General features: G+C 40.1%; 5 protein-coding genes across 7 annotated transcripts; 2 read left to right on the top strand and 3 right to left on the bottom strand.

Annotated features, from left to right (window-relative positions):
• The first annotated feature begins 1,071 nt into the window (after window positions 1–1,071).
• Window positions 1,072–8,954, top strand: phf11 (PHD finger protein 11). The gene is made up of 13 exons (XM_070914992.1): window positions 1,072–1,182; window positions 2,026–2,127; window positions 2,225–2,358; window positions 2,465–2,490; window positions 2,587–2,652; window positions 3,445–3,524; window positions 3,633–3,655; window positions 4,616–4,689; window positions 4,794–4,882; window positions 5,833–5,980; window positions 7,114–7,482; window positions 7,566–7,637; window positions 8,857–8,954. Exons 1-13 carry the CDS (start codon window positions 1,072–1,074, stop codon window positions 8,952–8,954), a joined length of 1,392 nt encoding a protein of 463 aa, XP_070771093.1.
• Window positions 8,955–11,929: 2,975 nt separating this feature from the next.
• On the bottom strand, window positions 11,930–18,295 carry LOC139292104 (RCC1 and BTB domain-containing protein 1-like). Of its 2 annotated transcripts, none has more exons than XM_070914264.1 (11): window positions 18,170–18,295; window positions 16,985–17,135; window positions 16,745–16,911; window positions 15,953–16,111; window positions 15,756–15,863; window positions 15,039–15,181; window positions 14,760–14,950; window positions 13,895–14,045; window positions 13,668–13,819; window positions 13,437–13,567; window positions 11,930–13,263 (listed from the first exon to the last, which is right to left on the bottom strand). In XM_070914264.1, exons 1-11 carry the CDS (start codon window positions 18,293–18,295, stop codon window positions 13,123–13,125), a joined length of 1,620 nt encoding a protein of 539 aa, XP_070770365.1. In that variant the 3' UTR covers window positions 11,930–13,122. The 2 variants fall into 2 exon arrangements, with proteins under 2 accessions (XP_070770365.1, XP_070770367.1); XM_070914266.1 differs by having other exon boundaries at window positions 13,919–14,045.
• Window positions 18,296–22,408: 4,113 nt separating this feature from the next.
• On the bottom strand, window positions 22,409–38,957 carry kpna3 (karyopherin alpha 3 (importin alpha 4)). Its single transcript, XM_070915233.1, has 17 exons — window positions 38,851–38,957; window positions 36,217–36,261; window positions 33,016–33,105; window positions 30,993–31,022; window positions 30,816–30,868; window positions 30,634–30,729; window positions 29,119–29,204; window positions 27,834–27,920; window positions 27,573–27,742; window positions 27,212–27,256; window positions 26,910–27,041; window positions 26,671–26,799; window positions 25,850–25,954; window positions 25,468–25,539; window positions 24,955–25,117; window positions 24,560–24,654; window positions 22,409–24,460 (listed from the first exon to the last, which is right to left on the bottom strand). The coding sequence occupies exons 1-17, from the start codon at window positions 38,917–38,919 to the stop codon at window positions 24,362–24,364; spliced, it is 1,566 nt and encodes a 521-aa protein (XP_070771334.1). The 5' UTR covers window positions 38,920–38,957; the 3' UTR covers window positions 22,409–24,361.
• A 296-nt stretch (window positions 38,958–39,253) lies between these two features.
• Window positions 39,254–46,908, bottom strand: spryd7b (SPRY domain containing 7b). The gene is made up of 5 exons (XM_070914479.1): window positions 46,796–46,908; window positions 45,293–45,409; window positions 44,728–44,894; window positions 42,537–42,639; window positions 39,254–40,471 (listed from the first exon to the last, which is right to left on the bottom strand). The coding sequence occupies exons 1-5, from the start codon at window positions 46,899–46,901 to the stop codon at window positions 40,374–40,376; spliced, it is 591 nt and encodes a 196-aa protein (XP_070770580.1). The 5' UTR covers window positions 46,902–46,908; the 3' UTR covers window positions 39,254–40,373.
• Window positions 46,909–47,829: 921 nt separating this feature from the next.
• On the top strand, window positions 47,830–50,068 carry trim13 (tripartite motif containing 13). Of its 2 annotated transcripts, none has more exons than XM_070914477.1 (2): window positions 47,830–47,868; window positions 48,525–50,068. In XM_070914477.1, the coding sequence occupies exons 1-2, from the start codon at window positions 47,836–47,838 to the stop codon at window positions 49,725–49,727; spliced, it is 1,236 nt and encodes a 411-aa protein (XP_070770578.1). In that variant the 5' UTR covers window positions 47,830–47,835; the 3' UTR covers window positions 49,728–50,068. The 2 variants fall into 2 exon arrangements, with proteins under 2 accessions (XP_070770578.1, XP_070770579.1); XM_070914478.1 differs by lacking the exon at window positions 47,830–47,868 and adding an exon at window positions 48,371–48,427.
• Window positions 50,069–60,948: the final 10,880 nt, after the last annotated feature.

Here is a 60,948-nt window from a genome sequence, read left to right as displayed (position 1 = left end):
TAACTTATTCCTCGTGGAGGGATCACGTTCTGAATGTAGATATTGTTTATTAATATCTGTCTGTCATCACATGTTTGTTATTTGAGATGCTATATTGTACATTAAGTATGGTGATGTCACTACTTTGTGACTTGTCTAATTTTTTTTACATAAATGACTTGTGATAATTCAGCTACTGTGTCCTCTTTTGTCTGTGTGTATAAATGAAGGCTGGACATCGGATTGCATTTCGATATACTATTATGTTTTGACTCATTGTCGCTCTTTATAGTGCAATACTGATCCATTTTTCAATGGATAAAATAAATTGTGCATTTCTGGAGCACATCCAGATGCTTCTGCACTGAAGCTATCAGGTACAGGGGCAGACAAGGCCTCAGAGGGGAAAATCTCTGGGACCAGAAATGAAAGTGAAACTGTCCAACAGGGTTGCCAAGTTTGTTAAAACCCACCATTTATACTTACACCCGAAATTTGTAGATCAAATACATTGCCTGAAATATACTATTGTAATTTTTAAGCAGGCATATTGGTAGTTATAACTGAAGAAAATTAAATATTAAGCATCAGTATTAAGTTGATTCTCATGTTTTGTTAGACTAAACATGACTTGTTTTAGGGTAAAAAACTACAATGGATTTTGGTTGGTGGCTAGCCAAAATGGTGGGTTTCTGCTAGGGGAATTCAATTTATAAACTCAGTTTTTCTAAAATCCTGATTATCTTGTGGGGAAAACATATTATAGTACATACATATTATATTAAAAAAAGATCCGTGTCAACACTTCACGGGGCACGAGTTTCGTTCCCACAAAAACAAAAACAACAACAACAAAAACAACAACAACAACAACAAAATAAACAGCCCCACAGATTAAACTAACCTGTGGGTTTTTGGGAGGTCGACGGGGGATATTCTGGATTGGACCTGGCAACCGTCAAACGGCGGCGAAATAAACATAAGGAAGTAGTTTGAGAGCTACAACGGCTCTGGTGTAACGTGAACGTGTGAAAACCGGCTGTTTACTAGAACACACGTTTATTTAGACAAATCTGCCGGTAGCCGATAGAAATGGGACACGGCCAAAGAGTGCCCTGCGTACTTTGTAATCGGTCCGGAGAGACGAAGATAACCGGACCGTTATCGACCAAAGATCAAGTCACGGCTCATCAGAACTGTTTGGTAAATATTAGCATTTTTACTTGTTTTTTTCGTTCAATTCTGGCGACTAGCTTGAGCTAAAGTTAGCAAATATTGGACCCTCCTCGGTCTAAAAGTAGAGACAGAGGCAGAACGTGAACGATGAAAACCGTGTTTGTTTTATTGACATGTTTGACTTCTTTCTTTGACAACATGGAGGCAGACAAGAGGACATACATACTGGGTTGGTAAAGGATGTGGTCGTATAGATGATGATGATGATGAAGACGAATGACAAGACGACTCTAAGACAACTTTAACTCGTCCCTCTTGGCATTTTTGATAAGGATTCTTTAAATTTGCTCATTAACAGAAGTCATATAGTACATTTACTCAAGTATCATTTTGAGGTACATGTACTTACTTTACTTGAGTATTTCAGTCTTCTGCTACTTCATACAGATAGATACTCCACTACATTTCAAAGGGAAATGTTGTACTTGTTTTCTCCACTACATTTAATTGATAGCTGTAGTCACCAGTGACTTTGCAGATTATAATTTTTACAAACAAAAGCTATGGTCAGTTTATAGAATATAATGATAAATAATAATAGTAACTTTAATTTATGTAGCACCTTTCAAAACGTCCGTTACAAAGTGCTTCACAAACAATGACAAATAAAAGAAAGCAGAACCATCAGATACAAAATGAGAGTCTTGGGAGATGATTTATACTTTTAATGTATTTATGTCCAACCAGGCTGTCATTTAAATGTGATATTTATTCCTGCTCCTCCAGTGAAACTCTCCAATGTGTCTCCTTGAATTGCAGTGTTATTGTCCAAGGCATTTTGTCCTCACGCATGCTGTTTCTGTTTCACAGCTATTTTCCTCAGGTATTTATTGCCGGGACTCTCCGTTTGACGACCTGTTTGGTTTCTCTGTGGACGATGTGAAGAATGAGGTGAAACGAGGAAGCAAACTGGTAAAGATTACTCACTTTTTTTTTTCAGATATGAATAATTATGTGCTGGAAGCCATTACTTAAGACTTACTTACTGTTAGTAATTTGTTTGCATTAGATATGTAACAAATGTAAGAAAAAGGGTGCGACTGCTGGATGTGAAGTCAAACGCTGCAAAAAGTCCTACCACTACCCATGTGCTCTTCAAGAAGGAGCTAAGGTGGTCGAGGATGCAGACAAGGGGAAATATGGGTTAGTCCACTATAGCTGTTCACCTGTATGCTTATATTCTATGGCATTCTGTATTGCAGTATGTTTATTTACTTTAAAACTATCTTTATGTGTTTTCATGCTGCAGGCTATACTGCTTGAAACACAAGCAAAGTAAGTGGGGTTATCTGAATTTTTGCCCTTCTTCTTGTAAACACTTATTTCAATGCATGACATATTATGTGTTGAATATTTCTTTTTCATCTCCAGAAAACAACGGATCCGTAAATGGATGTGCCTCTTCCTCCCCAAAGCCCGGACCTTCTAAAGATCCCAGTGAAGCCGGATCATCTAAGGTTTGACTGATGGAACTATCTGCTACATAGACTTGAGGCAAATCTCACACATTGCATACTGTAGTTTCCAGCAAATGTCACTCAAGCAGGAAGAAATTGCGCATTTACTGGGGGACTATTTTCATTGGTGGATTAATACACATTTTACGTCCAAGTGAGACTTTGCAGCAGCAGACTTTAACTTCTTTTCGGACAACAATGGAGGTCTATGGCACAGAGGAATAATCTATATCAGGGTTTGGATACACAGACAATACTTGTTAATAGGATCAATTCATTATTGTTTTTTTCCTAGGATTTATCAATACAGACGTTTTTTAAAAAAAAAATTATTTTACTTTACTGGAAGTAAATGGTAATTTAATTTTTCTGTAGCCCAGAAAAGAGTCTAAATACCTAGTGGAGGGCCTCAAACTCTGTTTATCTAGTAATGATATCCATGTTATATTGTCATGAGGTACACCTGTGAGAAGACGGAGGGAAATATCAGCTTGGAAAGTTTGTCTAATAGCATCATTATGTAAGTACGTTCACATTTTGCAAACATCTTTCTTTATAAGTCTATAACTGAATATTTCTATGTGTGTGATCTGCTCTTAACATCAATATCTGATCACGTTGTAACAACCAGATGTGTATTTTTAGGTTGTATTGTGTCAAACATGCTCCTTCATCACATAAGAGGAACACGGACGGTGAGTTCTGCTCAGAGCGCATGCGTCTCATGGTTGTCTTCTCTGTATTACATATTAAATGTCTCTCTTCTTGACAGATGATCCTACAGAAGCCGGGCCGTCTGTGTCCAGCAGTGACTCCAACTCGTCCATCAGTGCGACACGTTTAATCTCCAAGGTACATATATTATTCATATTCCACTTTAAATAAAACCTTTCAATACTATTTAATTTCTTTTCAGAATGATTCAGTGATTTTAATCATTCTGTTTTGCTTTTGAAACAGAGACGGCTGAGTTTCAATGACAAGTAAGTGTGTGATCGTTTGCATGCTGGACTTGGCTCTTCTTTAAGTTTTTGCTTCAGTGTTAATCGCAGCTCATTCTTTCAGCCATTATTACAGCTCAAATGATTATGTATATCACAAATGGCACCTTACACCTTCGGGTCGCAATTTCAAAAACGTTCTTGCACACCTTAAAGTCTTAGTGACAGGTGTTTAGGATTAAAAACTTTTGACTTGTCAATGTCCATCACTTGTATTCACTTTCGGTCCTCCATCAGGCAGTGTTTACAGCATATAGACAAACAGCACCATAATTACAGTAGATGCACAGGCTATAGGCTCTCACTCGGGAAAAATCAGCCAATCAGAGGACGCCAGAAACACTTTCCAGTATGCATGCAAATTCAGGTCAATGAGCCCTTCAGATACAAAAATAAACATGATACTGAGCACTTCCAATTGTAAACATACATAGTACATTTACCAATATTCTAGAAAGTAGGTTCACATCACATAATCAGGTCCTCTAGGGACATTACATAAGAAGTGTAAAAGACACTAAAGGCAATCTAAAATGGGAAAAGAGCCTAATAATCACTATACTCCAAAATCATTCATATCAACAAAGAAAAAATACAAGAAAAGAAATACATATATCAACAAGAGAAATGTTTCTTAACAAGAACCCCCTGAGAGCCTATAGCCTATATACTGTGTATGATATTTGTATGTATTTGTCTCTAGGAACTTTGCCTGATGAAGGTCTGAGGAATAAAGTGATGGACAGTGTGCAGGAGTCTTTGTTTTCTTTCCAAGGCACCTTATACCTTGACTGTTTTCAGTGGTGGACAATTTAAATTACTTTACAATTACCACCTTGCTTTTGTTTCAAGGCGACTCATCACTTTTTGCTTTCTATGAAGTGTTTATAATGCGCAACAGTTACACTTGTTACAATGGCTGATCTCTCTCCTCTGTCACAGACAGGAGGAGACCCCCTCTAAGCGTAAAGCTGAAGGCTGGAAAATGGGAATATTCGATAGTTCTTCAAATTCAGGTTAACCCACTTACAGCACCTGAGAGACTGTGACCTCTGTGGATGTAGCACTCTTGCATGAAGCCGTTTACACGCAGATTGATTTGATTTCCCTTCTTCTACAGATGAGGATGACCCTAATACAGACATGGCAATGTTCGGCCCTTTAGAGTTTGATTTAGACGAAAGTGCGAACTCTGTTTCAGAGTCTCAGGTAAGTCTAATCTTTGATTATTCCTCAGTAAGATCATCAATAATGTTCAATAATCTGATATTAATTTCCCTTCTCTTTCATTTATTTCTATGTCCTCCGCTGTGCGTCAGTTGATCAGGTGAGATCAATCCTCTGTCATGAACTGAAAATAAATGTGCAATATTTTTTGCATTATACACTGAGTGATTTAAAAAAAAAAAAAGAAGAAATACCTGTATTATGTAATACAGGTTTTGTTGAAGCTACCACTTCAGCACTTTTGAGGTTTGTGGTGATGTTGTGTTTTATTGCATTAAATTGAAAGTTGTTATTATTATAACATGTTTATATATGATTTTTTGTTCGCCTCAGTTACTGTACACTTTAGAAGGAAGATAAACATTAGATAAGGTAAAAATAACAGTAGAGGATAATGTTTTTGTTCTCCACTCACAGAGAAGACTCTGAGAGTCCCACTGGGTCGACCTCAGGTAGGCTTGTCACAGCAGATCCAGTGTATGTGGAGTATGTAGCCGAGACATAATATACAATTGGTTTGCAAACTGCTGTCTCCCACAGGAAATCAAGTGGAGGATGAGAGCAGAGATGGAAATAGAGATGAACATGAAACAATCATAGATTCAGTGAGTTGTTACATATTGCATCATCGTTGTCAAACACCTGTCCCACCTTCAAAGTGTATGTTTTCCCTTAACAGCTACAAATTCTCATCTTTTTGTTCTCTATTGAACATTCGAGCAGGTCTTCTAGTTTCTCCTTTAGTCCTGGAGTAGATTTGGTCCTTCTCTGTGATGGTCACAATGTTACCTCATGGTTTCTTGAAGCTAATTTGAATTTAATCCCAACTATCTATATACTTTTTATGTGTGATTCATATATGCTATATCATCATCATCATTAGCAGAACAGTATTAACGCATCTGACATGGAATGTGTTGGCTTTCTGTCAGGATACAGAGTCAGAGAGTCTGCTGCTTCCTGTGAAGATCTGCTTGGAGTCTCAGTCTCAGTCAGTTCCATCGCCAAGTGCTGCAGTCTCAATTGCGGCTGTATCACCTGCAGATCCCAGTGTGAATGTGGTGAAGAGAGACGGTGAAGGTAAAGTTTAGTCTTACTGTGGCAGAACGGTTTGTTTCACATGCAGTCAGATCATAAGATGAACTTTTGTTTGTTGCTGTTGTCGTGTTTCAGGAAATTGGAAAAATAATTCAAATTCAATATATAGATAAAACCACGATCAAGACTTTAGACACTAAGTTTTCATCATGGTTATACAGTTCATGTATAAGCTAGAAAGAAATCTTGAAACCAGGTTCTTCCTTTGTGCTACAAGCTACCTAGGGTTGGACAGCTTGGCTGGAATAAATGCCAGAGACATGCACCACGAGCATCAGCACAACTCACTGCATGTTAACCAGCAGTGAGGCCAATAACATCACATGACATGCCTCCTTTTTGTGCTTCTATGCTGAGAAAAGATAGGTGAAGAAAAGAAACCATGCGGAGCTGTGAGCCCGACAGCTGCCGGTGTTGGAGTCAGAGGGCCTTGTTCCTCATACTGGCTCACATGGTAAATGGTAAATGATATATTATATAGCGGTTCACGGTTTACAGCTAAGTCTCATTCACTCACACATTCACACACCGATAGCAACATGCAAGGTGCTGGTCTCCATCGAGAGCAACTTAGGGTTCAGTGTCTTGCTCAAGGACACCCAACCCGCTCTAACCAGCTTTACCTCCCATGCGACAGTGCTAACCACTGCGCCACCATGCCGCCCAACACATGTATTGTTCATGCTGATAAAGAAGGTTGCATGTTTTACCTCCTGTGACAACAGCTGTCAAGCATCACAGCCTGCTGTTTTCTGCTCAGTGTGCGGTTTTTAAAAAACCAAATCATGTCCTAACTATGGATGAAGGACTATCCCTTTCTAGCCCCATTAGGGAGGTCAGGTAATGTTAAAATCATCTCACTTCCCCTAAATAAATGAATCCAGTCTTCTGTCTACATTCTCACCCAACCATTGTTAGTATGCAATTATGCGTTTGTTGAGGCAAAAAATCACTTTCTATTGAAATCCTGAATGATATACGGGAAACTCTATACAGGAGGTCTAGTGAGCTGAGGGAGGAGCTGTTTTTGTTCACTCAAAAATCAAACAGGAGTCACTGAAACCTAGTGATGCTGTGTAAGCTATGATAACACACAGAGCCGTCTCTTTTCTCAGGGTCCATCTCCGAGCAGAGTCCTGTCCACAGTCCTGGTCAACACACCGCTGAGCCCTCTGTCCTACAGCAGAGCTCCGCAGGGCGTCCTCCCTCACCCGACCACGCCAAACCCCGCAGTGTTACTGGCTCACCTCCCTGCACCAGCTCGGCCATTTCCCCAGCTCCACCTGAAACCATCTGCTTATCCCTCCTCTCCTCCTCTCCCTCTCCTACGGTACTTCCCTCAGTCCCAGAGCCCAGCATCGACTCCACCAGCTTCTGGAAAAGCTGCAACGAGGCAGGATGCACGCAGGCCATCTTCACTGGCTTCATTAATGAGATGAACGATATCTCCAGCAGAATTCAGTCCGACCAGGCCAGCCAGGAGGGTGAGGGAGGATACAAGACTCTCACACTGGAACACTGGAAATATAAACACTGGAATATAAAGCTCTCTCTCTTCTCTCCTCAGATTATGATCTTGCACTAACAGTGATGTCGGCTTCTGGGAAACTGGCAGAGCTTGTGACCAAGCAGCAGGAAGGTGAAGTAAACTGCAGGGATGGCAATGTTGGTCCCTCAGTTAGAGTAGTTTAACAGAGCCACGTTAATGTGTAAATCTGCGAATTTTAGCATTTAGCTAAGGCTGACAAAGTAGTTTAAAGTGATGAAAGTTGAGCCAGTGTAACAATGTAGAGCTGAGATAAGTGGTAAATAATGGAGACAAAGTTGTTGGTTTGTCATCCATCCTACAATGTTCTAGTCTGGTAGGTAGTTTTCATTACAGTCTCATAGTGCTGCTAGTGTGGCTACAGACTTTTAGGGGGATGTTCACTGAGGTATGTGGCCCTTCTTTGGGCTCTAAAACGGTCAAATTGAGTTTGCCCTTATTTACTAATGGGCTGCACAAAGGTTTTGTGCTGGCAAATTGAAAGAAAGACAGCGCAGCTGAAAATAGTTGCTGTTTGGGGTCATGTCAGTATGTATTTTAAGCATCCCCTTTTTAGAAGAGCAAAATATGGTTACCACTGACCACTGCGGCAGAGGAAGTTGCATCTGAAATCTAATGTGTAATGTGAAAGGAAGCTGTAATATCTACAGCTGTTTTATCACAAGCACACAGGGAAAGAGAGTATGGTGAGGTACAACTCACTTTACAGAAGGAGGACAAAAGAAAAGCAATGCAAGAAATCGTTATTTCACCTCTCTGTTTTACGAGCTTCGTGCTTGAATATCTACAGTATTTTTGCTTACAGTAGGTTTAACAATTTAACAGTTGTTAAATTAACAATTTGTGAAATAATTGAAGAAATTATTCTGAAAGGTTTTCATTCATTCATTCATTATCATTTTTATTTAATTATTGACAGCAGCAGCCAGATAGTCGATTCAGAATGACTTTGACATTATTGTCGCTCTAGCTAACAGGAGCTAACTGGCTAATTCTGGTAGCAGTTGTTGAGCTAGCTTGCTTAAGAGAGGAAGGCAGCACGTGATTGGCTGAAAGCTGAGAGGGAGATGACAAAATCACTATCATCATTACCATCATTATGAAATAAAAAGTGTCACGGAATAAGTGAAAGAAAAAATGTGAAAGAAAAATCCTATAAAGTTCAGTTATTATGAAAATGAGGATGAAATAACATTCAGTCGAGTTTTAATAATTTATTAAATTATTTCACAAATTGTTTCATTTATATATTTTACACAATTTATTCATAATCAAACTAAAATGATTTGTAAAGGACGTGTTGTTTTTACAGAGTTACAAAGGAAACAGATGGAGCTGCGAAAGGCGGCAGCAGCTATGAAGGATGTCGTCTCCGCCCTGAAGACACGAGTCCATCAGCAGCTACCGTAAGATCATGGATATCAGTGTTTTCTTTTTCTGTCTCACTGTTGTTTTATATTTCAAATTACTCACACTGACATTTTTAACATTTGATACAAACAGTATATTTATGTAGTTTTTATGGATTATGCCTTAATATTTACAGTGCATCCGGAAAGTATTCATAGCGCTTCACTTTTTCCACATTTTGTTATGTTGCAGCCTTATACCAAAATGGATTAAATTCATTTTTTTCCTCAAAATTCTACACACAACACCCCATAATGACAACGTGAAAAAAGTTTTTGAGATTTTTGCAAATTTATTAAAAATAAAAAACCTGAGAAATCACATGTACATAAGTATTCACAGCCTTTGCTCAATACTTTGTTGATGCACCTTTGGCAGCAATTACAGCCTCAAGTCTTTTTGAATATGATGCCACAAGCTTGGCACACCTATCTTTGGGCAGTTTCACCCATTCCTCTTTGCAGCACCTCTCAAGCTCCATCAGGTTGGATGGGAAGCGTCGGTGCACAGCCATTTTCAGATCTCTCCAGAGATGTTCAATCGGATTCAAGTCTGGGCTCTGGCTGGGCCACTCAAGGACATTCACAGAGTTGTCCTGAAGCCACTCCTTTGATATCTTGGCTGTGTGCTTAGGGTCGTTGTCCTGCTGAAAGATAAACCGTCGCCCCAGTCTGAGGTCAAGAGCGCTCTGGAGCAGGTTTTCATCCAGGATGTCTCTGTACTTTGCTGCATTCATCTTTCCCTCTATCCTGACTAGTCTCCCAGTTCCTGCCGCTGAAAAACATCCCCACAGCATGATGCTGCCACCACCATGCTTCACTGTAGGGATGGTATTGGCCTGGTGATGAGCGGTGCCTGGTTTCCTCCAAACGTGACGCTTGGCATTCACACCAAAGAGTTCAATCTTTGTCTCATCAGACCAGAGAATTTTGTTTCTCATGGTCTGAGAGTCCTTCAGGTGCCTTTTGGCAAACTCCAGGCGGGCTGCTATGTGCCTTTTACTAAGGAGTGGCTTCCGTCTGGCCACTCTACCATACAGGCCTGATTGGTGGATTGCTGCAGAGATGGTTGTCCTTCTGGAAGGTTCTCCTCTCGCCACAGAGGAACTCTGGAGCTCTGACAGAGTGACCATCGGGTTCTTGGTCACCTCCCTGACTAAGGCCCTTCTCCCCCGATTACTCAGTTTAGATGGCCGGCCAGCTCTAGGAAGAGTCCTGGTGGTTCCGAACTTCTTCCACTTACGGATGATGGAGGCCACTGTGCTCATTGGGACCTTCAAAGCAGCAGAAATTTTTCTGTAACCTTCCCCAGATTTGTACCTCGAGACAATCCTGTCTCGGAGGTCTACAGACAATTCCTTTGACTTCATGCTTGGTTTGTGCTCTGACATGCACTGTCAACTGTGGGACCTTATATAGACAGGTGTGTGCCTTTCCAAATCATGTCCAATCAACTGAATTTACCACAGGTGGACTCCAATTAAGCTGCAGAAACATCTCAAGGATGATCAGTGGAAACAGGATGCACCTGAGCTCAATTTTGAGCTTCATGGCAAAGGCTGTGAATACTTATGTACATGTGATTTCTTAGTTTTTTATTTTTAATAAATTTGCAAAAATTTCAAAAAAACTTTTTTCACATTGTCATTATGGGGTGTTGTGTGTAGAATTTTGAGGAAAAAAATTAATTTAATCCATTTTGGAATAAGGGTGTAACATAACAAAATGTGGAAAAAGTGAAGCGCCGTGAATACTTTCCGGATGCACTGTAAGACAGTGGAAAGGGCTGGATGTGGAAATATAAAACTGTATCAGTATTTGGCATTGATAGTTCCAAAATGTTGAATTCTTACAAAATGATCTCAGATTTTAGCCTCTGATCGAGCTGCTTTTAGAGATCAGTCGTAAATGGTGCAGTTCCATTTAGAAAAGATGTCACGCAGGAATGTGTCATATTATGTGTCATATTATGATATTTCAAAACCTGTACTGAACATGAAGAATTGGAAATAATATTCGTCTTGAAAATGTTCCATATCCAACCCTACGAACTGAACCAGGTTTGCCTGAATTTTGTTAAAATGTTAAAAAATATATTTTTGTACTGAAGTGTGTTCTTTTTTATCATGTTGTGCACCATTAGTCCTTTCTTCTACTTGGGATAGAAGATATTTTTTTGTAGACTTACAGGAGGAAAACCAAAATATTTTGCGACAATGTTTAAAATGTGTTTTATTTAATTCTGTGTGTTTGTGAATGTCTCACATGATCTCTGTTCCTCAAACTGTGAGTATTTACTGTAACTCCCCAGCCTTTTGTCACTTGAAGTGTTGTCAGTGAGTGGTGAAATTAGTCTGATGCACCATTTTTAGACTTAAGTCTTGATTTAACAAGTTTACTGTCAATAAGTTCAAAGTAGAAACAAAGGACAGAAGGGCTGAAATAATGCTGCCGTTAACAGTCGAGTTTTCTGCTTCCTGAGGGCACAGTGGAGTCCAGAAGTCTGTTTTGTTTTCTCCTGTTATCATGATGATAACTTGGACAAACTGGCCAAAAAGAAGCAGAAGTCTATGCTGCAGACAAATGCCATCACTTCTGACTTAAAGTTGTGTGAAAATTTACAGTATTTTCAAGCAATGCTGCACCTGTCGGGGTGCTGACCTGACCATTTGTAATGAATCTGTAATGCACAGGAATCTGACAACAATTTGTAGGTTTGTAGGTTAATGCAGGCGAGACTGTAAAAATAAGTCAGTGTTTGTGGTGCTGGACTTGCTGCATGTATTCTGTATGAAGATGGTTTATTGATTTATAGATGCACAAGAGAGACAGATCCATCTATTGTATTAATCACCTGTCAAACTCAAGTATTGTACTTTCTCAAATATTACTATGACACATAAACGCTCATCTGTTTTTTCATTATGTTAACTGCAGTATATTTTTCAATACTAAAAACTACAGAAAACACAAAAGTCAAGAGTCTTTTTTTATTAATTTGTTTGCAGTGGTCACAAAACTTAACTGGCACTTCATAATACTCAGTATCAATCAATAGCCATAATTATTGATTTTGAAGTAGAATGCAAAACAATTAGCAAATATGTGCTTCAAAATACTCACAGCAGTAGTGCAGAAGGGACTTTACAACTTTATAAATGTTAATACTGTAAAATGTTGGTTTCAAAGTCCTCTGAAGGCTACATGCCTCACTGTAAACTGATTTTGAATGGCTCCATGCTTTTGTTTCAGCTGGCAACCAGGTGCTGCCAGTTAACACCAACTGAACTGTTTCGTGCAATAAAAACAGACAAACTAAAGAAGCTTTTTTTATGTTATGGAATTGTAGCTTCAGCACAAAATAACACTTTCCAACCTATGGAATCCACAAATGATCATTTTCACGTCCGTAACAGTTTAAGACAGAATCTCGCTCTGTTCTGAACCTCACTTGTGACCTTAGTTCCCCTCTTTGGGTCGTCTTACAACCTCGACAGAAGATCACACCTCAGCGTTGCAGCAGTGGAAGCCACTAGGACTAATATTCGCTGACTGGAGTTTGACCTAAACAGACTTAATAAAGGCTTGAATCTGTATTCTTCACATGTCAATGTCCAGTCTTCAAAATCCTTGTTCTACGTTGACATCTACGAGTGCAAACTGTCTCATACCTCAGCCTGAAAACCATGACTCTAGATGGCACATCCAAACTATGATGCGGTCTGGAGAAGAGCAACAAAATCATATTCAAAATGTTTCAAACAAGTGCAAACTAAAGAAGTAACTTGGTCAATTAAACAATAATAGAAAAAGTAGTGATATCAGGCAACTGGCAAGAATCTTTGAAGTGATACTCTGCCTCTCTGCTTTACACTATATGTGTAAATGAATAGGCAGTCAGGCACTGTGGCAAATAACTACTTTAAGTGGACTGTCGGGATGCTGCTACCTGTCAGCCTGTAATTTCAGCATGTACAACACACGTAATGGACACGCTGGTTCTAGTCTGGAATGAGATAAATAAAACATGTGACAGCGATGGTGATAATCTAAAGATTTCCAAAGTATAACCACTGGTCAGTGAAGGTAACGTGGAGGCGACGGGGTGAGGAAGTCACTCCCGGAGTCGCCACAGCATCCTCTGCATCTATAATCATCTTGGGCTGAGGTCAGTTTTTGAAGGCTCCGCAGCGGCTGGCTCGACATATGAAATCTTTCAGCAGGTTGCCGTCAATCTGCCAGAAAGCAGCGGTCTGGGTCACCTCGGTCAGGTGATTCACACAGAACTTAAAGCAGAACTCTTCCAGGTCCTGAATGACGACAGGTAAAAGCACAAATTAGCAAATGGTTCTTCATTTAGGTCAAGAAATTAATAAAGTTCAATAAGGAAGATATTTTTTTGTCATGTTTTGCCTTTTCTTTCTTTCTGGCTCTAAACTTCAAGCCAATGCTCTGGGACTGACCTCTGCATATTTAGACTGACCTCTGCATCATAGCGCACCGCAGCAGACAGCAGGGAGAAGGCGTTTTCAACAGTGATTCCTCTCTTTATAATATGTTGACACAGACGTTTCAGGCGGTTCTCACAATATGACGTGGCCAGGTCCAGCAGCCCTGACACGAGCAGAGACGCAGACAGTAATACTGTATTAAAAAACTAACACACAGACGAACGTCAGTAAAGATCAGGCTGTGACGTGTGTGTGGTTCTGACCAATAGCATCCTCAGGAGGCAACTCCACATCGTCTGTGTAAAGAAACTCCAGGAAGGAGCGGTACACTGGGTAGGAGAACTGGTCTATTTCAATCACCTCCTTCATGTCTTCATTCCAGTGCGACTGGAACATGGATCTGAAGTGTTCACACCTGCACAGAACAGATACAGATGTTATTTATTTATTTTCATTATTTAAAATTTACAGTATCGTGACTTAAACTGACAGCTTGCGAGATGAACTCCCCGACCTGATTTTGAGAACTGCTTTGTGGACATAGATATATTTGCCATCAACGCAGAACTTGAGGTCAGCCGTCTCTGGGTTGTCAAACTCTTTCTTCAGAGACTGAGCCACGGTCAAGAAGTCATCATGCTCTGGAGGGAGGAAACACACCCACACACATCCAGCTCTGGCATTAGGAGGATACGGAACTGTAGCAGTGATTTGAATTACTTGTATTTTTACAACTGAAACATGAAGGACTACAGTTTTCTTATGTCTTTTTGATGAGGCCTGATTTTACGTGTTCCTAATAATTTCAACATCAGTTTCCTGGAAAGAACTGTAATTTGGCACTAATTTCAGGTCAAATTGAGACAGGCCTCAATTGGTACGCTGCCATTTCATTTATTATTCCAATTATTTAATCGGAATTATTTAATAAGCCGAGCGAGACGATTCTGAGAGGCTGAATGTCTACTACCGCATGGTATTTATAGCAGCGCAGAGCGTGAGGAGACATGTCCACTTTGTTTCCTGCCACTGGCCGTCATCCGGGAATTTACAGAACCAATGTTACCTACTTAACTTACGTTATGAGCACAAAACTGGAAAAAATCTGAAATATCAGTGCAGCATGCAGAGACCCATCTCAAGTCTCTGCATGTTGATTTTCACAGCGTACATGCATGAACTAAAACCAAATCACTTCCTGGAGGGTAAAAAAGAATTATCTAAAAACTGGCTTTGAAAAATGTCATCAGGAAGAGAAACCTGATTTGTGGTTAATGGAATCAAACATGTGAAACCAGTGGCGCAGTCCTGCAATTACTACAAAATCATTAGGGCACATGAGCCCCCTGTCTTACCCATGGAAAGAAGCCTCCACATCACTGAGGGGGTGGCGAAGCATGCGAAGACATCGTCGGTGCAGGTAAAGTGCGTGAGGTGAGGCAGGACTATAGACTGGCCCCTGCACTGACCCCACATGTACACCTGACCACTCTGAGTCTTAGCAGCTGATGTGTGTGTGGAGTGACAGGCAGCAATCTCCACAATTCTGTCAAAGAAGCCAGAGGAGAGAAGTGAGCAGCGTATAAGACAGTGAGAAGAGGGTTTATCGTATGTGTGGTGGTGGTCTCGCTGACCTCTCTTTCTCAGTCATGATCTGAACTGGGCTCAGCTGGTTGCTCTTGTTGCCGGTGCCCAGTTGTCCATATGTGTTGGCACCCCAAGTGTAAAGCAACCCCTCGTCTGTTAGTGCCAGGGAGTGGGCATAGCCTGAGACGATCTGGAGAGGATGGAAGACCCACAATTTTAATACACATCAGACGTTTTCACATGCAAAACAAGAAAAGTCTGCTTTACACTGAATAACATTTTTCTTTTTGGTTCCTTTAAGTTCCGAATACTCTTAACTTAGCATGGAAATGATTGGTCGATAAATTGATAAGTCTGTCTACAGAAAAAAGATTGATGATGTTTTAGATAATTCATGTACCACTAATTTGCTGGGTACAGATTCTCAAAAGTGAGGACTTGCTGTTTTATATTGTAAATACGTTCTGGGTTTTTGACTCTAAGTTAGACAAGTCATTAAAATTATATTAGTTGCTGCATATCAGGATTTCTTCTCGCTATATAGATATGTTCACATTTTTGCATTGCAGTAGGATGACAGGGCCGAATCAGACTGTAGTGATGTACTGATCGCTTAAAAACATGATGAATTGAAGTGTTGATTGCATATTTATATGATTGTATAATGATATCAAACCCCACTGGGTGAGATGCATAGCCTTAGTGTGCATGTGTACTGAAAGGTTCATCCAAGTATACATTTCCGTGAGTGTGTAATCTCACACCTGTTGCACGCATAAACCCTGCAGAGCTACGAGGCGACAGGGGGTGAGCTGGTTCCCATTATTTCCAAGTCCAAGTTGTCCGTTCCCATTGTAGCCCCAGCCATATACCTGCAGAGACACAAGGAGAACATGAGTTTTGTGGTAGCCAGAGATGGAGAACACTGTGTTTATAGCTGCAGCATAAATGAAACACTCACCTCTCCATTGTCCACTACTGCCAGAGACGAGGTCTGACCACAGACGATACTGACAGCCACTTTGTTCTGCAGGCAGCTGGACACTCTGCGGGGTGTGGGCTGGTTCGCTGTGGAGCCTGAACCCACTTGACCACAGTTGTTGTAGCCCCACGAGTACACCTGGTAGACAGGAAGTTACAGGTGAGGTAAGTGAGTTGTTGGCTGAATCTAGTCTAGAATCGTAATGACGTTTGTTTGTTATAGTATTCTAAATGTGATAGTGGATCAGCTGTACTGATAGTCCTGGACCAAATCACTAGAGGACAGTATAGAGTATTGTAGTTTATCTGGGCATTCTGGGAAATGCGCTTATTCGCTTTCTTGCCGAGAGTTAGATGAGGAGATTGATACCACTTTCATGTCTGTATGCTAGATATGGAGCTACTGCCAGCAGCCGGCTAAGTTAGCTTAGCATAAAGACTGGGAACAGCTAGCCTGACTCTGTCCGAAGGTAACAAAATATATCTACCTGCACCACAAAAGCTCACTCATTTACATGAGCCAGCACCAATTGTCAGGCAACCAGTGGGGACTCCCACACACAGCACACTACAGTATGAAGCTATGGTTGAAGTAGTTTGAAGCACAATAGTTTCCTTAAGGCTGGGTTTAGTCAGCTACTACTGTGATGGTCTGTATGGCTAAGCACTGCATCTGACCAAAGCTGAATCACCTGTGTCATTAGAAAGGTTTTAAACTGGTTTCATGTATAATTCTGCTGTAAAAGTAACACTTCTTTCAGCAGACACTCACTTCGCCTGAGTCGGTCAGAGCCATTGAGTGGTGAGAGCCACAGGCCACCTCTGTGACCTTCTTATTGAGAAGGTTGGCGGACATGAGCACCGGCGTTACTCCTTGGTTGGTTGTCCCATTTCCCAGTTGGCTGTAACCATTATGACCCCAAGCAAACAGCTCTCCATCTGAAGCACAAAAAGATTAGTCACTCTGCAGCACTTTTTAATCCAACTCTGAAGAGGAGGATTAAACAGCTACCCTCTGTGGCCAGCAGGATGTGGGGTCCGCTGCCGTAGCTCAGGCTGACCACCTTCCTCCCACTCAGAAAGTCCAGCTTCTTGGGGACAATGGTGCTCTGGCTGTCCCCTGTTCCCAGGCAGTTACTGCAGTTCAACCCAAACACATACACCTGAGGGTGGAGAGGGGAGGGACAAAAGACAGAACATGTAATGTGGATCAGTGATAAGCAGGGCTAAGCACAGGCAGCCCGAGTCGGCCGAGTAGGTAACAGGTCACATTCCAGACACACAAACATCAGCACCGGCAGGCAGCACTGATAAGAGCTGCAGGTGGAGGTCTGGTGCCACCAACCTTTCCTCCCTTCACCCTCAACTCAGTTCAGAACAACAGCACAGAGAGGTGACAAGCAAGGACAGTCAGGGGCACTGGCCAAGAGTTTATTTGATAGTTATTAAAGAACCCAACCAAAGGTTTTGCATGTTTCAGTCCACTAACTACAAATTGCATACACATGGCTGCTGATCATGACCATTATTCAAAGAAAGTTTTACATTCAAAATTAAAACATATGGCTGCTAAACGATGCAAGAAACTCCTGAATTCACATCATGCTTTTCAACGGTAAACATGACATTGACATATTTTTGCCTTATGAAGTTGTTACAATACATCCAGCAGACACAGAGCAGTGATGTTTCTGGCTACCTGATGCATGTATGTCCAATATTCACTTCCTTTTAGCTCTGTTATGTCTCCAACAACTCCTGAGGGAAATATCTGGCTCTTTAGCTCCTAAATGCTCCCCTATGTTCACCACTTTGTTGCTAACTTTGTCTGCCTGCTGTTTGGTGCTAGGCTAGTAGTGTTCAGAGGGTTTATAACAGCTTTTCTGCTGAGAGTTAAGCAAAGCAGTCAAGTTGCGGGCTGTAAAGCTAAAAACAACAGGCTGAAAGACGCCAAAACGCTGAGTGGAGCTGTGGGGAACTGCAGGGTGGGATGATAAATCTCTGCAGGTTTGTCACTACGAGCAACATCAAAGTCAACATGAGTTTAATGCATAAAACATGCAAAACCAACAGGTCCTCCAACTATTAGTTATGCACCAGTTAACTTCAAAGCAACCCTTACATCACGCAGAAAGGTCAGCAATGACTTTCCTTGCATGATTAACGTCACAACCCTGTTTACCCTCCGACCTCTCACCTCGTCATCATTGGTGATGTAGATGGCCTCATTAGCAGATGTTCCAAACACGCAGGCTTTCCGTATCGTAGAGAGCTCCTGGGGGCCCATCAGGCTGAAAAGGGGCCATTTGGTTACATCCACCATGATTCACTCGCTGTGAGTCTGCGGCGAGGTCGGCAGGATGGAGGGATGAACCTCAATCCAAAGGCAGGGCAGGGGACAGGGGTAGGGGGAGGCGTGGGTAGGCAGAGTTGCCAGTGCTGCAGTCACTGTTGTAAGAGGGTGTGACAAAAAATATACACAGGGAGCATTTGTCATTTATCAACCTATATAAACATTGTTTTAGTCAATGCACCTTAACACACTGTTGGAAAAGAAGAACTTTCCAGCATTTTACAGCAAAGTCAAAGCATTCTGTCTTTTTAAATGTTTAAATACTTTGGGACAAACGTGTTTCACACGCATCCAGTGATGTTCAGCTTAATAAGAAATAATGCTAAACTCATGCATGACCTCACAGAGGAGATTAGAGAACAGTTGGGTCATGTGTTTTAATATTAGCTCAAACTGATCAGGGCCGGTGTGTATAAAGCTCCTTAGAGTAAAAATGTACACTTAAGTGCAACAAAATTGTAAGAATGGTATAATTTTTATAATAAACTATATGTGCCATGCATAAAAAAACATTAGTAAGAGTTAAGATTTGTTCTCGGCAGTTCCCAAATTATTTTAAGACCGCTCCAGAGTCACCAGCAGATGGCTGAGTTACATGTACAGAGGTAGGACACACACTTTGATCATCATAGTATCATTTTTAGGACCATTCATAAGTTGAAGCAGTGAGACAGACAGGACTCAGGACAGAGTGTCCATTTAATGCTACTTTATACTTCTACTTCCATATAGTTAGGAGGGAAATATTGTACTTTTTACTCCACTACAAAAACACAAAAATATAATAAATAGTTATCGGTTAAACTACACAACAGTATATAAATTAGCTGAAATTCTTGATCAGCTATGTCAGTAAAATGCTGCTTATACAGTACAGTATACATGCTATACAAGTAATAATCAAATAATATATAATAATACAACACTAACATTCTACTACATTAAGACAGATACTTAAGTACATTTTGCTGATAATATTTTAGTTTTTTTCTTCTTCAGTAAGATGGTGAATGCAGTCATACTTCAATCTCAACTGTTTACACTAGTTTTTTTTAAACAAAACCCAACCCAGGTCTGTAGTAAAGAAAGGGTACAACCATGGTCTAATATTGTATCATACCATAGACATGCTGTTTTGCCTGTCTCACTGTAATTGGTGAAAACAGCTGATGAACCCAGAACAGAAAACTTAAGAATTTCTTATGAAATGGACGTATAGGGTGTTGAAAAGTCTGGGTCAAAGAGGTTTCATGTGTTGTAACAACGTTGCTAAACCCACAGCAACTCGTCGTATTCCTCACCCCTCTCCACCTGTGTAATGTGTTATATTAAAACTCCCAGCTAACATGGACCACTTCACACAAACAGTTAGCTAGCTAGCTAATGTTGGTCATTGATACAAACGCATTATTCAGCAAACTGTCCAGCTGACACAACACAGAAAAGTGAGCGGAGTTGGTACTAGACGGATCCGTTTGGAAAGTCTCTCTAGTCTAAGCCAACTTGTTTTCCAACTGGCTACGGTTAGCTATTTAGCCTGGAAGGGAAAAAAAGATTTCAAACAGCTCTCAAAGCTACAGAAGAATAATATTGACATTTCCGTTGAACCCACCTGTTCAATATGTCTGTTTCTGGTGTCGCTGACGGTCCTGGCTTACGGTTTGAACATGCCACACGGGTCGGTGGCGGGCAGTCTGCTGCGCTTGTGCTCTCACTCTCTGCTGCAGCTGCCACACTCAGCTACTCTGACGCTTATTTGCGGAAGTGAGGAGAAACAATAAAGTCACGTGATTAAAAGACCCAAATAATCGATTGCAGAAAGAGTTTAGACCGGAGAGATTATGAAGCTGAAGGACAATCGCCGATTTTTGACATAAAGATCAGTTTAGTACACAGTCATTGAGAACAGTGGTCATTAGGTGGAGTATGCTCACTTGTCATAGAGATTTAAATTATGTGACTCTGGAGGAGTCTGAGAAAAAACACTCCCAAAAGTGTCCCCAGATATTTCGACTTGTGCTTGGAGACAAATTCTTAAAGATTTCTCAAAAATGAGTTTTGCTTATTGTTCCTTCACTTGGATGTGAACCTGAACTTCACTGTGCAGAATGATGTATGTGTATACAAAGCAGGACAGGAGACATCTTTTGAAATCAACAATATTTGCATATTTAGAGATTCTGGATTTTTCAATGGAGAAAAAGAAGCAGATGCAATTTTAATTTTAATGAGCTCATTGAACTTTTTTGAGTCACAGACAAATTATTCAAAGCAGAGTTGTTTTTTTTAATGACTGGAGGGCCTCTTTAAGTATCCATCAGGTACTAGGAGTGTGGCTGACTGCAAATGGCGATGTCATTATATTTTACCCAGAGCCCCACAAACCAACTCAGAACATTCTCACCACAAGGTCCATGTAGTAGCTGATCTGGAGCTTTCCATCATATTACATGATCATCTTCTTCAGCATTTGGGAGTTTGCTCAGTTGTCGTGGAATTGCACTTTGAGTGCTAAATTCCACGACAGCTAAGGCCCGACCATTTCAGTTTACATTTGTTTTGGTAGTACCCCCCCCCTCAAAAAAAATTTTGAAAATTGAAAATAGCTACTTAGTAAACTGGGGCCTGGGGAATCTGGATCTGGGTCAAGCAGCGTTAATGTTCCACTTGGAGACCAGTTATCTTATTTTGAACATTTTCGTTACAGACCCCGCAGGAAAACGAAATTCAGAGTCTGCAGGCTGAGTTAATCATTGCCCTCAAATCATTGTGTTCACCAACACACAACAACAAAACAAACATGTTCGTTGAACCATTTTAAACGTCCACTGCAACCCTTTTTCTTTTTCTTTTTTTTTTTAAAAACTACTGACCACCAAATCTGCCCTGGCCTGGAGTCACCTGTGCAGCAAGAGTCTGATATGCCTGGGATATCAGGTAAATCCACACCTGAAGAAAAGAGAAAAATCGAGACATATAAGGAGCAAATTACTCTGTGACCACCATCCTATCTGATGACAGATCTCACCTGTAATATAAAGGATGCACCACAGAAGAACAATAAGATTCAGAGAACTTAAATGATGGTCAATTTGCTCTTACCCATGGAGAGGAGGTGATGCGGGTCTTAACTGATTCAGAAGCTCAAAAAACTCATGAGCTCAGGGGGGAAAAATGCATTCCTCTCTCTCACACAAACACTTGAAACCCATCCCTGTTAAAAGCCTCCTTCACGTTCACACTCATACAACTTAAATTTACTTAAAACAGCTACTGTACGTGTGAATCACAACACTTGCAAGCACGGAGGATCCAACGGCTAAACAGCAAGTTTATTTTGGTTAGGATCAGAAACACAGATCATGTCCTGAGGGTGAGATGAGAGGAGATGATATCAAAATCCCCTGACTGAAATATGGCAATGATGGGTTGTGGTGTTCGGGGGGGGGAGGGGGTAATGAGTGGGAGAAATGGTGTGTTACAATGTTCAGTGAATAAGATTGGAGGGGAGCAGTTACTCTCAACAGCAGAGAGCAGCATTGACCATTCCCATGGCAAACTCCAACAACAGGGAGACCACATATTACTGTAGCCACATCTCCCATTTCAAAAATTCTCCAGTTGCTCAAAGAATCGTTTCTATATTCAATAAAACCTAGTTTTAGTTGAAATGAAAAACAAAAGGCACAATGATTTTCAACTCATTCTTGTCTTTAATATGCACAAGAGTTGAAAGCATCAATGAGCCACCTTAAAGAGAGGAATTCAATCTAAAATTTATAAAAAGATATAAACAATCAGAGGCCAAAACGCTGTCTGTTGCTTTTCTCCTATTATTTTATTTTAAAACAACTTTTCATTAGCAAGTAAAAATCTTGCAACAAACATAAGCTTGTATCCAATTCAGATACAAGGCAACGAAATTGTAAATCTTTAAAGTGGCTCGGTCTAGTCTGCTAGTTCATGACTGTACACCCTCTCTATAGTTTTGTTCAGTAATAAACAGCTAGTCCCAAAAACAAGCCTGGGCTGCTCATAACAACCCCACCCAATATTTAAAACCCCAGTGTGACCCCCCCCCCCTTTTGCTCTGACCCCCTCTCAGTAGTTAGCAGCCAACCAGAGGATCATGAAGTCTTCGAGACCAGGGCTTAGGGGTCGGGTTCACAAGTTTGACACCTCGAACCCGCACCCACACACCAACTGGGACATGGGACAGTACATTTTAAAAACAGCCCGTCACCACTACGAAGAGAGAGAGAGAGAAAAAAACAGCCTGTTCCAATTTATCAGCATGTCATCACAATACATATGCAAGTCAAAAATAAAAACAATGAAACAAAGAAATATTGCTTCAACAAAAAAATACCCTCCCCAGCCATCTTTGACAGTAAGGTTATCGTCCATCCAATGACTGTCAGCTGCAGCAGCTTTGTACAGGCTTTATGTAAATATATTCATATATTCATTAGACGGCAAGGAGAGATACACATCACATTTTTGTACAATTATTCAAATTGAGTGATGACATGTGACCTCTTCATCGAAAGTAGTTAAGTACTGTAAAGGTCAGGACCTGTACTCGTTATGTAAGTCTAGTCTTCAATGAGTATAGGTCCCTTTCTGCAGGCAGACATCACTATGCCTCTCAGACGTGTGCATAAGACTGAAAAAAAAGGAAAAAGGAAATCAGACGTATGGAGGCTCCACAGACTCAACCAGAAGAAAGCTGAAACATGAACCTAAAATATTTGTTTGAAGAGAGAATTTAAAATAATTAAAATAAGCAATTCGGGTCGATTTTAGCTCGACGTTTTTTTTTGTTAAAGCCCCCCTTCCGAGTTTCACATTACAGGGGAGTCCCAAGCAAACAGTTCACTGGATCACTGGACGCGACCGAGCTCATGCTGCACAAATGGATGTCCTGTAGGGGGATAAACGCTACAGCTGATATGTTCCTCTTCTCCCCGAGTCTCTGCGCCTTCACCTAAAAGGTGCTTCCTCCTGTGGCAGGTATTCACATCCGTACAAAAACAAAACCGTTGTCGCTCTGCTGAATCAGAAGCAGGAAGTTAGCAGGTCTTACAGTTGAATGTATTGAGAAAAAAAAAAGAACTATGGCATTTTCTTCACATTTTTGATGATTTTTTTTAAACAAACATTAAGTTTGATAATTCAACAGAGGTCACATTAAAAAAGTGACGTCATTGAGTCAGAAGTCCCGTCAGTCAGTTTGCCACGGAGTCCTCTTTTTGCATTTGAGCCCTTTCGCCCCCTCCACCTGCCCCAGGACTCTCCTGGGAGGGCAGTGGGGGTCCGTGGTTAATCATGGCTTAGCTCTGGGATTAACTCTTTAAACTGGGTGAGAGAGGGTTTTTGGGGTGCCCCGCCGCCGGGAATCTGTGTGACTAAGTGTGTTGATGTGTGTACTTGTATGTCAGTGTGCGTGCGCGTGGGTGAAGTAACACCAGAGGACAATCCAGGGGAGGGAAAGCACAAAAATAAAACCACAAACAAACAGCAGTATTTCTTCCCCATAAGTGATATGATGGCTAACAGAATTATGCACACAAATTCTAAGTGTCAAAAAGTGTGTATATGCGCGTGCTGTGTCTGAAAATGTGCTTGTGTTTTTGTCTTTATGAAGACTTGACATTTGGCAATTAAATCTTGCCACGGAGGCTTTTTCTTCCTTCTGGTTTTACTTTTGTGATATTTAGAAGCACTGGCAGAGAACACTGACAATCGACCTGATGCAGGTTGCCAGATGGTGGTGGTGCCTGTTGAATGACCAGGACTCCAATGTAGGGTTGCCGTGTTGAGTGAAGGATGACCATTAGAAAAACAAAAAAAACACCCCGCAGTGCAGAGGTGGGGGTGGGTAAATCCTTCAGTGGTGAGTTTCCATGTTGAAGTGATGTAGTAAATCGAAGTAAATCCTTCGGTACCAGGTTGCCAGGTTGGAGGAAAGATGGATGAATGTCTGGGGTGATTACAGAGTACCCGTGCAGCTGGTTGAACCAAACATCCTGGCTTTTAGAAATTAAACTCCTTTGTTTGCATGTTGGAAGCTGGATCAAAGTTGAAGGTCCCTCCTTGAGTGGTGTCGGGGATCAAGCTGGGATCTTCATCGATCTGAAAAAGGACAGATGTTGTGAAATCACAGCAGAGCAGGAAAAAAAAAAAAAGATTGAAAATTAAGTTTGAGGTGTAAATCACTGGTGGTAAACGTACATCATCTCCTGAAAAGTACTGATCAATAATCTCAAAGGCTAGTTTGTAGATATCCTCATTCTCATGCTGCTGCAGATTTTCTATCTTCTCCAAACCTGAAAAATCAAAAACAATGAACAACATAAGCTTTTCTGTTATTAACAGCATTAACACGGAGAACTGGCCCACACAACAGGGCAGTTCAATTGATTGACATTCAATTTGACAAATTAAGAAGGCTGTCAAGACATGCACTGGTTCTCCAGATAAGAAGAGATGGAAAATTATATATCAAAAAACAACTTTCCCAATAAAAGAAATACAACAGCTCACATTTATAAAGAAGACTGAGAGAAATAAAAATTCAAATTGCATAATTCAAGGAAACAATGAGCCATAATCAGCCAGATACAGACCTCCACACTCCTCTATGATCTCTGCGATGGTGCTGGCTTCGTCTCCTGCCATGATGAGGATATTCTTTAGGCCGTCCAGGACAACCTGCACCACCTGGGAGTCCTTCACTGACAGCAGGTTACAGAACGGAGGGATGACATTCTGCTCCACCAGGAACTCCACCTACACGGACCCACACATACACACCACATCCATACTTGATTACAACATAGGCACATGGTTACAAGTGCGTACAAGTCATTTCACTAACAATGACCTTCATATGTAAACAAGTCAAAATCGCCTAGTTTCATGCTTCAATAATAGGGAAAGTTGTGCTTCTTGAAAAGGTGGGAAGGGAAACGTTTACTATTGAAATTAAGGAACATTATATGACTGACTCACATGCATATATGTAGGGTTTCTGCAGTTTAAATACAGACACATATGTTGAATAAAAAAATACACCCCTCATAGCAGTAAACAAACTGAAACAAGCTCCAGATTTCTACATCATTGGTCCCAAAGCTCACCTGGTCTTTCCTCCCACTGATGGTGAGGTTGCTGATGGCCCACGCTGCCTCCTTCTGAGTGCCAAAGTCACCCTGTAGAGAGACAGGCTGTCACTAAGATGTGCACATAGCAGGTCTTTTCTACAACAGCATAATACCAAAGCACACAGAAAAACGTTGGCCACGTTTGTATTCAGTGTTCAGTTCATCTATCAAGAGTTGTGTTGCTTCTCTGGCTACTAAACACAGAATGTGTCGATGCAACTGAATACATATGATTAACGCCAACATTATGCTTTTCCAAATTTAGAGTCTGATACCATCTGTTGAGAAAACTGAATATAAAGAAGAAAGAATCTAAAGCTTCAGGGATTTCTCTCCTGTTCTTCCACCATGCACAAACCTTAGCCAGTTGGTGAATAATCATAGGAATCAGTCCAGCATCGATCACAGCTTGGACCTGCTGCTGGTTCCCAGCTGTAATGTTGGACAGGAACCAGACTGCTTCCTGCACACAGACAAATCACAAATGGTCAAAGCCGGCACTGTATCTTCCACACACACACATGGATATTCTTCCAAAAACCCTGTGTGTTTCTCTTCCACTACATTACTTTTTCTCACTGGGCTAGTAAACGGGGGATAAAGCAGATGATTGGCCTCAATTTTTGGTGCCATAACTGTGGTGTTGCCCTCCAATTCCATACCTCTCTTACACTTGATTGTGCATATAAACTAGGTACAGCACTGTAACATAGGTATTTATTAAATAAGTTTGTTACCACAAAGGCTGAAGTGAGATGAGTATTTATTGTGAGTGTAGAATTTAAAAAAAGCATTAAAACCAGTCAGGTGTTGTTGCCTCTCAAAATGTTTTGATTTCCCTATATGATTGAATGTGCTCCAGGGTAATAGACATCCACCTATCATACATATGGGTTAGCAACAAACAGTAGTTTTCCCGTTAAAAACAAATAAACAAGAAAACCCATAAACTCTACTGTCAGCTGAAGTGAATAAGTAAGGGAATACATACAATAACAAACCAGCTCCTGATATATTATACTTCCTGACAGTGAAACAGATAGCTCTCATAAATGTCATGAACTTCACTGCAGTTCACAAGCTGCAGACACCTTACTCATATTTCCATGCAAAGCCATAAGAAACCACCAGACTTACAAAATAAAACATTAAAAAAACATGAAGGTTGAGTGGTGATACCTTGTTGATCTTTTCTTTAGGGTGTGTGAGCAGGTTGGGGAAGTGTGAGAGGACGTCACAGTTGAGCACAACCTGCGTCTGCTCGTCTGTCCCTGTCACGATGTTGCCCACTGCCCTCAGAGCTGCCGTCTGGGCAATAAAAAAAACAATCAGTTCATTGAAGATGACATTTGGAAATAGTCATCTTACTGTAGACAAAAAGGTAAAGACTAATTCAATCAATCAAACAAAAGTCTCACCTGAACTTTGACCTCCTGATGGCTGAGGAGAGGCACAAGAAATGGAACAACTCCAGAATCAATGACCATTTGGATCTGCTCGTTGCCCCCGTCCGTCAGATAGGACAGAGCCCACACTGTGTCTACTAGGATCTAACCACAAAGACACACGAAACTCGTAAGACCATGTACAGTAATTATGCTGTTAGCGTTTAGAAAAATGGCGTGTCGACAACACAAAGCAGGTGATCTTTCTTTACAATCAATACAACTCAGTGAATACAAAATGACTGGGACCAATCACCCTTCGCTCTGATACTTACATTTATATCGGTGTGATATATTAGCACACACAGGGCGGGCAAAATCTGTGGGGAAAGAAAAGTAGGTTGTGAGTGGGTTGGATGTAGGCGGAGGAATAGCTGGATCAGATGAAGGCAAAAACAGGGCAGAGTGAAAAGACACAAAAAAGTCACAGAGAGGAATAGCTGTCAAAACCAGACTTCAAATGTCGCCAAAAAGAGCTTTATAGTTAGAAATTCCCCAAGGGGATGGGGATGATTTGGCTACTGAAAAGGCTCTGCAAAAAAAAACTCTGTGTGACTCAGCCTGCAGTGACACAGTCAACTGCAAAGCAGCACATCCATCTGTCTGACACGCACGCACACACACACACACACATACCTCTTGCACAGTCTCCATGGGCGGTGGTGGATCCTTGTTGCGGCAGAGGTTAACAATGACCCAGGTAACATTGCGGAGGAAGGTGATGGGGATCGATGGGTTGATGAAAGAAAGCAGGGGCTTCACCACACCCAGGGAGATGACATAATCCCTGCACTGTGGACCATCACCTGGGCAGGCAAGGGGCAGAGGTCAACTTAACTCTGAACAGCTGCTTCCAAGCACTATGTACACACACTTCAATTAGAGGATCCTACTTACCTATAATGTTTCCTAAAGCCCATACAGCCTGTTCACATACGTTCTGGTGGGGAGAGTGTAGCAGTCGCAGGAACAGGGGCACTGCATCTGGACACACAAACACCAGCGTTTCAAAAACTTGCCCACGGTGACAGATTGTGTAACTCTGGTCACATCCAATCCAAATAAAATAAACACAAATCCATGAGTGTGGACATATAACAGCTAATCTAAACCTAAGTATGTACTTCGATTAATTGAAATACCTATATTAACCCCGTTAACAACATTGCAGAGGGAAAAGTCAAAGTGAGCACGCCCATTTAAACCCACACAACTAACACTCTCAGAATGATTTGTTTATTAAACCTCATGACATCTTCATGATCTTTGTTGGACCTCTTTGGGGTGGGACAACTCTACCTTTATCTTAGATATTAGAAAAGTTTTGATGACATTACTTAATTCCCAGAATCTCCACCCAACTTCTACCGAAGCTGAGATCTGATCAGCCAGAATAACTGTAAACACCTGTCTGTGTGTGTGTGTCTGTGTGTGTTCAAGATAAAACAACATGTGAATGTGACATGAGGCAGATGCTTGGGCAAAGTTAGCTGGATCATGACCAAACCTTTTTAAAAGTTATCCTGTCTTGAATGACTCTTCCTTCCAATAGAGCAATTCATGATTTTCAAAAACAAACGTAAGCTACTGGTAAATCATTAAGCTTGATGTTTTAAAACGACACACACTTAAAACATCAACCTACAATAAAACAACAAACATCAAATTCAAGTTTAGCTTAGGCTAAAATCTTTACAAGTTGGACGTTAGACCAATAGAAGCGGAAAACTTGGCTTTTGTTCATAGGAGTTGAAAATGTATGAAATGTTATATGTATGTAGAATTATAAATTACATATTCTTTGATTTAAGCAATTGCAGATGACTCAGTTCAATTTAAATAAAGTTATACAATTTCATGTTTCATTTTACAGTGTTTTTAATCTGTGGTTTCATTCTAAATTTAGGGTTTTAGATAAGAGACATTCCTCAGTTCTAAACTAGCTTGTGCCGTCTCTGTAACAGCCAGCTCATCACATGAATGCTGATCATGGTTTCCTCTCTCCAGTCATCTTGGCTTTGTTTCAAAATAAGAGTGCACTGTTATCTAATAAAAACATAATCCAAAAAATTACTGACTGCCTCATTGAGCGAAAAAACAAATAAATATGCTGTCCCGGCAGATTGCAGACAGTATACAAACACAGACTGCGGGTGGGAGACAGAATGTGGGGTCAACTTACTGGATTTAACCACAGCCTGAGTCTGTGCTGACGTCCCAGAGGCAATATTGGTCAGAGCCCAAGCTGCCTCGAACTGAAGAGAGGGGCTGTAGGGCAAAGAAATCAACACCAGTTAGGAAAGAACAAAACAAGTTAAAGAAGGCTCATTTAGTTTCCACAGTACAGTGGGTCAGAGAGGGGGGGGGGGGGGTAATAATGATAAATATTGATGTGAACACTTCCTGAATCCCCAGCTGCTATTACATGTTTTCAAAGGCTGATTTTAATATTTTTCCCCAAGCACCTAATACACTCATCTGTTTTTTGGCCTTCCAGTACTAAAAGGGCTTTTTAGAGGAATGTACCTCAAACACATTTTAATTGAAAGCTTGTTGCTCATGAGGGCACAGTAGTAGAGTTTTTTCTTTGTTGGTTTCTTTAAATAAAAAAAGATTCATAATCAGTTTCACAATGTGAAACCCTAGAGTCTGTGTGGTGGATAATACATCTGATGCCGGATCAGTGGTGTAGATATCATGCTGTTTGGCAAACTAGGGTTGTGCTCAAAAGGGAGGACTATCATGAAAAGATTTTTTTTATTTATTTATTTATTTCTTAAATGATGCAACACAAAATATTAGAAATCACACAGTTGCAAGTGATCCTCACACCACCCACTAGCCAAATGCTTGTAAATCATGGCAAAGGGTGGTAAGTCTGTCTACCCCACTGAATATTTCATCAGTCGACCAACCACGATGTGGAGTTCCTACTGGTTTCTTAAGCTTTAGCTGGGATGTAAAACAGGAAACAGGGTATGGTCCTCTTTGTGATGTAACCAGCCACTTTGGTTGCCTCTGGACCGAATAGTTTAATTTCTGCCCTATCATGAATTCACAGATTTAATTTGAAAACCTCATAAGACTTTTTGTCTATACTTGTTCATGTAAAGTGGTGCTCATTTTCATGCTGTGTACTGCATTGTGATTCTGTACCTCATTATGTCATTAGGCTGGGTTGACTTGGCTTATTGCCATAATGCTATGGCAACATAACTGACCATTATTGTCTCTTGATGGGTGCACAGGGGTTATACTGCATTGCTGCACAAACTCAAAAATGTCCACTAGTGTGTCATGTTAACATGACGCTATCTGTTGTTGTTGCCATGGTAAAATCTTCCTTACAAGTTCTTCCACCCCAACTATTCTTTCTCCCCCCTCGGTGAACACAGGGTCCTGGGAATTGGGGACCTCCGAGAGACAGGAATGCTGTTATATTTGGCTTGGCCTGGACTCAGAAGACCAGCCAACTGCCCTGTGCGCCTCCACACACTCTCACGTGTGGACACAGTTGGATACACACACACACACACTCTTATGCACACAAAGCCTCTGTTGCAGCAAAGACTTGATGTAGCAGCGTCTGTAATCCATCACAGCAGTCTGCAGTCTTAACAACTAGAACACTCAGTTCATCGCGTCAGAGAAAAATAACACTGAGGGAAAACACAAACTGTTTTGGAAGCAGACTTACTTGTCGTCCCTCTCCAGGCATTTGACTAAAATGGGCAGGATCCCAGACTTTATCAAGTCGTCGATAGGAGGGTTTCTGTCACTCGAGAGCAGTTTTCTAAAAAGGGCAGAAAGAAAAATCTCAAGAACATACACAAAACACAGCTGGTGTCTGTATGTCTGTGTGTTCTGTCAGCCACTCACCTGGCTGCCTGTACAGCACTGAGCTGGATAACTGCATTATCACTGGTAGCGTTCTGTAGTGGCAAAGAGTGAAGGCCATAACAAATGTTAGCACAGCATAATTAGCCAGCAGTTTAGCAGCTATTGCTGGTACATTTGGGTAAGGCAATGGAAGGCTTGGATGATGTGAACTCTTACCTGTAAGATGGCATCAAGCGTAACATTTTGCTGCACAAAGAGAAACAGAGAAATATTAGCATAGTCATAATAGTTTAAAGCATAATGCAAACCTGTGCAAAACAGTGCATTTCCCTTTAATTAGCGTAACAAACGTCTTGTATCTCATGCTGCTCAGATATTTTCACAATGTAGTATGTAGGCCGTGGGTGGATTCAAATGATAAAAAACACGAAGAGATATGAGGTTGACATATGGATGTTTTAAATACTTTTGCAGAATAACAAAAAAAAAAAAAAAAAAAAAACTTAGCTGACCCTTGATTAACACCACTTTACATAATATGTTTAATTTATGTAAATGTGCTAAAATAGTTTACAAGCCTATATTGAGACTTTAACAGCTTGCCCACTACTTCTTTGTGTCTGTTTACTAATGTAGAATATGCAAAATGCTTGGTGGCTTTCAACTGAAACGGATGAAGGAAATTACAATGAGCTGCACCCTCTCTTTTCCCTGATACGTCTTGTGACTCTGAACATCCAACAGGCTACCTTGTTTCAGTATCAAGTGATATTTTGGATTTCTGTTTAAGATGAACGTCTCTCCACTACTGTACAGGGTCTAAAATTTGAAAATCTCAACATTTAGCAAACAATGATAGAATTGGCTTTCAATCACAGCTCTGATGAGAGTCTGTATGTAAGACACAGAACTAACATAAAGAGGTAACAATAACGTTGGATGAAACGGCTTGGACATGTGGTGGTTCACAGTCATCTAGCTTTGGATCAGCACTCTACATTTCTCACTAATGCTGCTGTGAACCACAAATTGAGACTACAATTTCAAAGTGTGATTAACTGCAGAGATTGGATTACTATGCAGGCCTCATCATTTCATTGATCTACTAAAATAATGTCATCAGAAGTCATCGGCTTCTTTATCTCATACTGCTGCGCCCAAAAGCAATACATTTTGTTATGTGCAGAAATTAAAAGGCACACTGAAACATCACTATAGCAGGAAGACAGCGTGCTTTTTGCAAAGCTCTGGATCAGCAAACCACAGACATCAACCAGGGTGTATTTGTAAATATTCAAAAGTAAAAAACTCAATTAGAGGGTCAATTCCCACAAATTACAAAACATATTTTTACACATACTCATTCAATTTTGGTTTTAAAAGGTATTTGTTTCTGAGATTTCTGGTGCCAACCCAGTTTAATAAAGGTTGATGGTATTTCATTTGTTGTGCTCAAAGCAAAAAAAAAAAGTTTCTAAAAAAGCTCAAAAGCTAATTGTGTTTATACAAACATTGTCCTCTTCTCTCAGGATAATCCACAGAACGTGACAGTTTTCAGTAGAAAAACAGTCGACAGCCAGATCTGTGGACTATCCTGAGAAACTGGAACATTATTATGAAGACACATTGATGTTGGGTTTTCAAACATACGTTTGTATTGCTGTCAGGAACAAAAACAAAATTCTACCCACTTTAAAATTGTATTGGGGTGGTGGCAGAAGTTTCAGCAGCAGATATTACAAAACTGAAATCTGCATGGACAGACACAAGTAAGGAAAAGAAAATGACAAAATAAACTCCGGCCATCTAGTAGTTATGGAGCTGTTATGGTGATATTTCTATTTGACAGATGCTCCAGGATTGAGAATGAACTTTCAATCTCAACTAAGGAGAAAATGTTTTTTGTAATTTGGCTGAATTGGCCCTTTGAAGTTTGGAATAATAAATATTACTGACAGGGAACATGCATAACATGACCATGCAGTTATACTTAATTTGCACTATAAATGCATTTCTTTGGGAGGAAAATCCCAGTAAAAACAGAACTTTCCCCAAAGACGCATTTTATTCTTTATTCAGCTACTGCTTCTAGTGTGTATCGCACACAGTTTGAAATAACTTTGAACCACATTAAATACACTGCCCACTTGATTTTAACCCTTCTGACCTGTTATCCAGACAGTCCACTCTCACTACATCTCTCTCACAAAAAAGCACATACCCACACACCCACACTTACTCCTTTGAAGTCGGAGTCGACATCAGAGTCCTCCAGACTCTCCTCCTGCGGGACATTTCTCTTCTTCAGTAGATGTTCGGTTCGTTTGTTCTGACAAGAGGAGAAAAGACAGAAAAGCAATGAGGGGAGGAGATGAAAGTGTTCATTAATGCATTCATGAATTCTTAAAGTAACAGTGAATCTTCTCTTTCCCAAAACTTTTCCCTTCAGGAGTATAGCCTGCATGTTAGAAACCCCATTCTAAGTGGATAAGTCAGAAAATCTGCCTGCAGGCTAGTACATGAAGCTAACACACACTCATCTTTGAAGGACACTTAACCTTAACACACACTGCAACCCCCCAACAAGCACACATTCATCCAGCGTGGACACACATGTACATACAAACAGGCTGAAAGACCCACACATCCCACCACTTTACAGGGCATGTGAGTCAGTGGTAGGAGGAGATTCCCTTGCCCTACATTCCTGTGCATCATGCTGATGTGCGTCACTGATGACTAATCAGCTAGTGCAGTGCTTCTTGCAGCTCTGATCCAGCTAAATGGAATGTGCTAGACTTGAGACCACCTCAGCACTCCATAGCAATGACGTTCTATGTTTTAACACCGCTGGCTGTGCCGGTGTTCTCCGAACGTCTGCTGATGGCTGTGCTGCTCTACATGCCTGTTTATCCGTATCAGACTTTCTCTGGAAGCACAATGAGTAAGTGTCCCTTGAGTTTTGTTCAGCATTGCCTGTTCAGGTGGCCCTATATGACAAAGTCATGCTTTTGCAAGTGAATCTGTTCATCATCTAAATGTGAATTTCCAAATATGATGTTTACATGCTGTAATTTTCTTGACAGTGTCAATTCTGTGCCATGCCGGGCTGTCAAAAACACATTTTTACAGAGCAAAGATTTCAAAAGATTCATTTCAATTCCTTTCATTTTGTCTTGCACCCTGTTACTAGAACCAGAGGGCACCTTCCTCTTTCACAACCTAGAAGAAACTTCAGCATGACTCAACAAAGATGTTGAACCCTACTAAAATGATCATTAAATGTGCTGTAGATGTTCGTGCTTTTTAGAGGAACACCACTACTCAACTTGAACTTTGTAGTGGATATTACCCTGATGGATGGGCCACATTTACTGTGTTAGTACTGTATTTCCTAAAATCATCAGGTATAATCTACACAGAAAGTTCATCATTGAGAAAAAAAAGTGATGGTTAAAGAAGTGATTGGTCTTCCTGATATCACCCAGCTAAGATGTGACTGGTCTATTCATCTGTTACAAACCCAAATTAGCCTTCAACTGTGTGTGAAAATGAAAACTATCTCAGACCCATTAGCAAGTCAAAAAGGTACATGACAGACCTGATTTTGCAGACAAAGACAATGCAACGCTTAAAGGCCAGTTCAGACCAAAGACTTGCGATGAGACGAGTTGAAACTTGCAACTACTTGCACTGCGCTGGTCTGCATAGTGACAAGACGAAACGGTTTGTAGTTTCCATAGCAATGACTCTGTACTTCCGTTTTAACTGCCGGATTTGTAGCATCTTAAAATATGAATAAGGATAGTGATAGTTACTTGCTACAGTTACATTTCTAGTATTGATGAAAGGGCGAAAACATAAAAATACGAGAGGGACTCTTTCCTCCATCCGAAACTGGCCATTTCGACCAGCTGACAGTTTGTAACTGACTTGCCCAGCTGACTTTGCTGCGAGCGGATTGGCTGTTGAAACGTGACATGCCTTACGTCCTAAAACCAGGCGACTTGACGAGCAGGCGACATCATCAACCAGCTTCTCATGTGTTCTACAAATCCACCACACCACAGTGATGGAAAGAATTGTGTGGGGAGAAAAATGTGATTCAAGATTTACTGCATCATTTGTGAAACATGGTGGTGGTGGTGTTAATGCTGCCAGTGGAACCAGCTCACGTGCTCACAGATGAGGTCACTGCAGCAGGATGAACGAATACGTCACCTCTGTTCATATCAAATCAAATGCATCAAATCTCTTTGGACATGGAATGCCATCACAAAGCAGCAGCAGGACATTAATCCAAAATGTCTATCCCAAGCAACCCCCTGAACTAACATCAATTTAACAGCACAGGTTTCACTTGATGAAGATCAGAATAAAGGTGAATGTCCCCTGAAACAAGCGGGAAGTGAAGACACCTGCATCTTGTGATGTCTATGGGTCAGAGACTTGGGCAATCACTGATTGCACAGAATATGCACTCAAAATTTAACATGATGAATTCCTACACTGTTTAGCTGATGTAGATGAACACCCTTAAATTAAAGCTAAACATTGGCATTTTAATCTTATAATCCTTGTTTCATTTTAAACCCATGGTGCAGAGTAAAAGGACAAATACAACAAGATATATGGTACATGCACAAACTGCACATTGTACAATGCCTATTGAAGGTATTTGCCTCCTTCGTTCATGTTTTAGGCCAACAAACAAGACAGACAATAACACTACATCAAATAATAGTAGCTCCTCTTTCTTTTCAATTCCATCCCCACAGTAGTCTGCTAACCAGAAGTGATCCTGGCCCAACTTTTGTTGCAGTACATTCTGTCTGTTAATAAACATCACATAATTTATAGAAAGATAGCTTGCAGCTTGCTAGCTATCAAATGTAAAAGACTAATCAGAATGTCCCACTGTGATCCAATCCAATCCTTTCTGCCATTAAATTAAAGCAAGTGTGTGAGAATTAAAAAAATCAACAAGAGAAATACGTAAATGCTCAATAGATACATGTTACTTTATAAAGGAGTCCATTTATAAGAGATCTTGATTATTGATTAAATAATGGGAGAGGAAATAGCACAGGTGTGCTTCCAAACATAACACTTACACAATGGTAGTTTAGCATAGAAGGAAACCAACAATACATGGACACCAAAAATTCATGACAAATGCTTACTCATTTGCAAGAGACAGTGTAATAATATAATAAACTTGGAGCCACTTTGGTTGCTCAAGGATTATTTTATTCATCTTGTACAGAGTGTATGGTTGCCTCCTAATGGCTCTCAACATTCAACATCTCTGTCTGAATTTTCAATTTTCTCAATGAGCAATTCACAAAACTCCACTGGTCTGGAATCTGAGGCAGATTTATAATACTTTGACTGAGGCCTGATGTATGTGTGTGTAGACAGATGGTGCATCTTTTCTCACCTTTCTCAACTCAACTGTCACCTCATTTCGATGTCTTCTCATAGTCTGTAACAAAGAAACAAAAAAGAAAACATTCGTATTTTGACAGAAATTCAACCATTTACTTCATTTGAAAAATACATTGTAGCCTTTTACATGGATAACAAAGGTAATTTTGTTAACCATATGAAAGGCTATAATAAATCACAAAAGACCATAGGCAAAATACACATCATATTGTATGTTTTCCATTAGATTACACACCCACATCTTATAACCATTTACAATAACAAAACTTTAACAATATGGGGCAGGCTAATGACTTTTCCCCCCAATTTATGCATACATCTGTGACTGAATCCTAGAAACAGAAACCACCAACACATTTGAAGGTAAGGGGTCTATAAAACAAAAAAAACTGCCCAATTTTTTTGTGTCTGTTGGGTTTCCAGTTCATCCTGCACAGTTTGAGATGGTCTAAGATCTTGTGACTGTTTGAAGAGGTTCATGTTGCCTTCCTAAATAGCCTCTTACGTAATCTGGGACAGTCATAACTCAGGAGGCTGCGGAGCAGAGAGGTGTCTCCCAAGCACTGCAAAACAACAATAATGCCACTACCACTTGACCCATACAAAAATGTCCCTTTAGTAGAACATCAAAATACAATAGTCCAGCCTGACTGTCAAGAGAAATAAATGAATCCAGTACACTTAAATTGCTGAGATTTCTGTAATCATGTTGGTCACTGTACCCCAAATATGAACTGTTCCTAAAATAAAGAATGTATGCCCACAAAGACAAAATTGCTGGAACTTATAGAGGCACCACAGTAAATACTCAAAAAACTAAATAATCATGAAACCTTCAAGTGTACAAGGCAACAAATGTATGACATTTCAGGATAAAAAAAAAAAAAAAAAGCTTGACCAATCTAAACCATAAGCACATTGTTTTTGATATCCAGGAAAACAAAGGAGGAGCTTATGACCTGCAGCATGTGAGACTTTACTGCTTTGCAATTCAAATCTGTCCCTAATGATGTCAGAAATGAAGAGCAATCTGTTATGTCTGACCTAAATAAATATAACCCAAACAGGCATGTTTTCCTGCTGTAGTCTGAGTCATCCATTTAGGAAAACTCAAATTCATGCAGAGGCTCTTAAGAGGACCCAGGTCAGACTCCCAAGATGCCTGAAATAGCATCAGGAATGCACTTGGCATAGCCTGTCTGTCATAGTAGCCATGTGCTGGTCACACTGACTTAAAGTTTGAAAACAACCACCTATGGGGCATCAATCTGTGCTTTTCGGCAATTGATGGTGATACTCCAACTTTGAAGGGCCATTTTCAGATATACATTTGTTTGTGTCTTTTTGCTAAACCCTTAGGCTTCAGAGAGTTGCTTTTTGATAAATGACATACGTATCATTTATATAACCTAAACAAGACTATACATTTTTATAGTGTGACCTCTTCCTTTGGTCCAACACTGTTAGCTTCCCTTATCTTGGCTAATCTGAACACAGCCTTTGCCAAATGGTTTGTTCATCATGTCAATGAGCATTACAGACAGATGCTGTCACAGAGATTTATAATTAGACTTGTTAGTCGAATGATGCTGCAATACACCGCGTTTTAGACTCGCGGTTTGCCAGTAGGGTACATAGTATACCGGTGGTGTTTTCTAGAATATATGACTTGCCAGTAAAGCAAACACAATTATCCTTCACATTAACCTTAGTATAGCAATGTCTATTTGGAAAAATGTCTACGTATGTCCATTAAGACATCTGAGAGACAACATTACGTTAGACCAAGTTATATTTAAGAGTACTGCTAGCTCAATGTTATCCAAGTCTAACGTGCCCTTTTCTCACTGATGGATTCAAATCAAGCAGTAAATTCATGACCTTAAATGGTTTTAGTTAGCAATACATTTGTAAAGTAGACCGTAAAACTAAGGTCATCGCACCAATTAATACCATTCAGCTAACTGTTTAGTGGCTTAGCTAGGAGCTCACTTTAGCTCGCTCACCTGGCATTACATGCTAGCTGTCTGCTTGACAACGTTAGCAAGCTAACAAGGAGGGGCAATGTTTGGTTAGGGTGGATGTGGACCAACCATGAAATTCAATCTAAACCAACGTTTTACCAATAATGACAAATATATGTGACGTTTGCAAAGTAGCACTGGTGTTACTTAAGGTCAGCTGGCTGTAAAGCATGGCAAATGTCAAGATTATGGTACCGGTCAGGCCCAGCCTCGCTTGCGACCGGTGTCCATCCAACTAGCTTGTTAACGTTAGCTGGCAGTGACAGCTACATCGCCTGCCCTTAATACTCCCAATACCAACGGTCCAACTGTGATGTTGCTTAGTCTTTAGAAATATTAACTACTGGATAATAGTATGCCACTGGCGTTAACTAGATAACCATCACCACAATCGTTCAATTACGTGGGGAATGTACCGTTATCGAGATAGGCCAATAAGCACTTTAGATGGCGAACTCTTCACGCTAGCTTACATTAGCTAGCTAGCTAACTGGCAGCTGCAGCCGGGGCCAGGCTCCCCAGCGAGGCCCAAAGACTGTCGTTTTCTACGTAAAACTAATTCGATTCATGTCATTTACACTCGTAATTATACGTCAGCTCACCTCGACATCACGTCCCTTATTTTTAAAGCTCTTGATGCGGTGGTTTTCCAAGCCGGCGTTTTCTGCCATGGCTGTATGGGGTTTTGCTATTACTCCGGCTTTCGGGATCTCCTCCGTGAAAGACGAGGCACGGCAGCTCCTGTACTGCTGCTGGCTCGGGAGAGGGGGAGGAGGAGGAGGACGTAACAGATCGCAGAGTGAGGGGAGGAGTTAATGCATACCTCCTGCATGGGCTGTCCTGGTTTCCACGGCTTCCTAGACGCAGTAATAATAAATTCACCTCACAGACATCCGCAAACGGGAAAGCAGTGCAGCTCACTCGTCATTTTTGCGGGGAACAGTATGATGCGCAATTTAACAACAACCAAAAGCAAAACAGGACTCTGACAAAGGTATGCCTCCAGACACAAAAGTTTAATGAATCAACAATATTTGGAAATTGCTTGTACAATAACATCATTAGTGCAAACAAAGACAAGCATCTGAAATATTTAACTGTCACACTTCAGCAGCGGATATGCAATGCCAATACAACACAACAGATTGACATTTTTAACCATATATCTCTAATCAGAGACAATCAGCACCTGCTCTGGTTATATTCTGATATTTGAAATAAATACACCATAAAAGATTTCAGGATGAGATAAGTGTGGGAAAACCACAGGGCTGTGTGATTTAGAAATCAATCTTGTTAGTGTCAATGTTTCGCTTTTTAAAACATTTTCCAGCTCCGTCACCTCAGCATACCTCAGTGAAAAGTCAACCTCAGACACTGTCTGTCCCCTGGAATGTGCACTGGTTTACTGGAGTATTTTAAACCATCTCTGTACCAACTCAAATTGAAACAGTGACATGAATTAAGAAGTGTTGCAATATCCCCACTTTTAATTGAATTTTGAATTAAAGAAGGCAACATAAAATTGAATGGGATATTGTTGACTGATGTCTCATTATTGACAGCTGATCCTTCATTAGTCTGAAAACTCTTGCCGGCCAAAGAAAGGACATGTTTTGTCATACCAAAGAGACATATCGCATTGATCTGTGACTTCAATAAATACAAATAAATATAGGGCGTATGCTGAGATGTCAGTATGGCATCTAGGAGACTATGCAATGTCAATAAAACATGGCTTCTGATCCTGAAAAATGGGAACATTTTACCATCCACCTTCTGTCATCTACACACAGATTGAGAATGTAAGCAGCGATTGAAAGTGTTTCAGTTAATACAGGGTGATTACCACTGGCACAAGGTAATGATTTGACAGTTTTCCATCAGCGCAGACTGCAACAGTCATAGCCGACCAACAATCAGAAATCCCCACTCCTTTCAAGGATACTCCAACGTCAATCCAGAGCAGCAGTAGAGCGACAGAGTAATCAGGGGAAACAAACAAACAAAAAGCCACACATAATGATTTTACCCAATCAAGGTCAAACTGTAGTGTCACAGAGGTTGCTATGAGATATAGGGGAGGATGACAACGAAAAAGAGGGACTGAGGATGAAGTGCTCCTTCAGAAGATTTGTTGTTCAAAGAGGATCTTCTCAAATCCTTGTGGAGCTGTGTGATAGAAGTCACTAAACTGGCAGTCTAATATGGCACTGTCATCCACTGAAACAAAAGAAGGGAAAGACACAAGCACAAGCTTAGAGATTGTAAACATGTTAACCTCTTAAAACAGATTTTTACTATTAGCATTTAAGTAAAAAAAATTAAACAAACGTTTTCACAGTGTTTGACAACGTCACATGTATTGTGCATATCCATGTTTCAGTATTTCTTTAAAAAGTTCCTGCATGTACATTCAGTCAAATATTTAAACCCAAGATGCATGTTAGTTTGTCTGTGCCATTGAATCAAATGGGTGATGCTTGGCTATAGTCAGGGTTGATTGGTAAATGAAAACCAAACATACCATGGTTTCAAATGTATGTAGAAATGTGACCTCATTAAACTTTTTGTTGACTATATTTGTACATCAAAATCATATACAGTATATACCCAAGACTCCCTGGAGAGATGCTGATGCTGAGTAGATTATTCTGGTGGAATAAAGTAAAATCAATTGAATTGATGTCATGTCTTACTCAGGGGTAATAATATGATAAATAGCAAACATTTGTCTTACTTAATACTAAGTTATTTGTTCTGCAGAAATGAGGTCAAATGCCTTGTAACAGCAACTATTTGAACATAATCTCTCAGTATATAATGTTACATTTTGTGTGTTAATACTGAAATCTTTAGGTGCCAGAATGTTTTTAACTCAACTTGGGATGGACAGTTAGCGTGGTGATCTACTAATCTTATAAATCGGTTCTCAGCACCAGTAACATCACCTCCAGGCCAAACACTCTCCCACGCCAACTGGCACAGCAACTTACAGTGTCCCCGTTTTGTTTACCAGTTGTCAACCTGAGGTGATGTTTGTAGGTCTCCTTCGCCACTCATCCAAAAAGCATATAAACTACTGTATATGGCACCCCTTTCTAAAGTGTCATTTAAAAACAGAAAAAGGTTCTCCAATGCAAACTCTGCATCCACTGGAAAACTGAGCTATGGCGGTGCAGATAAGACAAAGCAGTCTTTGTTGTAAATTAAAATATAAGAAGGCAATCATTTAAAGAGGAATAATAAAACTATGCTACCGTGCCACTGCAGCTCATGGAACTAATTTGGTGAAAACGTTTAGTTTTCAGGGTGGGGAGCTTATAATTATATTATTATATATTAATTATTATAAATATAAAGAATTTTCCCATTACCAGCTTAATTAAATATTATAATTTTTATTGAGTCTAATTATTAACCTAACAAAAATCTATATTTTTTGACAACATTGGTATTGAATAATGCTTAGGTAGTCGCAGTCTAATTCAAATAACATACCAGATTAACACAGAGGAGTGGAGCATATCCCTATTCCCACAAGGGAGTTCAGTTTATGTAAATGCTTATTAGAAAATAGTGACGTGACAACACTAACAGCCAAAAACGTTTGTCTTGCCCTTTAAACATGAATGATGTTACTGTTCATACACAGAGAGAAAATGGATTGGAAAGTTTGAGATGATATTTATGAAGGCATCCAGTGTGACTTCCTGATCACATGGATATATTTTCTAGCTCAGAAATATCAGCAGTGCTTAAAAACAGAGGGTGTTTGCACAAGAAAGCTCAAACAAATGAGTCACTAGTTACAGTTTTTTCCTGCTGTAGGAAAGGAACAAGCAAAGCTGCCACTAAGAAACAACATGTTTTCTTTCCAACATAAAATCGCTGGATACTGACTAGCTTAACAGCAACCAGAAAGAAAAAGCCAGTTAATGACATAATCTGCTGTAGCCTTTGACCAGAATAAAACCTGCATGCCTTGATCCTCGGTGGAAAGACTGCCCCTTCCTGCTTAAGGATTTGTGTTGATCAGTCCATATAACTCACTCTTGAATGTATGGAATCTCTTTGTGTTCAAATATGCAAATAAAAGACCCTTTTAAGTGCAGCTAACAGAGCAGGTATGTAAAAGTGTACAAATAGAGCCCTCTAGTGGAATAACATTGTAACTGTCATAATTGCATTTCTGAAAAAGCAGTTTGGCAGTCAATAATGTTCGTAATCCCAAGATCATCAAACCTCTGCAAACTAGTCAGCATATCAAGCCAACAAATACACTTACCATAAACAACAGGGTATACAGTGCCTCGGATCCCCGAGGCAGGACAATGCATGTTCTTTCCATTCAGATATAAATTCAGCTCCACATGGTCATATGTGATGCCCTGAGGAACACAAACATACATTTAATTAATCACTGAATGTTTGCATCGAAATATGATTACACATTTAAACCCGGTTTAATTATCAAAATCAAACCTTCATATGGGTAGCATGGCTATTCAAAGTTTGTGACTGTAAGATAAGAATTGAGTCAAGAGGAGCAGGAAAAACCTGTGTATGTATAGGTTTTGATCCCACAGTATTCTTTTCTTTCCTCTATGTCCTGCAGTTACACTCTCTCCTACTGTACCATGGTGACTGCTACCTGTCGATTTTTTCAAAAAACTCTTGCCAAAGAATTGCAATTGCTCTGAAATATGTGAGAGTAGCTTGAATCAGTCATAAATTGGTACAGATCTACCGAGCATAAGTGATATCGGTGAAGTGAGGTGCCTGCGTAGAGCCCGAAGGATATTAAGAGACAGTACCCACCCCAGACAAAGCCTGTTCACCCTGCACTCCATCAAAATTTGAAGCTTTTTTTTGTCATGTTTTGCTCTGTGTTGCGTTGTGTGTGGGAAGCATAAAGGGACTATAAAAGTACATTTCGTTATACAAGCTTGTGTTGTAAAATTACCATTAAACAAACCCTTGAAGGGCCAATTTTTGAAGCTGTAGTTTGTGGTGCTTTTTAAAAGATATTATTGTACAGCATGCAAAATAAAAAACATCACAAATGTATGATAGCTGATAACGAGCTTCATAAGGACAGTGTAGTGTTGGAATTTATTGAGGTACAGGTGTTCATATTTCCTGTACATTACAAACCCAAATGAGCAAGCATCACTCAATTTAGGTCGTGATAACACAGTTTTACTGACTGACCTGAATTTGGCCCATGATGAAAATACCTTGTTATCAGAAAAATTATTCTCTTCTCTCCACAAATGTATTCCTGCACAATTACTCAGTTTGCAGTAAGACAGGTTCATCTGCATAGATGTCTTGCTCTGCCATCTGTGTGCGTGTGTGGGGTCCCTCTGGTAAAGCTCACATAAATACAGTACTGCCACTACAGGACTTCAGGGGTCGCCAAAGCGACTGGAACTTAAAACTTGGTTTTAAGTCGTAGTAGCTTTAAGCTGTTTTGTCTCTTCTTCAGCAGGACTTTCAAGTGTCATAAAATGAGCATGATGAGGCCTAAAGCAATAATGTAGGGTTAGGGTGTAGGTTTGAAAAAAGAAAAAACAATGATTTGACTTATTACATGTCATGTACAGTGTGTCAAACACTACTTTGTGCAGATAATGACATGCTTGCTGACAGTGATAGATAGAGGTCTGCATGTGCTCCTGCCCACTCCTGCTCGGTTTTGCACAGCAACCGCCGGCACCCGCTGTATTTTCTGCTGCACTGGCTAACTCCTCCAATCCATTTTTCAGACCCCAAGTCGGTGCTCATTAACATCACATCTTACAAAATGACTTCTGAGTCCTGTATGACAAGGTTTGTAAAAAAAAATTTAAAATTTAAAAAAATCAACAAGAAATCCAAAAAATGTTGTCTTGGAATAATGAAAAATATGTTATGATTTATAAACTGAAGCAAAATAGCAATCTGGTGCACATGTGGCACACTTTGGCACAAACAGAAGGCTATCCAGCCCATATTAGACCAAGCATTAAAATGTGACAATTATTGTCAGCTAGCTGCCTTGAAGAAAAAACCCCACAATACCAAACTCTATTGAGGGTCTCACAGGACCGGCAGACCAGCCTCATCCAGCAGGTGTATAGCAGATGATTAGTCTAAAAGGGGTTGATTAAAGTTCTGTAAATACACACAATCTCACACTCACATGTTGGTTGGAAGATCAATATGTGCACAGACTAAACTGATAATAAAAAAAAGAGATCTCAGCAACAATTAGTGAAGCACCTTTACTCTACAAGAAATCCTTTGAGCACCCATGTCAGATAAAACGATCTATATCTTAGATCAATAGAAACTGACTGGCTTGCTTATATTATTCCAGTTAATTTATAATTTCAGTGTCTATGTCAATTTACACTTGCTGGTTCTCACTTATTTGACAAGATGCAGATTCAGAGAAAAAGGTCAGTCTTCATTTGCAGCTTTTCAGCACTTACCACAATGTCCCCCTCCTGAGGAAGGCTGTTTGCTGGCAGACGATTCTTCTCTTCATTATTGTGGTACACAGACCCATCATGCCTCAGGACAAGGCTGTTTGTGTCTCTGCCCAAAGGCACTTGATTAAGATTCACTTTCTGCGTAGCCACACCTATTCCCCACACACCTAAACACAAAGCACAACACTGAGTATCTGCTATTTCAAAACACTGTTTTAACCACAAAGATTAAAATGTGTTTCTATTTCTGACAAAGGCCTGCTGCAAGAAAAAATGAGTATGCAAGATTAACATGCATAACACATTCGCAATTGAATGTCTGTGGCAAGTGTGGAGCTGCATGATGGTAGCTTAGCTTAAGGTCATACGTGTAAGAAAGCATATTTCTTGTGATTTTAAACACTGTCTTTGTAAGTGAACTGAATTCCACCTATGGGCATGCAGTCACAAGATGTAGCCACTAAAGACTGCAGCGTGTCAGTATCAGTAACTCCCACGAGGAATGCACCAGAAAATGTCAATCTGGCAAGAAAAAAAAGGCAGGAGCTAGGAGCCAAGTGCTTACCAGTGGACTGGATCTTAAACTCAAAATAACTTTTGTTCTGGTGCAGAGGAGCGTTGGCCAGGCAGCCTCCAGTGCCACATATCCTCCGGCCGCTCTTTACAATGACAACATCTGTGCCTGCAAAAGAAAGGCAAAAATAATTGTAGTAAACTCACATAATTCAGAGTGCGATTGTTTTCACTGTCAAATAATCTGCTAATTATTTTTGTTGATTAATAAATTGAAAGTGAAAATGTCCATCACTATTTCCTAGAGCCCAAGATGACAACTTCAAAGGGCTTGTTTTCTGTAACCAACAATGCAAAGATATTCAATTTGTAATCATAAGTCTGACAAAAGCAGAAAATCCTCACATCTGAAAAGCTGGAAACAGAATGATTGAGATTTTAGCTTTATAAATGACAAATAATTAATATATTATCAAAATTGTTGCTGATCAATCATCTTATCATTTCAGCACTATGCCAATTGCTGTTGGGTGATTTGAATTCTCTGCAGGTGCCATTTAAAAATCCAGATATTCCTCAGGGTAGAAAGGCAGGTAAGTTACTGGCAGTTAACACTTTATTGAAAGAAGTTAAAGCTTCGGTTGCATTTCCCTGATGGAACCTCTTCAAAAAGTAATATTAATTAAATACAACTGGGGTAAATCACACCTTAAAGTCCCTCTCTACATAAAATTGTGTTATCTTCATTGTTACTTCACTTGGATGTTTGACCTTCACATTGCAGGGTGAGTTTGACAATATAAGTTTTAAAATGAATCTGCTGTAGCAGTAAAGTTTTTTCTGTGCTCACCTTAAATCTCAGTTTAAGATGTGTATTATGAGCAGGGTTTTCTGACATCACAACTAGTTTGAAAGCCAATTGTGGTCCAGTATGCAATCATCCAGTGCACATTCACCTAAAATACACTTTTTCAACGTAGGACGCATCTTGTGTCCAATAGTTACAAATTGTAAACGAAAAATATTTGCATACTCATATCTTACGGGTTTTTCAATAAGAGAGAAGGAGTAGATGTGCTATTGAGAACTTATAAGGAGGTAATTGAACTGGAAAAAACAGACCACACACAAATTATGATGAAAAGCAGAATGTTTTTATATGTAGAGGAGACCTTTAAAGTTTATTAAGTGAAAGAAATGGGAAATGATAGCTTTCACCCGCGTCGTGAGTTTAGTTGCAGGAGCGAAGCGCTGAGATGTCACGAGTTGCTCTGTCTGTTGATATTAACGTCATGTCACACTGTATTTAATTAATTGATAAGCTTTGTAGGAGCTTATTAAAGGGGAATGTTAGAAGACGCAACTGCGACCACTCGATGCTACCAAAAAACATTAAATTGCGTTGGTTATGACACCAGGAGCAGCTGTCGGTTAGCTTGCTAGCTTAATATTAACGCCGGAAGTAGCAAAACATCATGCACACAGATAGGCGTGTGTGGACATCAACTGCATGTAGCCGACATCAGCTGTCACAATAACGGACAAACTCACTTACCCATGTGGTGAGTATCTAACTGAACAGTGGGCATTTCTTTGAGGGGAATATGGCCTGGTCCGCCATCTCCGCAGCAGCCTAGACAACACGTAAACATCGCAGCCATCCTTGATACTAGCTCAACATCCGGAAACAAACTCACACCATCCAACCAAAGAGTGCTTGGCGTTAAAACGGCAGGCTGCCCGAACACAACAGCGACACCTGGCGGCAGAGGTCGGAGCTGCATAAGCCCCTGCTACCCAACTGTATCCAATCAGTGGCTAAGATAGGCAGTTGCTCCTGATGGCATGGAAACAAGGGAAGAAAATCAAGGTCAAAATTTCTACACGTGACTAAGTAACTATTGGATATCGATGTTACATAACCTCAAGTGAAAAGAAAGTAAGTTTTAGAAAATACATCAAATGTTTATGGGACAAATGCTGGATTTGTAATACCCATTCATAACTGAAGAGCATCTTTAGAGGTTGCTTTCAGCTGGAAGAAACATAAAGCCGAAACAACGTTGCTGATGTGAGATTTAGATAGTCTTCCCCGGTCTCTGCTCGCTCACGGTGTGAAGATAATGTGACATAGCATTGAAGTTTACTTTTTATATCAGCTGATACAGCTGGCGCCTTCACGTGCACCTTTTATCGTGTTAGCTGTTTACAGATACATATATTGACAAGTACCCACATAAGCGACTGAAGTGGGGCAGTATAAAACCCTGTGATGCCGAGCTGGGACTAAAACCTACTTGACAGTTTTTCACGCTGTAATGTTTTGCATAGCAACAGCCCCTCCCCCATCCGACTGTCAGGGATCCTCTGCAAGTTACCCTACACGGACAAAAACGTAAACATCCCAATGCTCAGAATTAAGCTGCCAAAAAAACTCGAAATACCAGTAGCTTTCGAGTTGGTGGCGTTTTAGTACACAGCCTCATTTACCTGTGAGCAAATACAGACGAATCAGTGTGTTTTAATTTTCTGTGCGCCACTGAAATGGTTAACTCCATACCCGGAAAGGGCGAAGTCTGCACAGCAACAAGCGCCATGATTGCGTTGCACTGTGCGTCTCAGCAGCTGGTGAGTGATTCTTTTGGTCCAGTAGTTGCATGTTACTATGCGCTTGCAAAATCTGTCACAGCCCCACTTCAGTACCTTGCCAACAGGAGCAACGCAAACGCGAACCCTGTTTGTCGATAATTTGTCGCATTGGATTGGTTAGGCGGCGGTAATTTAGGGCTCAACTAGCTAACCACTGTTCTGCTATTACTGTATTACAAAGCCAAGAGAAAATCGTTTGCTGTTACAGTCTGCAGCTATAAAGTTATTAAGGATTTTGAGTCATTTCCAGACGGATTTCACGACGCGGTTTTAAGTTTCTGACAACGCCAGCTGGTGACAGAAAGACATCAAAAAGCAGGATGTGACTTAACGTTATATGGCCAAACGGAGCCTTTGGCAGAGCTCATGCCAAGCTTTTACGCGGGCACAGCGATGCAAGTCAGTTTCACTTTCAGGATGGGAATACTCCACACACAGCTGGAACACTGACTGCAAAAACCTGTATCCTTTGCGATGCTACAGCATTTTCGTGTATAATTTATTAGCCTGCCTCATGGGGCAGCGTCCCTCTCTGTGGGTGCGTATTGTGTAGCCTGTTTTATAAAGTGCTGATTTATTGGGTTTTCTTTATTTGAATTAAACATCGATTTGACGCCTGGGTAATGTGTTTGCAGGATGCCATGGAGCAGCTAGAAGAGGAACTTACGTGCCCAATCTGCTGCGGTCTGTTCGAGGACCCGCGGGTTTTGCTGTGCTCACACAGTTTTTGCAAGAAATGCTTGGAGGGACTCTTGGAGGGGAACCGAGGTCCAGCTTTCAGAACACCTTTCAAATGCCCCACATGCCGCAAAGAGACCCCTCACAACGGCGCAAACAGCCTGCAGATCAACTACTCTCTACGCGGAATAGTGGAGAAGTACAGCAAAATCAGGGTTATGCCTAAGATGTCTGTTTGTAAACAACACTGCGGCCAGCCTCTAAACATATTTTGCGCCACGGACTTAAAACTGATTTGTGGGTTTTGCGCAACAACAGATGACCACAAAGGGCATAAATTCTGCTCCTTGGAGGAGGCGTATGAACGAGAGAAGGAGGCGTTTGAAGAGCTGCTTCACGGAGTGGAGAGCTGGCAGAGCGCAGATATCGTGTCCTGCCTGGAGACACTTCAAGCGAGCAAGAAAAAGGCGCTTCAGTCGGTGACCAAGGACGCAGAAAAAGTAACCGACTATTTCGACAAACTCATCAGTTCCATTGAATGCAAAAAGAATGAGATCCTCTCCGATTTCGAAACACTGAAGCTGGTGGTGATGCAAGCATACGACCCGGAGATCACCAAGCTGAGCGCAGCGATGGAGGAGCAGAGGCTGGCGCTCAGCATCGCTGATTCTTTCAGGAGCGTCGGCGACCCCCTGTGCTTCCTGCAGCAGATGCAGGAGTTTCGGGAGAAGTTTAGGTTGCTTAAGGAGACTCCACTGCCCTCTCGCAAAGACATGGACGTCGGTCCACTTGTGCGCAATTTCGATGTCAAAAAGTGGGACTCACTGCGGCTCAGAGAAGTGGACAAGATCTCAGTTCCACACGAGAGTGGCTCCTACCGAGCCGGGGGCTCACGGATGACAGTGATCAGATGGATCACCTTATTTATGATTTTGTTCCTGCCAACACTGCTGCTGCTGCAGTCGCACAACCTCGCAGCCTACGTGCCCTCGCAGATTGAACCATTTCTCGCTGCGGTTTCCTCGCACCTTACCCACACTGGCGTGTACCTGCGGGGAATGACTGACATGTACACGAGTTTAATGGGTGCAGGTCAGGAATGCATCATGAACTTAATTGATTCTGTTGTCAATTTTATTGGCAGTCGTAAGTTGTTTTAATTACTAGCCTGTGGCATCTCTGCCATGCACTCACAGCTATAGATTGTTATCCAAGTGACCCGTGAGGTGCATTAAACTAGTGACAGATATGCACCTAAATATACGGAGACACTCGCTGACCTGACTGTTTACATTGTCTTTTGTTTTTGCCCAAACGCAAACCTCAATGAAGCCATAGAATCAATCCTTAATCTACAGAGGTTGTAGCCTACATTGACATCAGATCGACGCAAACCCATATTTCCTTCCACGAATGTGCAATCTATTTTCTCTTTTTATATTACGATGACAAATTTATACTTGTCCAAGATGATCTTGATAAATAAAGATGAGAAATTTAAGTCACCTCCATGTTTGTTTTTATTCAGTGTGACAGGCCAAATCATCCAACTATTAAGCGACAAAATCCATCCTATGAACTAAGCAAGTGAGAAATAGAAGAAATATACTGTGTAATCCGTGGCCTCTTCCCCGCACAGCGCGCCCGCACCACAGTGATGCTGCAACCTCTTCAAGGTTACAAACGTTGCATAACAGGGCCCGTGTGAAATATTCACCAGGCTGCAGACACAGTGCAAGAGAAAAAAAAGAATATGATGTTTCCATGAAACCTAAAAAAAATCGACAAGTGCACTTCCCCTTTCAGTGATAATAAAAAATAATGATAGATAGATTGTCACGCGTGCTGGATTTATTTGGAGGTTCATGTGACTCATTCGTTTCATGACTTGTCCGGTCTATAAAGTCAAACATCTGCAGGCTGTTAAGTTAAAAGTACAGTGTAGGCCTATTTTACTGCTATGCATCTGAATTAGTAGAAAACTAAAAATCAAAATGCAATTGTGTGGGCAAATTGAAGTTATTAAAATTCTCAGTGAAATCTTTGGCTCATCACCAATAGTGGTCTTTATTAAAATAGGTCAGAGCAAAAGGACGAGCAGTGAATTGATCATTTATCCTTTTATTTATTTATTTAATCTCTTGAGCAGAGATGCATTTTGAAAAAAAAAAAAAAAAAAAAAATCCCCAAATCAGACCACAAAGTGAATCCGTGATGTCAGCACTGACCATAATTCAGGATGTACGTCATGGCAGGCATGTACATATATATAGCCTTCTGTTGCCAGGCAAACATAGGATGAAAATAAATGTAGCACTCTACATTAATATTTTAATTGTCAAGGCACGCAAATTTAAATATGGCCTGAAAAACTTGAACTCAATCCAAATTTAGAAAAACGATCGTGAATAACTGTATATGGCCAAGACTTTTCTGAAAAACCACTATAGAGGCAGGTCGCACGGTCAAAGCTGGGCCTATGTGAAGTGTTTATGAAAATAAATTTCAAGTCACCATCTATTCAATCCATATGACTAAATATCCAGATAATAAGAGAATATTTAGTGTATCCAGTGTCTAATCTCAACACCAGATCAGGTCCCGCACACCGAGGGTCTGAGTATGAAATGGTGACTTAAGTGAAGACCTGTTTTATTTTTCCTGTGATTAAAGCAACTATTTCCATGTTAGTTTCTATTGTTGTGATAATAATTTTACACAGAAGCCCATTTTCACGTTTTCTGGAAAATGTGGTTGCAAATAAAGATAAGGCGCAAACAAAAACGGATGTAGTGTATTGTTCTACAGGTAATAGAAATAAGCACGAGCGATACAAAAGCAGGTAAATAAGTGCAAAAAGTCACACAACAGCAAAAAATGAAGCTTAACGACAGGTGTAAGACAAAATGTGGAATTTCAAGCCGTACAACACTATAAAGACGCTGCCACATTATGTGTTGTTTTTCTACATGCGCAAAATAGTCAGACATACTTTAAAATTTAATTACTGCACTTAGGAAAGGGTACAGTAATTTAAGAATTTCCAAAAATAAATTACAATGAATAATTGTTCATATTTACACACACTCACAGAGAAAAGGTATTTTCTAAGTCCATCTTGCAGCCATGCGCTGTAAAATAATGCATATTATTATATTCAGGCATATCATCTTTTAAATCAAATAAAAACGATAAAGGCCTGAATGTTAAAATATATTTTAGATGTGAATATTTCTCCATTTGGAAAAAAAAGCAAGCCTTAGTGCTTAGGAAAAAAAAGAATCCTAAAATGCGTACGATATTCTCTCTGATATCATTTTGCATTATAGTTGCGAAAACAAATACTAGAATTCAGAATTATCATTGAAAAGGCCTACGAGGCCAAATGGAAGAAGGCTGCAGCAACATGCATTTGTTCAGTGGACAGTAAGATATTACTGGGCCAGGAGAGATCCATGATCACCATGAAAAATGTAATCAATAAAATAATAAATTATGTCACAAGTTTATTTATTTCATATATTTTCAGCATAAGCAAGGTCCGGTCCGTGCGACTTTGAAAACAAGTGTAACCACTCAGCCACTTTCTTCACTTCAGTTTTCTGATTTTGAAGATTTTTATTTTACCGTCTAAGTTCACAAAGTCTGTGGCCTAAAGTACTTTGTGACAACCAAGCTTTGGCTGTCACAAAATACTAACGGATGCCACATTATCCCAAAGGCCTATAAGACAACACGAATCGAGTCATTTTTATTAGGTAACACTGATTTGGGATTATCGTCATCGGATGACCTGGTACAACAGAGATGCCAGCGTTACGCTCGCCTCCGACACCATTTAAAATGGAGGTCGTTATCCATTTTACAGGACGCCATATCATTCGTTACAACATCCAGTGTTCAGTGAACATCAGAATGTATACAATATATCATAGGTTTGTGGGCATAAAGAAGTCATAATACACAATAATCTAAAGCGAGTGGGTTGTTATATGCGAGAAAATAGATAATAAAAGGCCGTCCGAGTTTCAGATGGGCAGAAATCGGTTTCACAAAATATCTCGACTTTCATAAACTGAATGCATTTTGACATTTAAAAATAAATAAATAATTTTGGTGTACAGTCTACAGAATAATGATTGTAATAATTTTAATCCGCCGCAAATCTGTCCGTGTCAGGGCTCATGCTGAACATGCGGGACATCCCGGTGGCGCTGCAGCAAGGCCACACAGGCATCGTGTGCGTTTCTTCTTTGTGGATGGCGGAACTGTTTAAAGCCACGCAAGGGACTTTCAGTGTTCAAGTTCAACATGTCACGTTCAAAACACATTACAAACAAAAGCCAATTGAAAGTTTTATTTCTCAGTGTGCAGACATAACAGTGAAATGTAAAACGATGGTGTATACACATTTCAACTATTAAAACAAGGCAGTGTTGGAGGTTAGCTCATAATCTGTGTAAACAATGCACCTGTAAGCATCTCTCAAGCACTCACTGTTAAGTCACTGTTTGGCACCACCAGGGTGTTCTGAGTACACTCAGTGGTTGGTTGCGCCGATTGTGAGTGGTCAGCTTTGCTTCAGCAGCACGATCAATACTGGAGGCTTCAGCTAGAGTCTTAACTCCAATATTTACGTGCTGCTACAGTAAGGCGACCAGCAAATGAGAAAGGCAAATCCAACCAACTTCTTATCATCAGAAAAACAGCCGTCTATGTGGTATTACTTCAGACAGTGAAGACTATATGCAGGCGTGGTAGTAGAAGTCCACTTCAATCATCACTGAAAAGGACAACAGGTTGAAGAACTGCAAGGTGGCAGCCATGTTGTATATTCAGGCTTTACTGCGGCAGCACAGTATGGCCTGCATCTCAGTGTAACCCACAAACCATTCCGTGCTGCTACAGCATCGCCAGAACTGCAGTCATGGGCCCTCTGCTTCTGACTCTCGTCATCTTAGGTGTCATTTTGTGCACTCTTCAACCTTCAGGCTTCTTCTCCAAACCATATGTTCACAGATGGGTTCAGACTTATTACCTATTATTTATCTACCTAAAGACGTTCAGACGATCAGCGTCTTTTGCAGATGTAGGTCTTCTGTCGACTCCTAAAAGCAGGCAAGACGTTCACCACCTGAAACACACACACACACACACACACACAAAGACAATGCAGTTTAATGTAATTCTGAGGTCAGCCTGTCAAAATTGTAGCGTTAGGCAACAAAGCGCACTTTATGGCTGAAAGTATGTGGACACCAGAATGCCACACTCAAATAGGATCTCATTTCCAAACCATGGGGATTTACTATGCTGCTATAACACTTTCAACAAGAGTTTGAAACCTGGCTGCAGGGATTTGCATGAGGTTGGGCGTTGAGGCTGGTCAGCTTCCAATTTATCCCAAAGCTGTTGGATGGGTGTTGAGGTCAGGGCTCTCTGCACTTCACTCCAAACTCAGAAAAACATTTCTTTATGGATCTTGCACAGGGACACTGTCATGTTGGAACATGAAAGGGCCTTCTCCAAACTGTAGCCACAACACTGGAAGCATACTGTTGTCTAAAATATCATTGCATGCTGTAACATTAGGATTCCCCTTAATTAACACAAGTAATTTCACATCTTGAGTCCAAGGATTTGTGCTGACTACTTTTCTAATACAGTTGAACATAATGATTGCATTTTAGTAGAAACTGTTTTTTCCAGTAGTAAAAGCTGCACAAACTATTATGAGGAAAGACTGCATTTGCCAATTTGACATTGTTGACTTGAATGGTTTACTAGCATATCCAATGTTCCAAACTAACTAACACAAATATGGTAAAAAAAAAAAAGAAAAAAAGAAAAAAATCACATGGTTTGTGTAAGCTAAGCATTGTGAAAACAAGGGGGCAGGGTTGACAGGGAGAAAAATAGCAGTCTGTACTTTGCGTGACTCAGATTAAATATCACATTTTCTAAGGAGTCACAGTATCACTCCAAATACAGTGGCATTTTCATGCCCAGTAACATACATTAGTGCTACTGACAAGTGCTCCATGGACACCAAACTGTAAAGTGAGCATTTTTGTCAGAGATACAGAGATGGTTGCTTGTCTGAGAGTGTGGTATCTCATTCAGTGGTTGAACACTCTTAGGTTACAAAGATAATTACTGCTCAATTGTACTCAGCTAAGTGTACACCTAACAGAAACCACTGTACTTAACCCAGAAAAAATATGAAGCAAAATCATTTAAAAAGAAAAAAGATTCACTGTGGAGAACCTGTTTCAAAAAAAATGCATCCCTTTTAATGAAGCAAGAGTGTCAAGTTATTGGAGAGACTGCAAATTCCAAGTTTTCACAAGTGACAAGAGATATTTTGTCTGAGCATCAGAGGTGTTGTTCAATAGCTGACCTCACATGTGGAAGAAAGCAATTTAAAGTCAGAAGTTCGCCCACTGAAGGAATCAAAGTACCATAAAAAGCTTTTCTAGTTATAACAAGAATGTGTCAATTTGTAAACTGTCCTGGTAAACACTGACAACACATTTGAACAAAATCTCTTTCAACTAAACCTAGTTTGTAAGCACGGGTGTTAAAGCAACCTTTATCCTGATAATACTCCTGTGGGAGATTGGGTCCAACGAAAGTGTTGCCACTAGAGGTCTCAATGGACCTGTAATTATGACCTTGGTCTGAAATGGACCTGATAGCCTGAACTATTAACATCCTTCCTTTCCAAAAAGACACTGACAAAACGTGCAGTCCTTCTATCTCTTTCACACACACCAGTGCAGTTCAGAGATGATGACTAATAAAAAGTAATTTTATTCATTTGCTTGAGAAATCTAACAATTTGTGGCTTTTATTCTTCTGTCCAAGTTACATTTGTCATGTGGTAATGAAGCTGCAAGCAGGAATAATAATAAAAAAGATACTTATAAAAATACTTAAGATTTGATGATCAGCACACACATATTGCCTTCAGTTATACTGTCAGACGATTTAATCCAGAGGGTAACACTGGGAATGGATATATACATTTGGTTGTTTCTTGCATTTAAAAAGTTGCTTTTTGGACTATAACTTTGGATGTCAGTGTCCCATAAACACCAAAATGCCGTTTTCAAAATGGTCCCTGCTCTTAATTACATTAGCATGCCCCCCCAAAAAAAGAGCCACAAATTGTTCACTGTGATAGATTGCACATCTCAAGCAACAGCTGACTGAAGTCAGAAGTCAATCTAAAACCCGTAGTATGCTCTAGAAAAATGGTAGGCACTTACATAAAGTGTGCAACTGCTGAAATAAAAATATCATCAAGTTATCATACTTGTTATGATGCCTAAAATTTTCATTAACTTCACCTCCAGTGCCGTAATTACCTACATGCATCGTTGCGAAGGCTTCATCTTCTAAAAGCATATTTTATTAGTAATCCTTACGATTATGGGATCTGACTCATCTTCCTCTCTCAAGGCGTAATACATGTATTTCTCTGTGATGGACATTAATGACTACGGCTGAATTTGCTAAGCTGGCAAAAGGTAGAGAACACAGGTGCAGCAGTGTTGTCCGCAGTCAGACACACCTGACAGTGGCAGGAGGGTGGGAAGACAGTGAGTGCTGTGCTCTACATTTTTTTTTTCTCTTTCTTTCTTTCCTTCTTTTTTAAATTTGTGTAGGAGCCTGGACCTTTTAAAGCATGTATGGTGACATTTATGCCTCAACATAAACAATGTATCTTACATCCATAGTATGGAAAAGCATGTTACAAGCACACTTACAATGACAATGAGGCACTCCCTCAAGAAAACTCAGTTTACATTTAGTACCAATTTTATAATTATTTCTAGCATCTCAGAAATACATCTCTTGCACAAAATTTGTTGCACCTTCTAAACAACAAATAGTTTTCAAAAAAAAAAAAAAGAATGTTACTTGATAACTAATGCTATTAAATTGGTGCAGGACACTTTATGGGGGAATATTTAGTTTACAATTTAAAACATTGCACAAGGTATCAAAAAGTCAACTAATTATATCTCAAGACATGTGATACATCAGACACCACAAGTTCTACTGCAGTTAATTTACAACTTCACATCAGGGGTGTATAATTGTCAGAGCTGTGGGGCATGACAAAATCTCCTTGTATTAATCCTGGGCTATAGGGTCCAAATCTCATGTGAGGGTCTACATCAATTAATACAATATTTCATGAAGAAGTCACATGAAAACAGAAGTTTTTTATCTTTGTAAAACTGATTCATCTGTTCAGACAAAATAAATTATCTGAAGACATGAATGGGCTCTGGAGAGTTGCAGGTGGAAAGGGGTGTTCGTCATAATTTCTAACATTTGCAGAATAAATTAATAATTAAATAAAAACAGATAAAGATCAGTAGACTAATCAATAATAAAAATAATTGTTGCCCTAATAGTAAACTACAATTACAGATTACAGCTAGGGCAGTTGATGGATTTTCCTGTCGAAAACAGCTGATACCCCCCTCCTTCAAACACTTTACTTATGTGGGAGCGCATACTGTGCATCTGCACGATGCAATGGGAAACAAAGTATACTAACTTGGATTCACACACAGAAAATGTGCCCAATCATTTCCTTATCTTCTGTACCATGTGTACATGGTCATTTTTAGCTCATTTATTCAGAGGCAGAGACAGTAATGTATGTATTAAACTGAAGTAGAAGTCATGAAACAACTATTTTATCCTGTCCATCCTAACAAATTACTCGCAATGCACAAAAGAACTAACCAGGTAAGCTGCATATTTTCCTTTTAAGCTGATCCATTTCCAGGTGGAATTGTTCACATCAATGACTCTAACCTCTCCTTATTTCTCTCCCTCTTCTTTAAGGAAGCATGCCCAGACATGTCACCTTCACTGCTCTGCCTTGTTAACCCATTCCTGTGACATTTGCCTTCCATACAATGGCCTCAAAGAGTCACCTGACCCCGAGGTTGAAGGTCAAGTAACCTCCTACACCCCATCGGGTACAGGGACATAGACATGACAACCCATCACCTCCACAGAAGTGGTCTGGGCCAGCCTCTTCTGGTCTGTTACACAGTCTTCTGCCTGTATAAGCACAAACTAAAGGGAGATCTACAATGACATCCTAAGCTGCGGAAAAACCCCCAAATGGCAATCACATTTATCCACATGAAAAAAATCCATGCAAATTTGAGTTGCTCATTGTGTTCACAAAGCTTTCTATCTTCTATCTTTCTATATTTGGAAGGAAACGACCCCAAGTTAAATATCTACAGACACAACTGACTAGTTCCAAAGCACTTACAATTTCAATCAATCAATCCAGAATGTAATGAATGTAAAAGTAGACGCACTGTTTCTTTTCTTTTCACTTTGGCATGCAAGCAACATATATCCCTGCTCAATTACAAATCCATCACTTGAAAAATTTAAGCTAGGTAAACACCAGGTATGAGGCTAGCCAAATCAAGGTTGTGCCGTGTTTGACAAGACAATACAATACAATACAATACACACACACACACACACACACACACACACTATGTTCAATGTGCCACAACTTTATAAGGAGTCATAAAATGTTTCATCAGCTACTGGGGCAGCATGTGCACAGCATGTGATCTCTATAGTAGTGAAAACAAATACAAAACCAATGCATCCATAATAAAAAAGTAACCAATTGTGATGACATATCAATAACGGGAAAAAAAAATAAATATCACCTTTTACCCAAAAATTATTTGAGTTGGTGTGTAAATCTAAAATCAACCCTGGGGGTGGTAAATAGTTTTATAGTCAATTGTAGACCAGGGATGCTACCTATAAAGAACTGCTCTGTTCCATGCAAACACCATGGTATGTGTTAATCCCAGAAAAACCTGTTACATTTGCACACCCAGCAAAACATGTCCAGCATAGCACGGGCAGAGTGACTGGGATTCCCTGGAAGCTACAGCCATATCTTGTCAAATTAATTACAGAAAACTCCAGAAGCATGTGAAAACACATACCTGGGATCGACGAGAATAAACCTATTTCATAGGTCAACAATAGCAGATATGCGAGAGTGACCTCTGAGTCATTCTTGCACTCCACAGGTATACACCCCCCCTCCCTTTTTTTTTTTTTACTGTCAGGGGTGTGTGTGTGTGTGTGTGTGACAGACACACTCTTCACATTTCAGGTACACAATATCTATACTAATCAATAAAATTATTTGAAACACTGGATTGGTAATTAAGTTTTGATTTTAATAAGAAACACATTAAAAGTATGATGTAACCAATGTCTAAAACTATTTGGTGAAAGTTTAACAATCATCTAACATGTTAAGTAATGTTTAATATGGTTCATAGTGCTGTTTTGAATTAGTTAGACAACAGGACAGTGTATGTCTTCAAAGGTTTAGTGATATCTTAAGACATTTGCTAACCACTTCCAATGAAAGTGTGGACCACATTATAAGGTTCCCCCATGACTAGCAGCAGTGTCTGTCATCTAAACACACCAGTGTGTCCACAATGTGTCTGGTGAAATATTTAATCTGAACACACAAGTGCTATACCTGCCTCTATTCGGTATTACACATTTCTCAACAAATTCATTTCTGGTTTCTCCAGTTATTTACTACTTAATTTGAACTTCAAATATCCCAAGCTTCCTCCTACTGCTGTGAAAGACAGAGCAGCAATAAACAGGATGCAGACAAAACAGTACACTGTGATGCAATTTCAAAAGTACGACCTGAAGACTTGATGTACACTTGACCAATAGCATGAAACTGTAAAACAATAGAAAAATAAATAAAAGGCATGACAACGACCACACAGACAAATTCAGTTATGATAACTACCACAACTCTTAATTACAGTGAATCTACTTACAGAGCCATTAGTAAGGCTGAAATTAGGATCCTAGTAAGTGTCTATGTTGTACGTACATGCACACATAAGCAAGAGGAGCAAAAGAGGAAGCAAAGCTAAAGTGTGAGAGTTGAATGGCACACCCATATACTCATGCACCAATTACACAAACACACAGACTATACTTTTTGTACATATTCCAACGCAAATGCCTGGGTTGAATTCAGATACTAACATTACTGTAAAAAATGACACACGTGACAACCAAATCTTTCCTACTGAAAATTATGAGGCTTTACAAGGACTTTAAGTTTTGTTGTTACACTGTTGACTGAGTTTACAAGTTGACACAAAACTAAAATAAATAAACCAAAGTGTATTATGGCTCTTGTGTATGTTATGGCTCAAATCAAAATTAATTCCTCATAATGGAGCCATTAAGAATCTCTGATGATTTCACCACGTTCCTTGCTAGTCTTGACCTACCTACTTACAACTGCACAGGCAGTGACAATTACACACCAGCAGATCAACATTAGTTACAGCAGTAAATCCAAAATAATGCATGCTGACATTGCTGTTAATATCAGCACCAAATTAGTTGAATGATACAAAGTCAAAAAGTGACCAAACGGGATGCATTGTGTGTGAAATTATCTGGTTGAGGTGGGTGAGGTGACCTGCTCACCACGTTAGGGCTACTAGAGTAAAAATACACAAACCAGCCAACAATATTTTAGGATCATTATAAATCTTTCCAATCCAACTACTTACAAGTTAGTACTGTGTGCTAATCTAGCACCCTCGGGTGAAAAAAAAGGCTGGTGCAGCAGCAATGAAAACATCATGTGTGTGTAGTCAAAGGAAGCACACTCTTGCTATGTCAGATCTTACTGCCAGTGCTGTTGCAGGTTATCATATTACTACCTAAAATCTAATTATCAAAGAGAATTCACCAGCACTGTAACAGCTGACATATTCTTTCTAAACATGCTGTCCAAGTCCATAAGTACTTCTGTCACTACACAAAACAACAAGAAAAGGGAATCTGCAACTTTTTAGTGCAACTGCAGAGGATCTGATTTTTATAGAAGAGCATTTAATCTTTTGAAAATGTACTAACATTTTTAATTGACCACCTAAATACATAAATGTTCACAACAGATTACCTTACTTTAGCAGGCCACAAAATTCCACTGTCTTTTCAACTTCCCAGATTTACTGAAAAAGAGGTGTATACACAAATTATACACAAACCATAACAGAAATTAAGCACATACCTAACAATTATTAAAAAAATGTGAGTGCAACCTCTATACACTCTGCTTCATAACATGTTCACCATTTTAGTGAAACAGGTGTAAAGCCCTATGCATTACAGTGATGCAGCACCTAGTGTATGCAAAACTCTAAGCCAATGCAAAACATATGCTTCCAAGAAGCATGCAAGGACCTGGCACACTCATATGCAGCACTGCTGCCACTAGTGGTATCAGCCTCCACTTTATGGATA

This window comes from Enoplosus armatus, chromosome 11 (genome assembly GCF_043641665.1).
Source record: "Enoplosus armatus isolate fEnoArm2 chromosome 11, fEnoArm2.hap1, whole genome shotgun sequence".
In the NCBI taxonomy this organism is placed as follows: domain Eukaryota; kingdom Metazoa; phylum Chordata; class Actinopteri; order Centrarchiformes; family Enoplosidae; genus Enoplosus; species Enoplosus armatus.
The sequence above is the reverse complement of the archived record's forward strand: the minus strand, read 5'-3'. Positions and strand labels throughout refer to the sequence as shown.

Coding starts and splice junctions, on each gene's coding strand:
- LOC139292104 (XM_070914264.1), bottom strand. CDS start 18,295: ATGGTGGATGTAACCAAATGGCCCCTTTTCAGCCTGATGGGCCCCCAG. Junction 16,112..16,744: donor CTCTGACCGACTCAGGCGAA/GTGAGTGTCTGC, acceptor CCTGTCTACCAG/GTGTACTCGTGGGGCTACAA. Junction 15,182..15,755: donor AGGGTTTATGCGTGCAACAG/GTGTGAGATTAC, acceptor CATCCTCTCCAG/ATCGTCTCAGGCTATGCCCA.
- trim13 (XM_070914477.1), top strand. CDS start 47,836: ATGATTGCGTTGCACTGTGCGTCTCAGCAGCTG. Junction 47,869..48,524: donor ACTGTGCGTCTCAGCAGCTG/GTGAGTGATTCT, acceptor ATGTGTTTGCAG/GATGCCATGGAGCAGCTAGA.
- phf11 (XM_070914992.1), top strand. CDS start 1,072: ATGGGACACGGCCAAAGAGTGCCCTGCGTACTTTGTAATCGGTCCGGA. Junction 2,653..3,444: donor CGGACCTTCTAAAGATCCCA/GTGAAGCCGGAT, acceptor TCTTCTTGACAG/ATGATCCTACAGAAGCCGGG. Junction 3,656..4,615: donor CGGCTGAGTTTCAATGACAA/GTAAGTGTGTGA, acceptor CCTCTGTCACAG/ACAGGAGGAGACCCCCTCTA.
- spryd7b (XM_070914479.1), bottom strand. CDS start 46,901: ATGGCTGCGATGTTTACGTGTTGTCTAGGCTGCTGCGGAGATGGCGGA. Junction 44,895..45,292: donor GTTTAAGATCCAGTCCACTG/GTAAGCACTTGG, acceptor CTTTGTGTTTAG/GTGTGTGGGGAATAGGTGTG. Junction 40,472..42,536: donor TGTATACCCTGTTGTTTATG/GTAAGTGTATTT, acceptor CTTTTGTTTCAG/TGGATGACAGTGCCATATTA.
- kpna3 (XM_070915233.1), bottom strand. CDS start 38,919: ATGGCAGAAAACGCCGGCTTGGAAAACCACCGCATCAAGAGCTTTAAA. Junction 27,921..29,118: donor TCAGGCTGTGGTTAAATCCA/GTAAGTTGACCC, acceptor TTGTGTGTCCAG/ATGCAGTGCCCCTGTTCCTG. Junction 27,743..27,833: donor GGCTTTAGGAAACATTATAG/GTAAGTAGGATC, acceptor TTGCCTGCCCAG/GTGATGGTCCACAGTGCAGG.